The 72,089-nt window shown below is 42.5% G+C and overlaps 1 protein-coding gene and 1 pseudogene across 1 annotated transcript; both read left to right on the forward strand.

The window, feature by feature from the left end:
* The first annotated feature begins 25,705 nt into the window (after positions 1-25,705).
* Positions 25,706-56,619, forward strand: dgat1b (diacylglycerol O-acyltransferase 1b). The gene is given in 18 exon segments (XM_064946819.1): positions 25,706-26,132; positions 26,525-26,612; positions 33,589-33,629; positions 35,405-35,489; positions 39,647-39,700; positions 39,951-40,056; positions 43,754-43,882; positions 46,948-47,022; positions 48,159-48,262; positions 48,966-49,004; positions 49,124-49,165; positions 49,271-49,315; positions 49,496-49,552; positions 49,554-49,615; positions 49,790-49,855; positions 50,063-50,150; positions 55,457-55,519; positions 55,650-56,619. Coding segments are annotated over 18 exon segments (1,530 nt in total). The 5' UTR covers positions 25,706-25,911; the 3' UTR covers positions 55,815-56,619.
* Positions 56,620-69,157: 12,538 nt separating this feature from the next.
* LOC135520944 (G-protein coupled receptor 20-like) overlaps positions 69,158-72,089 on the forward strand; it is a 7,968-nt pseudogene continuing 5,036 nt past the window's right edge.

Here is a 72,089-nt window from a genome sequence, read left to right on the forward strand (position 1 = left end):
TATTAGTTCTGTACAGCAGGATATTGTAGTGGGGTAATATTAGTTCTGTACAGCAGGATATTCCAGTTGGTAATATTAGTTCTGTACAGCAGGATATTGTAGTGGGCTAATATTTATTCTGTACAGCAGGATATTATAGTGGGGTAATATTAGTTCTGTACAGCAGGATATTATAGTGGGGTAATATTAGTTCTGTACAGCAGGATATTGTAGTGGGGTAATATTAGTTCTGTACAGCAGGATATTGTAGTGGGGTAATATTAGTTCTGTACAGCAGGATATTGTAGTGGGGTAATATTAGTTCTGTACAGCAGGATATTATAGTGGGGTAATATTAGTTCTGTACAGCAGGATATTATAGTGGGGTAATATTTATTCTGTACAGCAGGATATTGTAGTGGGGTAATATTAGTTCTGTACAGCAGGATATTGTAGTGGGGTTATATTAGTTCTGTACAGCAGGATATTGTAGTGGGGTAATATTTATTCTGTACAGCAGGATATTGTAGTGGGGTAATATTAGTTCTGTACAGCAGGATATTGTAGTGGGGTAATATTAGTTCTGTACAGCAGGATAGTAATATTAGTTCTGTACAGCAGGATATTGTAGTGGGGTAATATTTATTCTGTACAGCAGGATATTGTAGTGGGGTAATATTTATTCTGTACAGCAGGATATTGTAGTGGGGTAATATTAGTTCTGTACAGCAGGATATTGTAGTGGGGTAATATTAGTTCTGTACAGCAGGATATTGTAGTGGGGTAATATTAGTTCTGTACAGCAGGATATTATAGTGGGGTAATATTAGTTCTGTACAGCAGGATATTGTAGTGGGGTAATATTTATTCTGTACAGCAGGATATTGTAGTGGGGTAATATTAGTTCTGTACAGCAGGATATTGTAGTGCGGTAATATTAGTTCTGTACAGCAGGATATTGTAGTGGGGTAATATTAGTTCTGTACAGCAGGATATTGTAGTGGGGTAATATTAGTTCTGTACAGCAGGATATTGTAGTGGGGTAATATTAGTTCTGTACACAGGATATTGTAGTGGGGTAATATTAGTTCTGTACAGCAGGATATTATAGTGGGGTAATATTAGTTCTGTACAGCAGGATATTGTAGTGGGGTAATATTAGTTCTGTACAGCAGGATATTGTAGTGGGGTAATATTAGTTCTGTACAGCAGGATATTATAGTGGGGTAATATTAGTTCTGTACAGCAGGATATTGTAGTGGGGTAATATTAGTTCTGTACAGCAGGATATTGTAGTGGGGTAATATTAGTTCTGTACAGCAGGATATTGTAGTGGGGTAATATTAGTTCTGTACAGCAGGATATTGTAGTGGGGTAATATTAGTTCTGTGTATATTATTCATACCTCACATGCGATACAAAATACGACCATGTCAGTTGTCTGCTACAAAGTCTATTAAATGAATTATCTGACTCGATTGAACATTCTAGTAAAACCAGGTGCAATCAAGTATTATGAGTTTAGACGCCTAAGATCAAGGAATGGTCATGAGAAGCCAATATCAAAGCAAGTATAATTTAATAATGTTGTAAAATGAATGGTTTCACATACAAGGCATAAAGCTTAAGTTACAGGGCATTAACACGTATTACAAGGCATTATTCTAGGCATGAAGGTCATAGAGTTTCAAGGTGAGACAAAGAGATGCCTACGAGGCTAGAGTATATAATACAGCCAGTTTCCATTGGTAGGATACAGGACTAGAGGCAGAACAAAGAGATGCCTACGAGGCTAGAGTATATAATACAGCCAGTTTCCATTGGTAGGATACAGGACTAGAGTATATAATACAGCCAGTTTCCATTGGTAGGATACAGGACTAGAGGCAGAACAAAGAGATGCCTACGGGGCTAGAGTATATAATACAGCCAGTTTCCATTGGAAGGATACAGGACTAGAGGCAGAACAAATAGATGCTTACGAGGCTAGAGTATATAATACAGCCAGTTTCCATTGGTAGGATACAGGACTAGAGGCAGAACAAAGAGATGCCTACGAGGCTAGAGTATATAATACAGCCAGTTTCCATTTGGATACAGGATAGGCAGAACAAATAGACTACGAGGCTAGAGTATATAATACAGCCAGTTTCCATTGGAAGGATACAGGACTAGAGGCAGAACAAAGAGATGCCTACGAGGCTAGAGTATATAATACAGCCAGTTTCCATTGGTAGGATACAGGACTAGAGGCAGAACAAAGAGATGCCTACCGCTAGAGTATATAATCCATTGGTAGGATTCAGGACTAGAGGCAGAACAAAGAGATAATATAATACAGCCAGTTTCCATTGGTAGGATACAGGACTAGAGTATATAATACAGCCAGTTTCCATTGGTAGGATACAGGACTAGAGGCAAAACAAAGAGATGCCTACGAGGCTAGAGTATATAATACAGCCAGTTTCCATTGGTAGGATACAGGACTAGAGTATATAATACAGCCAGTTTCCATTGGTAGGATACAGGACTAGAGTATATAATACAGCCAGTTTCCATTGGTAGGATACAGGACTAGAGGCAGAACAAAGAGATGCCTACGGGGCTAGAGTATATAATACAGCCAGTTTCCATTGGTAGGATACAGGACTAGAGGCAGAACAAAGAGATGCCTACGAGGCTAGAGTATATAATACAGCCAGTTTCCATTGGTAGGATACAGGACTAGAGGCAGAACAAAGAGATGCCTACGAGGCTAGAGTATATAATACAGCCAGTTTCCATTGGTAGGATACAGGACTAGAGGCAGAACAAAGAGATGCCTAAGAGGCTAGAGTATATAATACAGCCAGTTTCCTTTGGAAGGATACAGGACTAGAGGCAGAACAAAGAGATGCCTACGAGGCTAGAGTATATAATACAGCCAGTTTCCATTGGTAGGATACAGGACTAGAGGCAGAACAAAGAGATGCCTACGAGGCTAGAGTATATAATACAGCCAGTTTCCATTGGTAGGATACAGGACTAGAGGCAGAACAAAGAGATGCCTACGAGGCTAGAGTATATAATACACACAGTTTCCATTGGTAGGATACAGGACTAGAGTATATAATACAGTCAGTTTCCATTGGTAGGATACAGGACTAGAGTATATAATACAGCCAGTTTCCATTGGTAGGATAAAAGACTAGAGGCAGAACAAAGAGATGCCTACGAGGCTAGAGTATATAATACAGCCAGTTTCCATTGGTAGGATACAGGACTAGAGGCAGAACAAAGAGATGCCTACGAGGCTAGAGTATATAATACAGCCAGTTTCCATTGGTAGGATACAGGACTGGAGTATATAATACATCCAGTTTCCATTGGTAGGATACAGGACTAGAGTATATAATACAGCCAGTTTCCATTGGTAGGATACAGGACTAGAGTATATAATACAGCCAGTTTCCATTGGTAGGATACAGGACTAGAGCCATTATGGGCATTTGGGAGCCATTATGGGCATTTTGGAGCCATTATGGGCATTTGGGAGCCATTATGGGCATTTGGGAGCCATTGTGGGCATTTGGGAGCCAGTATGGGCATTTGGGAGCCATTGTGGGCATTTGGGAGCCAGTATGGGCATTTGGGAGCCATTGTGGGCATTTGGGAGCCAGTATGGGCATTTGGGAGCCATTGTGGGCATTTGGAAGCCATTATGGGCATTTGGGAGCCAGTATGGGCATTTGGGAGCCATTGTGGGCATTTGGGAGCCATTGTGGGCATTTGGGAGCCATTATGGGCATTTGGGAGCCATTATGGGCATTTGGGAGCCATTGCATTCTCCTTTGACGTGCTCCCTCAGAACAGGCAGTATTTAGAATTTTTTTTCAGTTGAACCTTTATTTAACTAGGCAAGTCAGTTAAAAACAAATTCTTATTTACAGTGACAGCCTACCAGGGAACAGTGGGTTAACTTGGAAAGGTTGCAAGTTCAAATCCCCGAGCTGACAAAGTACAAATCTGTCGTTCTGCCCCTGAACAGGCAGTTAACCCACTGTTCCTAGGCCGTCATTGAAAATAAGAATTTGTTCTTAACTGACTTGCCTAGTAAAATTAAGGTAAAAATAAAAAAAAATAAAAAACTGTCTTTTCAGGGGCAGAATGACAGTATTTTACCTTGTGAGCTCAAGGATTCAATCCAGCAACCTTTTGGTTACTGGCCCAACGCTCTGACCACTAGGCTACGTGTCGCCACAGTATGGGGTTTGCAGAGGGCAGGGGAGTTGGGACAGGCCTCATTGGAGAGGGGGAACAGAGGAGGGATTGGACCAGACCTCATTGGAGAGGGGGAACAGAGGAGGGATTGGACCAGACCTTATTGGACCAGACCTCATTGGAGAGGGGGAACAGAGGAGGGATTGGACCAGACCTTAATGGAGAGGGGGAACAGAGGAGGGATTGGATCAGACCTCATTAGAGAGGGGGGACAGAGGAGGGATTGGACCAGACCTCATTAGAGAGGGGGGACAGAGGAGGGATTGGACCAGACCTCATTAGAGAGGGGGAACAGAGGAGGGATTGGACCAGACCTCATTGGAGAGGGGGAACAGAGGAGGGATTGGACCAGACCTTATTGGAGAGGGGGAACAGAGGAGGGATTGGACCAGACCTTAATGGAGAGGGGGAACAGAGGAGGGATTGGACCAGACCTTAATGGAGAGGGGGAACAGAGGAGGGATTGGACCAGACCTCATTGGAGAGGGGGAACAGAGGAGGGATTGGACCAGACCTTATTGGAGAGGGGGAACAAAGGAGGGATTGGAACAGACCTTATTGGAGAGGGGGAACAGAGGAGGGATTGGACCAGACCTTAATGGAGAGGGGGACAGAGGAGGGATTGGACCAGACCTCATTAGAGAGGGGGGACAGAGGAGGGATTGGACCAGACCTCATTAGAGAGGGGGGACAGAGGAGGGATTGGGAGGGCATCCAAATTAGGAAACTGGAATTGCACAAAATTACATTTTGGTTTCCTTACCCTGCAAGTTTTGACAGCAATCTATGTTTCCCTGCCACTGTTTCCACGTGCCAATGTTTTAGCATTTGTGGTACAAATCCCATTCAAGTCATGGGACCGATATTATAATTTTTTTGTGCTGTCATACCTTGTCCATAGACTGCTTACAGGGTAAGGAAACCAATGTGTCATTTGGGTGAACAAAGAGAAAAAGTGTAAAAATAACTCCAGCACACGAACATATTGATGCTTCTTCAATAAAATGTAAATGATCTTTTTAACCAATGTTTTGGTCTCAATCGACCCTCATCAGGGTGTTAAAGGGTTGTGCCGGCCCCTCCCAGTCCCCTACTAACGACCCGTACAGGCGTCTGCACTCCCCTGGCACCCCCGTGGACACCCCTACAGCCTCGCGAGGCCCCCGATGCTAAGGGAAAATGGAAGGTATGCAAAATTAGGCATGCCCATAATTACCTGGGGACATGTCTTATTTATTACCCAAGGTAGCTCAGTAGCTGCCCTCTGTAAAGTGGCTCTAAGAGGGCCTCCCTCGGCTCCCTATGACAATGCAGAGGAAAACTACTGGAAACAGTCAAACACATGAAATCCATGCTGTTTAAGGAGTGGGTGAAATGAGCGAAACGCCTGAAATGCACTGAGGCACTGAAATGCATGTTTTTGTGTTTCTCCCTGTTGCTGCTGTAAAGGGTTTAACTCTGGGAGGCAGATCCTCGCACCACTTGAGTGGAGGGGGAAATATTGATCCCTGCAAACAGCAGCAGTGGTTTTTCTCTCCCCTTTATTGCTGTTAACCTTGCAAAAAATACTCTCCTCTAGTTGGAAATGAGCCCTTCAAATTCAATCTACAGACTGTCAGGTTATGTTTAGATTTAAAAGCCCTGGATGCAGACAGGCAGGTTATGCCATTGTTGTTACATTACTGGCTGAGGCCGGCGCCAGAGAGAAACTTGGCTGAGATTCAACACTCAACATCCCCACCTGCTGGACACACTGGACCTCTCAGTCAGGTTCCCACAACATGATGAATCTCTGTCTCCTCTCTCTCTTTCTCTCTCCCTCGCTCTCTGTTTCTCTCCATCTCCCCCTCTCTCTCCTCTTCCCTCTCGTTCTCCTCCTCTATCTATCTTCTCCATCTGTGTCTGTCTCTGAATCAGGGGTCTTGGGAAGTGGATTCTTACGGCTTTGAACGATTCTGCCTCAATCTATTGTGCTGTGGCAGCGCAGCCCAGTCCTGAGATGGGCCATGCATCTTCATCACAGTGAGGAGGAGGAGAGCAAGACAGAGAGAGAGCGAAGGAGAGAGACAGACAGACGTAGAGAGAGAGAGAGAGAACAAGAGAGAGGAGATGGGAAGGAGTAAGAGAGAGAGAGAGGAGATGGGAAGGAGTAAGAGAGAGAGAGAGAGAGAGAGAGAAAAGAGAGAGAGGAGATGGGAAGGAGTAAGAGAGAGAGAGAGAGAGAGAGAGAGAGAGAGAGAGAGTTCCTGCAGTGTCTCTGTGTGCTGCCTCCCTGCAGGTTCTGCAGCATCACTGTCAGCACTCTGCTTTTTACGCTGCATTTGGCACTTTCTCTGTAAAATAATCCACATTCTCAGGAAGGGCCATATGCATTATAGATCACTACCCAGCAAAGGGAAAGGACACACAGAAAAAAATGTATATTTCAACCAAATCTCACTTGCACACTGTCACAAAAGAATAGGTCTAACTTTATTCATAGACTTTTAAATGAGAAAGATCCACTCTATAGAACTCTATACACTGAGAGGACAAAACATTAGGAACACCTTCCTAATATTGAGTTGCACCCCATCTTGCCCTCTGAACAGCCCTCAATTTGTCAGGGCATTGACTCTATTAGGTGTCAAAAGAGTTCCACAGGGATGCTGGCCCCTGTTGACTCCAATGCTTCCCACAGTTGTGTTAAGTTGGCTGGATGTCCTTTGGGTGGTGGACCATTCTTGATACACACAGGAACTGTTGAGCATGAAAAAAAAACAGTAGCGTTGCAGTTCTTGACACACTCAAACCGGTGCGCCTGACACCTACTACCAATATTTTGTCTTGGCCATTCACCCTCTGAATTCACACACACACAATCCATGTCTCAATTGTCTCAAGGCTTAAAAATCCTTCTTTAACCTGTCTCCTCCCCTTCATCTACACTGATTGAAGTGGATTTAACAAGTGACATCGATAAGGGATCATAGCTTTCACCTGGTCAGTCTATGTCATGGAAAGAGCAGGTGTTCCTAATGTTTTGTACACTCAGAGTAGAACGTTCTAACTTTAAATAAAAGTAGCTTCTGTGTTTATGACAAAATAAAGCCCTCCCCTACTTTTGGAACCAATGGAACGCACCCAGTTTTGGGGGTATGACTTTATTAACTCCACAGCAGCCCTCCCCTCCTTTTGTTAGGTCTCCAGACACTATCTAAGGGAGGAGAGACAGAAGAAAGGAGACACTTAAACTAATCTTGCACAAATAGCACAAGTCCTCCATGCAAAAGACAGAGGGGAAAAAAAGAGTGGAACAAATCCCTCCAGTGAATTCATTCTAGTTGCTTAATTAACAGGTATGCAATGAAGCCTTGCATATCTTAATGAACAGCAACAAGAAATAAATAGCATTCTAATCCTGGCCAGTTTGTCATTGATGTTGATTATGTAAATACATGTAATTAATGCATTGTACTGATCTTCTAGGCCTAGAAGACACCTCTTTTAACCTACATTGATTATTAGTGTGTCCAATGTACCATCTCTGCAACAGTTCAGTTTAAGGTGATCATTCCAAGTAATAGTTTCCATTGTGATTTAGCTCCAGATTTAAAAGCTTAACAAGTGGAGTTCATTTCTATCCATAAGTGAAAGGAGTATGAACAGAACAGCTAAATATGAACTATTATTATTAGGAGGAATTACATGGAATTGACTGGGAAAATACTTCAAAGTAGCTTTTGAACAAGAATGACTGATGATTACAGTTGTTTACATCCTGTTAATTGGATAAAGAGTTGCAATATAATTGCTGAAACTTATTTATTCTGCTAATTCATCTCTCAATGACTTATGCTGCAAAATGGAAGGAAAATGCCTTGATGATGAGAATGCTTGCCTTACTCTTCACCCATATAAACAGAAAGAAATGGTGGGAAGAGAACGTGCAGTGTTTATTGGTGAAAACTGAATGAATTCTCAATGGACATACACTGGTTGCAGTTGCATCTTACAACAATGTTATTTTCGTTAGAGACAAACTTGAATTTGTTGTCAAAGAGCTTAGAATGGATACAGTTTGAAAACTTTGTTCGAGTGCACTGTACATTAAAAAGTGTGTTGCGTTGCAAATATCGAAGCGCCACAGGTGAGCAAATGCTACGGGAGGTTTATTCAGACACTGCTGGTCTGCTGGAGATGAAACGTGAAAATACATTTGGTCAAAGACTGTGACCTGAGGGGTATAGTGAGAATCAAGCTAGATCTACTCCGCTTCATTTGGCATATGGCAAGCTTCAATGCCATACAACTCTCCTTCCGTGGCCTCCAACTGCTCTTAAATACAAGTAAAACTAAATGCATGCTCTTCAACCGATCGCTAACCGCACCTGCCCGCCTGTCCAACATCACTACTCTGGACGGCTCTGACTTAGAATACGTGGACAACTACAAATACTTAGGTGTCTGGTTAGACTGTAAACTCTCCTTCCAGACCCATATCAAATATCTCCGATCCAAAGTTAAATCTAGAATTGGCTTCCTATTTCACAACAAAGCATCCTTCACTCATGCTGCCAAACATACCCTTGTAAAACTGACCATCCTACCAATCCTCGACTTTGGCGATGTCATTTACAAAATAGCCTCCCATACCCTACTCAACAAATTGGATGCAGTCTATCACAGTGCAATCTGTTTTGTCACCAAAGCCCCATATACTACCCACCATTGCGACCTGTACGCTTTCGTTGGCTGGCCCTCGCTTCATACTCGTCGCCAAACCCACTGGCTCCATGTCATCTACAAGACCCTGCAAGGTAAAATCCCCCCTTATCTCAGCTCGCTGGTCACCATAGCATCTCCCACCTGTAGCACACGCTCCAGCAGGTACAGTGCCTTGCGAAAGTATTCGGCCCCCTTGAACTTTGCGACCTTTTGCCACATTTCAGGCTTCAAACATAAAGATATAAAACTGTATTTTTTGTGAAGAATCAACAACAAGTGGGACACAATCATGAAGTGGAACAACATTTATTGGATATTTCAAACTTTTTTAACAAATCAAAAACTGAAAAATTGGGCGTGCAAAATTATTCAGCCCCTTTACTTTCAGTTCAGCAAACTCTCTCCAGAAGTTCAGTGAGGATCTCTGAATGATCCAATGTTGACCTAAATGACTAATGATGATAAATACAATCCACCTGTGTGTAATCAAGTCTCCGTATAAATGCACCTGCACTGTGATAGTCTCAGAGGTCCGTTAAAAGCGCAGAGAGCATCATGAAGAACAAGGAACACACCAGGCAGGTCCGAGATAGTGTTGTGAAGAAGTTTAAAGCCGGATTTGGATACAAAAATATTTCCCAAGCTTTAAACATCCCAAGGAGCACCGTGCAAGCGATAATATTGAAATGGAAGGAGTATCAGACCACTGCAAATCTACCAAGACCTGGCCGTCCCTCAAACTTTCAGCTCATACAAGGCAAAGACTGATCAGAGATGCAGCCAAGAGGCCCATGATCACTCTGGATGAACTGCAGAGATCTACAGCTAAGGTGGGAGACTCTGTCCATAGGACAACAATCAGTCGTATATTGCACAAATCTGGCCTTTATGGAAGAGTGGCAAGAAGAAAGCCATTTCTTAAAGATATCCATAAAAAGTGTCGTTTAAATTTGCCACAAGCCACCTGGGAGACACACCAAACATGTGGAAGAAGGTGCTCTGGTCAGATGAAACCAAAATTGAACTTTTTGGCAACAATGCAAAACGTTATGTTTGGCGTAAAAGCAACACAGCTCATCACCCTGACCACACCATCTCCACTGTCAAACATGGTGGTGGCAGCATCATGGTTTGGGCCTGCTTTTCTTCAGCAGGGACAGGGAAGATGGTTAAAATTGATTGGAAGATGGATGGAGCCAAATACAGGACCATTCTGGAAGAAAACCTGATGGAGTCTGCAAAAGACCTGAGACTGGGACGGAGATTTGTCTTCTAACAAGACAATGATCCAAAACATAAAGCAAAATCTACAATGGAATGGTTCAAAAATAAACATATCCAGGTGTTAGAATGGCCAAGTCAAAGTCCAGACCTGAATCCAATCGAGAATCTGTGGAAAGAACTGAAAACTGCTGTTCACAAATGCTCTCCATCCAACCTCACTGAGCTCGAGCTGTTTTGCAAGGAGGAATGGGAAAATATTTCAGTCTCTCGATGTGCAAAACTGATAGAGACATACCCCAAGCGACTTACAGCTGTAATCGCAGCAAAAGGTGGCGCTACAAAGTATTAACTTAAGGGGGATGAATAATTTTGCATAATTTTGCAAAGTTCAAGGGGGCCGAATACTTTCGCAAGGCACTGTATATCTCTCTAGTCACCCCCAAAACCAATTCTTTCTTTGGCCGCCTCTCCTTCAAGTTCTCTGCTGCCAATGACTGGAACGAACTACAAAAAGCACTGAAACTGGAAACACTTATCTCCCTCACTAGCTTTAAGCACCAACTGTCAGAGCAGCTCACAGATTACTGCACCTGTACATAGCCCACCTATATTTTAGCCCAAACAACTACCTCTTTCCCTACTGTATTTCATTGATTTATTTATTTTGCTCCTTTGCACCCCATTATTTTTATTTCTACTTTGCACATTCTTCCATTGCAAATCTACCATTCCAGTGTTTTACTTGCTATATTGTATTTACTTTGCCACCATGGCCTTTTTTTGCCTTTACCTCCCTTATCTCACCTCATTTGCTCACATCGTATATAGACTTGTTTATACTGTATAATTGACTGTATGTTTGTTTTACTCCATGTGTAACTCTGTGTTGTTGTATGTGTCTAACTACTTTGCTTTATCTTGGCCAGGTCGCAGTTGTAAATGAGAACTTGTTCTCAACTTGCCTACCTGGTTAAATAAAGGTGAAATAAAATAAATTTAGCTTCACATTCCAGCTCAGGCTTCCTCCCAACTATGACAGTAGATATTTCTGGTCCACCTGCTGCTAACTCCAGCAGGCTTATATCTGCGCCTGGATGTCACACGTGGCTGGTCGAACTCTTCATTCAGACATGCTGAAACAACAATCCATGGGCATGTCAGTGCCACAGTTTAATTTGTGCCGAAATCAAAATAAAACAATAGTTATCTTGCAAGTTCAGTAGGCAATGGCTTGAAATAGGAGTTTAGCCGTGCTGTCCTTATTGTATTATAATAACAGCCCGAGAACGTGTATCCGAACCAGTAACCAGTCAGCCAATGGGTGAGTTCGTTTTGCATTGCCCGGCGCGCTATTGTTACTTATGTTGTTTGTGAACTACTGCTTTAGGCTGCCGAATATTTGTGACAATAACATCCATAGTTATTATGCTGCCATATCGTAGTGAGGGTTGCTGGGGGAAAAACTGCCTGGATGTGTCTTACTAGTGTTTGATATGCTTTCCTAAATATACTGTTACTATAGACACGTTTTTTAACGAAAGTGTCATCATGTCTTTTGTATACAACATAGCCACATGTAGCCTAACACCCCTCCTGAAAAAAGAACATGAAATTGCGATTGAGACATGGAATGCATAGTTTGAACATATATTTAGTGTACAACATGAAGTTTCCCCTTCCATGTCAACGAGGGGAGAGCAGTAGGAACACTGAGCAGAACAAAACTGGGCAGCAGCTACAAAAAAATAAAAATACTGCTCATGCACAGAAATCTCTGAATCAGTAAATATGGCAAGTCGGGTTCCAGACAATCCAGAACTGCAGCCACTCCAATCAGGATAATGGAGTTAGCACTGAGTTAGCCTGCCCCAGATAAGGTTAGATCTGAAAGATTTGTTCGTGAGCCACTTTCATTGTACTTGCTTTGCTGAGTTGAACTGAGTTACTTCATCAACTCCTCAAAGTAAATTCCTAGTATAAGACTCGGACAACTCTATGTTATAAACCCAGCATATACTGTAGGCCTACATTCATCTTTACTGTGGTGTTGATGTTTCCCAGTCCCCAACCCATTCTGTCTGGCCAAATAGTCAGCTTTACTGTGGTGTTGATGTTTCCCCAGTCCCCAACCCATTCTGTCTGGCCAAATAGTCAGCTTTACTGTGGTGTTGATGTTTCCCCAGTCCCCAACCCATTCTGTCTGGCCAAATAGTCAGCTTTACTGTGGTGTTGATGGTTCCCCAGTCCCCAACCCATTCTGTCTGGCCAAATAGTCAGCTTTACTGTGGTGTTGATGTTTCCCCAGTCCCCAACCCATTCTGTCTGGCCAAATAGTCAGCTTTACTGTGGTGTTGATGTTTCCCCAGTCCCCAACCCATTCTGTCTGGCCAAACAGTCAGCTTTACTGTGGTGTTGATGGTTCCCCAGTCCCCACCTCATTATGTCTGGCCAAACAGTCAGCTTTACTATAGTGTGGATAGTTCCCCAGTCCCCACCTCATTCTGTCTGGCCAAACAGTCAGCTTTACTGTGGTGTTGATGTTTCCCCAGTCCCCACCTCATTATGTCTGGCCAAACAGTCAGCTTTACTGTGTTGTTGATGTTTCCCCAGTCCCCACCCCATTCTGTCTGGCCAAACAGTCAGCTTTACTGTGGTGTTGATGTTTCCCCAGTCCCCACCCCATTCTGTCTGGCCAAACAGTCAGCTTTACTGCGGTGTTGATGTTTCCCCAGTCCCCACCCCATTCTGTCTGGCCAAACAGTCAGCTTTACTGTAGTGTTGATGGTTCCCCAGTCCCCACCTCATTATGTCTGGCCAAACAGTCAGCTTTACTGTAGTGTTGATGGTTCCCCAGTCCCCACCTCATTCTGTCTGGCCAAACAGTCAGCTTTACTGTGGTGTTGATGTTTCCCCAGTCCCCAACCCATTCTGTCTGGCCAAACAGTCAGCTTTACTGTGGTGTTGATGTTTCCCCAGTCCCCAACCCATTCTGTCTGGCCAAACAGTCAGCTTTACTATAGTGTAGATGGTTCCCCAGTCCCCATTTCATTCTGTCTGGCCAAACAGTCAGCTTTACTATAGCGTGGATAGTTCCCCAGGCCCCATCTCATTCTGTCTGGCCAAACAGTCAGCTTAACTATAGCGTGGATGGTTCCCCAGTCCCCATCTCATTCTGTCTGGCCAAATAGTCAGCTTTACTGTGGTGTTGATGGTTCCCCAGTCCCCAACCCATTCTGTCTGGCCAAACAGTCAGCTTTACTATAGTGTTAATGGTTCCCCAGTCCCCAACCCATTCTGTCTGGCCAAACAGTCAGCTTTACTGTGGTGTTGATGTTTCCCCAGTCCCCAACCCATTCTGTCTGGCCAAACAGTCAGCTTTACTGTGGTGTTGATGGTTTCCCCAGTCCCCAACCCATTCTGTCTGGCCAAACAGTCAGCTTTACTGTGGTGTTGATGTTTCCCCAGTCCCCAACCCATTCTGTCTGGCCAAACAGTCAGCTTTACTGTGGTGTTGATGTTTCCCCAGTCCCCAACCCATTCTGTCTGGCCAAACAGTCAGCTTTACTGTGGTGTTGATGGTTCCCCAGTCCCCAACCCATTCTGTCTGGCCAAACAGTCAGCTTTACTGTAGTGTTGATGTTTCCCCAGTCCCCAACCCATTCTGACTGGCCAAACAGTCAGCTTTACTGTAGTGTTGATGTTTCCCAGTCCCCAACCCATTCTGTCTGGCCAAACAGTCAGCTTTACTGTGGTGTTGATGTTTCCCCAGTCCCCAACCCATTCTGTCTGGCCAAACAGTCAGCTTTACTATAGTGTAGATGGTTCCCCAGTCCCCATTTCATTCTGTCTGGCCAAACAGTCAGCTTTACTATAGCGTGGATAGTTCCCCAGGCCCCATCTCATTCTGTCTGGCCAAACAGTCAGCTTAACTATAGCGTGGATGGTTCCCCAGTCCCCATCTCATTCTGTCTGGCCAAACAGTCAGCTTTACTACAGTGTGGATGGTCCGGTCAAACAACATCATTAGAGGAGACCCCACATAAAGGAATAGAAGATATTTCCTCAGGGCAGAACATCAAATACGGTCTCCCCAACCCATTTGAGATACAAAGACCATTGCCAGTGAGTGTGCCCTTTGAAATGTTTTGGAACTTGCCCTATTTTAGGAGGCAGAAAATTGTCTGTTGCATTCTCATTTGTCTGACCACTTTGCTGAGTGGAACCTCCTCAGACGGAATAAACTGTCCCCACCTCCCTGAAGAGAAAGATAATTTGCCCAGACAGTCACAGGTGTACTGTACCAGTCAGCACATGGCCATGATGAAACACAAGTGTTATTCCCCACACAGAATGAAAGACGCTGGCAACTAAGGCAGTCCACTAGCCAGCTATTTATAATACTAAAACAGTCAACTAGTCAGCTAGAGGTCAACTAAGGCAGTCCACTAGCCAGCTATTTATAATACTAAAACAGTCAACTAGTCAGCTAAAGGTCAACTAAGGCAGTCCACTAGCCAGCTATTTATAATAAAACAGTCAACTAGTCAGCTAGAGGTCAACTAAGGCAGTCCACTAGCCAGCTATTTATAATACTAAAACAGTCAACTAGTCAGCTAGAGGTCAACTAAGGCAGTCCACTAGCCAGCTATTTATAATACTAAAACAGTCAACTAGTCAGCTAGAGGTCAACTAAGGCAGTCCACTAGCCAGCTATTTATAATACTAAAACAGTCAACTAGTCAGCTAGAGGTCAACTAAGGCAGTCCACTAGCCAGCTATTTATAATACTAAAACAGTCAACTAGTCAGCTAGAGGTCAACTAAGGCAGTCCACTAGCCAGCTATTTATAATACTAAAACAGTCAACTAGTCAGCTAGAGGTCAACTAAGGCAGTCCACTAGCCAGCTATTTATAATACTAAAACAGTCAACTAGTCAGCTAAAGGTCAACTAAGGCAGTCCACTAGCCAGCTATTTATAATACTAAAACAGTCAACTAGTCAGCTAGAGGTCAACTAAGGCAGTCCACTAGCCAGCTATTTATAATACTAAAACAGTCAACTAGTCAGCTAGAGGTCAACTAAGGCAGTCCACTAGCCAGCTATTTATAATACTAAAACAGTCAACTAGTCAGCTAGAGGTCAACTAAGGCAGTCCACTAGCCAGCTATTTATAATACTAAAACAGTCAACTAGTCAGCTAGAGGTCAACTAAGGCAGTCCACTAGCCAGCTATTTATAATACTAAAACAGTCAACTAGTCAGCTAAAGGTCAACTAAGGCAGTCCACTAGCCAGCTATTTATAATACTAAAACAGTCAACTAGTCAGCTAGAGGTCAACTAAGGCAGTCCACTAGCCAGCTATTTATAATACTAAAACAGTCAACTAGTCAGCTAGAGGTCAACTAAGGCAGTCCACTAGCCAGCTATTTATAATACTAAAACAGTCAACTAGTCAGCTAGAGGTCAACTAAGGCAGTCCACTAGCCAGATATTTATAATACTAAAACAGTCAACTAGTCAGCTAGAGGTCAACTAAGGCAGTCCACTAGCCAGCTATTTATAATACTAAAACAGTCAACTAGTCAGCTAGAGGTCAACTCAGACAGTCAACCAGACAGCCATATATAATACTAAGACAGTCAAACAGCCAGCTATAGGTCAACTCAGACAGTCAACCAGACAGCCACCTATAATACTAAGACAGTCAAACAGCCAGCTATTGGTCAACTCAGTCAACCAGACAGCCATCTATAATACTAAGACAGTCAAACAGCCAGCTATTGGTCAACTCAGTCAACCAGACAGCCATCTATAATACTAAGACAGTCAAACAGCCAGCTATTGGTCAACTCAGTCAACCAGACAGCCATCTATAATACTAAGACAGTCAAACAGCCAGCTATTGGTCAACTCAGTCAACCAGACAGCCATCTATAATACTAAGACAGTCAAACAGCCAGCTATAGGTCAACTCAGTCAACCATCTATAATACTAAGACAGTTAAACAGCCAGCTATAATAGTGGAACAGCTAAATCAGTGCATGTATTTTCAAACTCAGTCAACAACTACTAATTAGATCAACAAAACATTTTAGATTAAGCAATATTCTGATGAAGTAAGTGTTAATTTGCATAAACAGATGATGTAATCAGGTGGGAGGGAGAGCACCACTCATACTTTTTTCTGAAGGGTCTTTCTGAGCTGCATTGGATAAGACACAGCTCTATATGAGCTTGCTACACAAAGCAGGTTTCCCAGGTTGCTCCTCTCTCTGTCTGCCCTGCCTGCCTGTTTGAGAAGAAAGAGTGTAGCAGAGCAGAGGAGTCCTTGACTGAACTGTGGAAGTGCTGACACCATGCCACTTGTGATGCCTATATCAGTCTGCCGGGATCTCTACTGAGATAAACTAGCTTTTGGTCACTAATGATTCTGAATAAATGTGGCATCTTCTTGATTAAGGACCCTGTGTCTTTCTCCTGTGTTAGAATGAGTAATTTCCCCCAACAACTTCATTACAACCCCAAGGACAAACTCTCACCGCACCCCATACTTCAACACTGTCCTTGCCACCTTGTAAACACAACCCCAGGCACAGTGCCTAGTGCCTACACTGTTTGACAGACACACCGCCTTCGATGCAAGAGAGGTGCAGCTTAAACGCAGCAAAGCATAACAAACAACCCACTTTCAATTGTAAAATACTGAATGAATCTCTTTTGCCCGTTCTTGTGGCAGCAGGTCAAGACGACATGTGGAATTCTACTGACAGATGGGGAAAGGGAGCAACTGTTGTTCATGACACTTTGACCAGACAGAAGGGAACAACACTAAATGTTGTGGTCACATCAACTGTTGTTCATGACACACGGACCAGACAGAAGGGAACAACACTAAATGTTGTGGTCACATCAACTGTTGTTCATGACACACGGACCAGACAGAAGGGAACAACACTAAATGTTGTGGTCACATCAACTGTTGTTCATGACACTTTGACCAGACAGAAGGGAACAACACTAAATGTTGTGGTCACATCAACTGTTGTTCATGACACACGGACCAGACAGAAGGGAACAACACTAAATGTTGTGGTCACATCAACTGTTGTTCATGACACTCGGACCAGACAGAAGGGAACAACACCAAATGTTGTGGTCACATCAACTGTTGTTCATGACACTCGGACCAGACAGAAGGGAACAACACTAAATGTTGTGGTCACATCAACTGTTGTTCATGACACTTTGACCAGACAGAAGGGAACAACACTAAATGTTGTGGTCACATCAACTGTTGTTCATGACACACGGACCAGACAGAAGGGAACAACACTAAATGTTGTGGTCACATCAACTGTTGTTCATGACACACGGACCAGACAGAAGGGAACAACACCAAATGTTGTGGTCACATCAACTGTTGTTCATGACACTCGGACCAGACAGAAGGGAACAACACTAAATGTTGCGGTCACATCAACTGTTGTTCATGACACTCGGACCAGACAGAAGGGAACAACACTAAATGTTGCGGTCACATCAACTGTTGTTCATGACACTCGGACCAGACAGAAGGGAACAACACTAAATGTTGTGGTCACATCAACTGTTGTTCATGACACTCGGACCAGACAGAAGGGAACAACACTAAATGTTGTGGTCACATCAACTGTTGTTCATGACACTCGGACCAGACAGAAGGGAACAACACAAAATGTTGTGGTCACATCAACTGTTGTTCATGACACACGGACCAGACAGAAGGGAACAACACTAAATGTTGTGGTCACATCAACTGTTGTTCATGACACTCGGACCAGACAGAAGCGTGTAAATCCGTCTCAGCTGTTGAATACTGAAAGAAACTGAATAATTGATTGAAAAACCTTTTATTCTCTAAATGTTAAATGCCCCACTATATCAAAAATAACTTCTTCATACAGGGAGGTTGAAAGGGCTGCATGCAATGGTGTTAACCTGTCTGACTCACCTCTTCTAAAAGGTTACAGTGTCAATATCGATCAAATCAATGGATTGAATACATGATCATGTCAAGTGAGGAAACTGCATTTTATTCTCTGTCTGTCTTTTCCACTAACACACTTATGTAGCACAGGAGGTTGGTGGCACCTTAAGGGGAGGGGCCTCATGGTAATGGCTGGAGTGGAATCAGTGGAATGGCATCAAACACATCAAACAATGGTTTCCATGTGTTTGATGCCATCCTATTCGCTCCATTCCAGCCAGTTTTACTGGGTGAGCCGTCCTGCCCTCAGCAGCCTCCACTGTGATGGAGGTTGGACATGCATGGGCATATCTAATAGCCTATTACAACACATCTGCAGTTGATGAGGCATACGCAATAAGAATAACATTAGGTCTTGTAGAGTCTGCTCTGATGAGGAGACAAGTCTAGCTCTTGTCCAGGGCATTTGTGCCTGTTTACCTTCCTACACTAATGCAGTGGACCAGAGCTATGGAAGCCCAAACTGTCACCATGAGGTGACAGCAGGTGCAGTAGTCTACTAATCAGATGGTTTAGCCAGGCCTACTGTGAGAGGGTACAATTGTTCCATGTAGGCTACATATTAAAAGTAGCACTAGTATATTCAAGGTAATTCATTCCTAACTCATTACTCTTGCAAGTAGAAAGGGCTGATGAAAGGAAATCGATTCAGTTGATTGACAATTACATCTGGAACTGTTGATTTAGCCCACTGCAATTAACTGTTGCCTGACAAACTCCTGAAGAGACAACTCAGCAACTCTCGGAGAACAGTAGAAGTTAATAAAAGTGCTTCTTCTTTACTGCTAAAGGTAAAGCCAACTCGTTTCGGCCCTTTGGTTAATAATCTCTACAGAAAGAAAATCATTAAGGAGGATTGTGTATCTTTCAAAATGGCCTCTTAGGTTTCAGGGACCAATCACAGTTTGAAAGCTAAACACAACGTAATGTTATCTGTAAATTGAGTTGAAAAAAAATAATCTCCTTATTAACGAATGGCGTGTTTAGTTTTTTATTCCCTCTGTGATTGGTCTTTGAACCCGTAGTTCATTTTGAAATATATAAGCCTCCTTCATTTTACAATCGCTAACCAAACCCTCCCTTCCTTCTGGTCACGCTCCCCTGCTCAGACAACGCATGCATCAACCAATGGGTGTGTACCACGTCATCGAATGTGTCATCGACTGACAGATTGCTATAACATATGAGGTGGTTAGCTGATAGCCTACATAAAATACCTATTTGTAAGATCTGGCATGAGTCAGCAACTCTTGGGCAGAGGAATGCACCCGAAAGCGTCACCTGAAGGCTTTATGCCTACTTTTATCTTTGAAAATGAATTATATGATGCATGTATTTTCACAACCATTCATGGACAGTTTTGATAGGTCATACAGATAAGCATTGTATATTAAATGCTCCAGGAATCAAGTATAATTTTTGACATTTTAGTATTGTGTACATGCTAGACAGAGATGGTAGGGGGACTCACAACTCATAAACACATATTTTGTCCATAAGTAAGACAATGTAAGATAATGTCAAGGATCTTCAACTAGTAGGCATAAACCACCTGAATATTGATATTCATTAGATGTTTCTTGAAGGCTGAGTGATTTTGAGAAATTAATTGTTACAACAAGAACATTGGCTTAATTTGGCCAAAGAAAATTGGCTCAACAGAATGAAATAAAGCAAAACAAAGTTTTGAACAGGCTTTATTGCAGATATTACCAACAAAGGTAAGTGTCTACAGTAGCCAACAAATGACAGCAATAGTCTAATGTTAGGTATTTTACAACAGACCTACTTATAACCCATCTTCATCTAAACATGGAGCACACAGTTAAAAAGACATGGAATTTCATTTAGCCAATGAAAATGTCTCAACAGAATTAAACAAAACTGTTGTTTTAAAAAAAAGGGTTTTTATTAATAAATAGGCTTACAATAATAACAATGATACACAATAATGATAAATAATAGTGATTAAAAACAAATTTTCCAAAATTGCATCCTACCTGAATAGGGAGTTGCACAGTAGCCTGCATTTGGTGTGCCAACGTTCTTCTCATCTTCCACTACAATATTAAAACTTACAGTACCAGTCAAAGGTTTGGACACACCTACTCATTCAAGGGTTTTTCTTTACTTTGACTATTTTCTACATTGTAGAATACACTCTATATTAAATTCCCCTTGGAGGCTTTTCACTATAGGCATACTCTTTGTCCTCTAACTTTAGTTTTACTTCAATGAATAAGGCCTCCATCAACAGTGGCCTAGGACAAGGCCCCCCCCTCCCTCCCCCAGACAGGCCAGTCGTGTGAGACAAAACATCCCCCAGACAGGCCAGTCGTGTGAGACAAAACATCCCCCAGACAGGCCAGTCGTGTGAGACAAAACATCCCCCAGACAGGCCAGTCGTGTGAGACAAAACATCCCCCAGACAGGCCAGTCGTGTGAGACAAAACATCCCCCAGACAGGCCAGTCGTGTGAGACAAAACATCCCCCAGACAGGCCAGTCGTGTGAGACAAAACATCCCCCAGATAGGCCAGTCGTGTGAGACAAAACATCCCCCAGATAGGCCAGTCGTGTGAGACAAAACATCCCCCAGACAGGCCAGTCGTGTGAGACAAAACATCCCCCAGACAGGCCAGTCGTGTGAGACAAAACATCCCCCAGACAGGCCAGTCGTGTGAGACAAAACATCCCCCAGACAGGCCAGTCGTGTGAGACAAAACATCCCCCAGACAGGCCAGTCGTGTGAGACAAAACATCCCCCAGACAGGCCAGTCGTGTGAGAAACTCGTCATCATTCAAGCGGTCAGACAAGTGAAAACTATGTCAGTAAAGAAAACTTTAAGCTCGTCTCTTAATTTAAAAAACAACTTGTCAATACTTTGTCCCTTGATAACCAGCGCACTTCTGTATGTTGTAAAAGCGTTACATGGTCGCCGCCCATATCATTACATAGTGCAGAAAATGCACGAGAGTTCAGGGGCCTTGCTTTAACAAAGTTAACCTCTTTTTTTTAACCCTCGTCTTTCAAGCTGTCAGGCATTCCCTTGGCAACAAGAGCCTCTTTTTGGATGCTGCAGTGTACCCAAGTGGCGTTGGGAGCCACTGCTTGCGTGCGCGTTACCACTCCACTATGTCTCCCTGTCATGGCTTTTGCGCCATCAGTACAGATACCAACATGAGCAGCAGCTACGGACCGTTAGTGGAATTTCCGTGAGAGAGTAACGGTTAATGTGATTGGATGTTAATTATTTGACTAGGCTACCTGTATTATTTGACTAGGCTACCTGTATTATTTGACTAGGCTACCTGTATTATTTGACTAGGCTACCTGTATTATTTGACTAGGCTACCTGTATTTGCCATTGTGTTGTTATTTTGCTGGACACTAGAAGGTTTAATTTCATTATTGGCAGTGAAACCAGGTTACTCAGGCGAGAAAAAAACTCACCCAAATGTATAACCCCGTTGGAACATATTAATGTACTGTTTGGAAATGTGAAGACATTTTTTTATTTAGTATTATTTATTTTTTTAAAGTGAATCACATTTTTATTTGGCGTACCACCAACGGCATTGTGCATACCCCCAGTATGGGAATCCCTGATACAGATGAATAACAAAACATGCACATGACAGTATTCATACCTTTTTGTGGTAAATGTGAATGAAAAAAAGTGTTTTGATAATGGTTTTCATACACATACCGTGTCCATAATGTAGAGACCTTTATATGGGATATTCATTGAAGACGTAAGGGAGGAGGATGGTGTCACGTTCTGACCTTAGTTCCTTTGTTTTGTCTTTTGTTTTAGTATGGTCAGGGCGGGAGTTGGGTGGGTTGTCTATGTTTTTTTGATTTTCTATTTCTGTGTTTGGCCTGGTATGGTTCTCAATCAGAGGCAGCTGTCAATCGTTGTCCCTGATTGAGAACCATATTTAGGTAGTCTGTTTTCCATTGTGTTTTGTGGGTGGTTGTTTCCTGTTTAGTGTTTTTGTTTCACCTTTCAGGACTGTTTGTTTGTCATGTTTGTTCTTGTCTAGTGTTGCATATTTCTTTAAATAATATGAACACTTACCATGCTGCACCTTGGTCTTCCTCTCCTTCCCCAGACGACAACCGTTACAGAACCACCCTCCAAGAAAGGACCAAGCAGTGTGGTAATGGGCAGCAGCGGCCGGAATCGCAGGACTCTTGGACATGGGAGGAGATTCTGGACGGCAATGGACCATGGGCACAGGCTGGAGAATATCACCATGCCAAGGCTGAGCTGGAGGCAGCGAAAGCTGAGAGGTGGTGGTATGTGGAGGCAGCACAGCGGCGCAGTTGGAAGCCCGAAAGGCAGCCCCAAAAATGTATTGGGGGAGGCACACGGGGAGTGTGGCGAAGTCAGGTAGGAGACCTGCGCCAACTTCCCGTATTAACCGGAGAGAGAGAGGGACCGGGCAGGCACCGTGTTATGCAGTGGAGCACACGGTGTCCCCAGTACGCATGCTTAGCCCGGTGCGGTACACTGCAACGCCTCGTATCGGCCTGGGCTAGAGTGGGCATCGAGCCAGGTGCCATGTAGCCGGCTCAGCGCATCTGGTCTCCAGTGCGTCTCCTCACGCCGGTGTACATGGCACCAGCCTTACGCATGGTGTCGCTGGTTCGCCAGCACAGCCCAGGGTGGGCTATTCCTCCTCGCCGCACTGGCCTGGCTACGGGGAGCATTCAACCAGGTAAGGTTGGTCAGGCTCGAGGCTCGGTGCTCAAGAGCTCCAGTGCGCTTTCACGGTCCGGTCTATCTGGTGCCACCTCCATGCACCAGCCCTCCGGTGGCAGCCCCCCGCACCAGGCTGTCTCTCCGTCTCCTCCCTACAGGTGCTCCCACCTGTCCAGCGCTGCCATAGCCTTCCTCCTGCCCAGCGCTGCCAGAGTCCCGTCTCCCGTCTGTCCTGAGCTGCCAGAGTCCTGTCTCCCGTCTGTCCTGAGCTGCCAGAGTCCCGTCTCCCCTCTGTCCTGAGCTGCCAGAGTCTCCCGTCTGTCAGCCAGGAGCCGCCAGAGCCGTCAGCCAGGAGCCACCAGAGCCGTCAGTCAGCCAGGAGCCACCAGAGCTGTCAGCCAGGAGCCGTCAGTCAGCCAGGAGCCGCCAGAGCCGTCAGTCAGCCAGGAGCCGCCAGAGCCGTCAGTCAGCCAGGAGCCGCCAGAGCCGTCAGTCAGCCAGGAGCCGCCAGAGCCGATGCCGGAATCGCCCTTCACTCCAGAGCTGCCGGAGTCTCCCGCCTGTCCGGTGCTGCCGGAGTCGTCCTTCACTCCAGAGCTGCCGGAGTCTCCCGTCTGTCAGCCAGGAGCCGCCAGAGCCGTCAGTCAGCCAGGAGCCGCCAGAGCCGATGCCGGAATCGCCCTTCACTCCAGAGCTGCCGGAGTCTCCCGCCTGTCCGGTGCTGCCGGAGTCGTCCTTCACTCCAGAGCTGCCGGAGTCTCCCGTCTGTCCGGTGCTGCCGGAGTCTCCCGCCTGTCCGGTGCTGCCGGAGTCGTCCTTCACTCCGGCGCTACCAGAATCTCCTGTCCATTTGGGACCCGTGGCTAGGGTCCCCAGACCAAGGTCGGCGGCGAGGATCGCCGCTCTTAAGAGGCCATGGAGGCGGTTAAGGAGGCGGAGAAAGACTATGGTGGAGTGGGGTCCACATCCTGCGCCTAAGCCGCCACCGCAGACAGACACCCACCCAGACCCTCCCCTATAGGTTCAGGTTTTGCGGCCGGAGTCCGCACCTTTGGGGGGGGTGTACTGTCACATTCTGACCTTAGTTCCTTTGTTTTGTCTTTTGTTTTAGTATGGTCAGGGCGTGAGTTGGGTGGGTTGTCTATGTTAGTTTGCCTATGATTTTCTGTGTTTGGCCTGGTATGGTTCTCAATCAGAGGCAGCTGTCAATCGTTGTCCCTGATTGAGAACCATATTTAGGTAGCCTGTTTTCCATTGTGTTTTGTGGGTGGTTGTTTCCTGTTTAGTGCTTTTGTTTCCCCTTTCAGGACTGTTTGTTTGTCGTGTTTGTTGTTTTGTCTAGTGTCGCATATTTCATTAAATAATATGAACACTTACCACGCTGTACCTTGGTCCTCCTCTCCTTCCCCAGACGACAACCGTTACAGATGGTAAATGTGATCTGCATAACATACCAATTGACATACCTTTGTATGCCTCCTTGTCTGTATACCTACAGACACAAACATGAGCAGTTCAGTCATCTGCACCATAAACAGCTCGCCTTCAACATATTCTTATAGCATACATATTCTTACCTCTGTGTTGATATCCATTGAATTGTGTCCATTTTCTGTTTTCGAAAGATTTGCACAAATATGAAAAGATGGTATCATCATAAAACAATTGTCACGTTCTGACCTTTATTTCCTTTGTTTTGTATTTATTTAGTATGGTCAGGGCGTGAGTTGGGTGGGCAGTCTATGTTTGATTTTCTATGTTTCGGCCTAGTATGGTTCTCAATCAGAGGCAGGTGTCATTAGTTGTCTCTGATTGAGAATCATACTTCGGTAGCCTGGGTTGCACTGTTTGTTTGTGGGTGATTGTCTATGTTGATGGCTTGTTTCGGCGCAGCTCGCATTAGCTTCACGGTTGTTATTTTTGTTTACTGGTTTTTGTATAGTGTTTCTGTGTTCAGTTTTTTCTTTAATTAAAACATTCAACATGAACACATATCACGCCGCATATTGGTCTTCCGATCCTTCTCGCCTCTCCTTCAGATGAAGAGGAGGACGACCGTGACAACAATATCAATTTAGATCATACAATGAACAAACGTACCTTAAATCTTTACATTTTTCAGTTAAGTGTCTGCACCTGCTGTCCTTTCAAATTCAAATGTTTCAGTTGGGCAGTTAGGTTCCTGCAAGAAGCCCCACAAACTAAGGAGGTTCCTCGATGAACCCCACCTCTTATGGGGTTCTTGGAAGAACATTTTGGGGGCCATTTCCAGTGTCAAGAACCCTAAGGTTCTTCAAATAACTTTGAGGATCTTAGAAGAACCCTTGTTGAACCCCTAATATTTAGAGTGTAGACTATACTGACCTGTATAGCAAAAGTAAGCACACAGAAAACTGAAAAGCCTATAGCACATAAGGGAAGTACGAAAGCACCTTGATATAGGAGAGGCGCATGCAAGCAGATGAGGACATTTGGCTATATGGAAGACATTATATAGTAAAAAAAAGCAGATGAGGACATTTGGCTATATGGAAGACATTATATAGTAAAACCTACAAAAGTGTGAACGCTAACCAGGAAAGAAAACATACTAGCCTCCCCTGTGCCGAATAAAAACTCTCCCCAAAGCAACACAAAAAGTTTAACAACCTTCTCCTATTTTGCACCACCCCCCTCCATTAAATTGCGATCTGTTCCTAACTTAATAAAGCCCTCACCTTCATAACTGGCAGCAGTCCAACCAGCGTCGTCAGACTTGCCACTCCTCCACGGTTCTGTTCCACCACGCCACATTCTTACGTATACAGTCAATACGGAACTGTTGTCTGCTGCCCACTACAACTACAGTATTCATACAGTTATTGACATATCGCGTTTTGCAATCCCAACTTCCTCTTGCTCTCTATGACTGTGTGATGTTTGTCAAGAGTGGGCATGTGTTATAGCTGCCTGCAAAGTAGGCTAGACGTCAAATGAATCTAGAGCTCTGAAGATCGGCGATATCATGGAAGAATCAGGGGCCCTTATCCGCAAAAGAAGAGCCACTATATCCACTGGAAAATGTGTTCCTTTGAAACAAGTGAATGGGCGGTCAGAAGTTGATGAAAGTGTTAACGGCCGCAGTGACAGCGGCAACATTGTAACGAAGCGAAACGTGTCCGATTTGCCTTCTACCACGTCAAAAGAAAGGAAGAAACGAATAAATGTTCCTAGTGATAGACAGAGGTGAGGCATTAACTAACAAAACCCAGACGTGTCGTTATAGTGGGGTGAATGCCAGGAAAAACAGATCAAGACTATGTATTACTTCACCCACTTGTGCAATCTTCCCTTATGAACAGTTATTTATAATGGCGTAGAATGAATAATGTAATTTTAACCATTTCGCATTGTCTATATGTCACCCATGCTGGTCCAATAGGCTATATGTCAAATTGGGATAAAAAGGGGTTCATTTAAAACGTTTTATTTTTTTTACAAATCTCGAAGGGAAGTCGGTGGTGTGTTGCGGACGTCATTTGGGAAGGGTATTTCAGATCAGTTAACTATAGCTGTTGTACAGTACAGTAAATGAGTGTGCACGTATTCAAACTATCCCACGTCTCTTCATGCCTCAGTTGCCACAGGTTGCAGGAGTCCCTGTTGAGCTCTGCCAGTGGTTATAGAAACTACAGAGGAGTCCTCAACTGGTGTGTTGTCATGCTGGTAAGTTTTGTTCTGCAACGTCATACTGAGAGTCTCAGTTAATTCTCCAGTCTGCTCAACAACACTCAGGTCAGTGTAAACACCACAATCACTGGCCAGGTTTCCCTCTTAGGCTACATCTTAATACCTAATCATTGTTTTGGGGGTGGGGACTATGTTGTTCCATGTAGTGAATATGTTATACAGTGCGTTTGTATGGGCTAATAGAAGTAGAAGGCCAAATGAAAATTATTCATCTAATAATTTTGTAAAAAATAAAAAATTTGATACTTCAAGGGGTCTTAAAATTCAAAATCAAATAGAAAAATGATCCATGATATGACCTTAAAACAATTCCATATAGCTTAGTAGACCCCCGGTTTAGACAGGACTTAGACTGTTTAGTGCAAAAATAAGTTATACATATAAAAAATAAATAATATAGTTTACAGTAAAACTCTCAGATATGGGACAGACACTTCAGAACAAACTTCCTTTAGATTCTTTGGGGGGACTATCTGTTGTTCCATGTATTGAATCTGTTATTAAATGTGTTTGTATGGGCAAATTGAAGTATGTAACGACTTTCATTAGAAGAAGGTGAAGACCAAGGCGCAGCGTGGTACATGTTCATATTATTTATTCTGACTGAACACTGAATACAAAATAACAAAAATAATAGCCTAAACAGTTCTGACAGGTGCAACAAACACTAAAACAGAAAATAACCACCCACAACTAACAGTGGGAAAACAGGCTATCTAAGTATGGTTCTCAATCAGAGACAAAGAAAGACAGATGTCCCTGATTGAGAACCATACCCAACCAAAACATAGAAATACAAAACCTAGACATACAAACATAGAATGCCCACCCACATCACACCCTGACCAAACAAAATATAGAAACAGACACAGCAATCTACGGTCAGGACGTGACACAGTAAGGCAAAATAACATTTTTCATCAAATATTTTTATTATTTTATTTTTATACCTCAATAGGTCTTAAAATTCTAAATCAAATAAAAAAAATGGTCCTTGGTATGACCTTCTAAAAATAATTCCATATAGCTTAGTAGAACACTACCCCTCATCTTAAACAGTGCTTAGACCAGGGTGTCTGTTGTGACTGTAGCCTTTAAAACATAGGGGCTCTCGAGTGGCGCAGTGGTCTAAGGCTAGAGGCGTCACTACAGACACCCTGGTTCAAATCCAGGCTGTATCACAACCGGCCGTGATTGGGAGTCTCGTAGGGTAGGCGCACTTTTGGCCCAGCGTCGTCCGGGTTTGGCCGGTGTAGGCCGTCATTGTAAATAAGAATTAGTTCTTAACTGGCTTACCTCCGACAAGAGGAGTCGATCAGAGAGCATCACTGTGCAGTGCTGGGTGTGTGTCCCCAGGTCTCACCAGAAGGCATATTCATCCCACGCTGGGCCTGAAACCACAGTGTTTAAAGACACCAGACACTTATTCAGAACACCTCAAGAGGATTATATATCTAGCCCGAGGCTACTCTGTGTTCCTGTTCTTTTATTTAAACAAGATTACAATGAAAGTGAGACAAAATCATAAATCATATTCTTTTGTCTTTTAATGATTTTCCTGCCGAAGGAGGTGATGTGGATTGAAGTGAGGCCAAGGTCATCCTGCTTTCATGTAATAATCTGATATTCTGTAAGATTCCTTTTGGCTTAATTTACTAGACGCAGGATAGTAGAGGTACATTGCACTTGTGCCGTGGCACTTACTGGACTAGACTATTCTGTCCAATCCTAAAGTGGGACACGTAACGCTTAGCTATATAGTTAGCTAATCACTTTGTTAATAACCTTGTGTTTTGCTAATTCAGTTTGTCTTTGAAGTCAGTGTGCGAGAGGATGGGAAGCAGCAGGACATTCCCATTCCTCGAGCTTGCAGTGAGTCTCAATACAACCACATAAACCATTGTTTTACTCTTTAGAGAGAGATGTTGGAGTTCAAGGATGGTTTGATGATGCTTAGGGAAACATGGTGGTACCATTCCCTTAGAAAAACACACTGACATTCAGATGTGGAACTATTGTGGGGAAATATGGTATTGAGATTCTATCTAAAGTAATCATTCTGCAACAGCTAGTTTGTTGATCTGAATTCACGTCCAATCTAGAGCAACGCCAGCTTAGTCCCCTCCATCAAAGCCATGGAGAATAAATTCACAGTTCTAAAACGGTTGATAATCCACTCTCTGAAACAAGATCATTTTGTCATCACAGTACTTTGTTCATTCTTTGAACTTCTTCTCAAATTCCCATTGAACGCGGAGAAGTCTTTGTATTCCATAATAAGATAATACAATCCAAAATGGAAAATGTTCAACGAGGGAGGGAGAGAATCACAAGACAGACCTAAAAATCAAGATAGTGATTATCTTGACTTGCAAACACGTAATCTTTTAGCTGTCAAGCTGAGTTCCAGAAATAGTACTGTATTTGTTGTTTTATTAGGATCTCCGTTAGCTAGAGCCAAAGCTGCAGCTACCCTTCCTGTGGTCCACATCAAACATGGCATTAATAGACCATTACAGCTGAAGGACAGAACTACATAAAGTGATAATACATAACATTAATAGACATTTTTATTAACATAAAAAAATAGACAGGTACAGAACTACATACATTTTAAATAAGTATACACACTTTAATATTAGTAGCCTTAGCAATCATTGCAACATGTGTTCATAATAACGGCTACAATGCAGTCATCCATTTTGTTACAGTTGCTTACTGTTACAACTGCAGGTCCTGATCCTAATCTCTCAGAACCAGTTGTTCTGTAAACACTAGCGAGAATCTCACAACATTAGGAACCACCCTTGTCCTTGGTTCTTCCGTTTGACGTCAGTACTGTTCATAATAATGTGATTCATAGGCAAGTGCAACGAAATCGACAATGAAAATGCAATAATTCCTCCAGCTTCAACCACAGTTTTCACCCTAGCAACTTTGTCATTCAGCTCATAGCAACGAGCTACTGATGGAGTTTCCATCACCACTAAGTCTTCAATTTAATCCTTCACCTCAGCAACCGAGTTGGAGTTTTCTCCAGTTGAAGTTTCAATTTAATCCTTCGTTTTAGCTCCCTATATGGACTTTTTAGATGCCCATCACTGCACAATGTGCAATAAATTTAACAGACATCTCTGACGTCCCTCGCCCTGTCTAGTGCATAGAAATGAACTAAACCAAACTGCCCTTAAAGGGTTTACTGAGGTATAGTGCAACGTGTTACAGTCTACTGCCTTAAAGGGTTTACTGAGGTATAGCGTAAAATGTTACAGTCTACTGCCCTTAAAGGGTTTACTGAGGTATAGTGCAACGTGTTACAGTCTACTGCCCTTAAAGGGTTTACTGAGGTATAGCGTAAAATGTTACAGTCTACTGCCCTTAAAGGGTTTCCTGAGGTATAGTGTAAAATGTTACAGTCTACTGCCCTTAAAGGGTTTACTGAGGTATAGTGTAAAATGTTACAGTCTACAGTCTACTGCCCTTAAAGGGTTTACTGAGGTATAGTGTAAAATGTTACAGTCTACTGCCCTTAAAGGGTTTCCTGAGGTATAGTGTAAAATGTTACAGTCTACTGCCTTAAAGGGTTTACTGAGGTATAGTGTAAAATGTTACAGTCTACTGCCCTTAAAGGGTTTACTGAGGTATAGTGTAAAATGTTACAGTCTACTGCCCTTAAAGGGTTTCCTGAGGTATAGTGTAAAATGTTACAGTCTACTGCCCTTAAAGGGTTTCCTGAGGTATAGTGTAAAATGTTACAGTCTACTGCCCTTAAAGGGTTTCCTGAGGTATAGTGTAAAATGTTACAGTCTACTGCCCTTAAAGGGTTTACTGAGGTATAGTGTAAAATGTTAGTCTACTGCCCTTAAAGGGTTTACTGAGGTATAGTGTAAAATGTTACAGTCTACTGCCCTTAAAGGGTTTACTGAGGTATAGTGTAAAATGTTAGTCTACTGCCCTTAAAGGGTTTCCTGAGGTATAGTGTAAAATGTTACAGTCTACTGCCCTTAAAGGGTTTACTGAGGTATAGTGTAAAATGTTACAGTCTACTGCCCTTAAAGGGTTTACTGAGGTATAGTGTAAAATGTTACAGTCTACTGCCCTTAAAGGGTTTACTGAGGTATAGTGTAAAATGTTACAGTCTACTGCCCTTAAAGGGTTTACTGGGCTATAGTGTAAAATGTTACAGTCTACTGCCCTTAAAGGGTTTACTGAGGTATAGTGTAAAATGTTACAGTCTACTGCCCTTAAAGGGTTTACTGAGGTATAGTGTAAAATGTTACAGTCTACTGCCCTTAAAGGGTTTCCTGAGGTATAGTGTAAAATGTTACAGTCTACTGCCCTTAAAGGGTTTCCTGAGGTATAGTGTAAAATGTTACAGTCTATTGCCCTTAAAGGGTTTACTGGGGTATAGTGTAAAATGTTACAGTCTACTGCCCTTAAAGGGTTTACTGAGGTATAGTGTAAAATGTTACAGTCTACTGCCCTTAAAGGGTTTCCTGAGGTATAGTGTAAAATGTTACAGTCTACTGCCCTTAAAGGGTTTACTGAGGTATAGTGTAAAATGTTACAGTCTACTGCCTTAAAGGGTTTACTGAGGTATAGTGTAAAATGTTACAGTCTACTGCCCTTAAAGGGTTTCCTGAGGTATAGTGTAAAATGTTACAGTCTACTGCCCTTAAAGGGTTTACTGAGGTATAGTGTAAAATGTTACAGTATACAGTCTACTGCCCTTAAAGGGTTTACTGAGGTATAGTGTAAAATGTTACAGTCTACTGGTCTTAAAGGGTTTCCTGAGGTATAGTGTAAAATGTTACAGTCTACTGCCCTTAAAGGGTTTACTGAGGTATAGTGTAAAATGTTACAGTCTACTGCCCTTAAAGGGTTTACTGAGGTATAGTGTAAAATGTTACAGTCTACTGGTCTTAAAGGGTTTACTGAGGTATAGTGTAAAATGTTACAGTCTACTGCCCTTAAAGGGTTTACTGAGGTATAGTGCAACGTGTTACAGTCTACTGCCCTTAAAGGGTTTACTGAGGTATAGTGTAAAATGTTACAGTCTACTGCCTTAAAGGGTTTACTGAGGTATAGTGTAAAATGTTACAGTCTACTGCCCTTAAAGGGTTTACTGAGGTATAGTGTAAAATGTTACAGTCTACTGCCTTAAAGGGTTTACTGAGGTATAGTGTAAAATGTTACAGTCTACTGGCCTTAAAGGGTTTCCTGAGGTATATTGCGTGGCCTTTGGACGTATTCATAAAATGAATAAAGTCCCCTTGATATGGAGTTTCCTCTGGTTCACTAATGGAGTTTTCTCCCGTTCTCTTATGGAGTTTCCTCTGGTTCTCTTATGGAGTTTCCTCTGGTTCACTAATGGAGTTTCCTCTGGTTCTCTTATGGAGTTTCCTCCGGTTCTTTAATGGCATTTCCTCCGGTTCACTAATGGACTTTTCTCCCGTTCTCTTATGGAGTTTCCTCTGGTTCTCTTATGGAGTTTCCTCTGGTTCACTAATGGACTTTCCTCCGGTTCACTAATGGAGTTTCCTCTGGTTCTCTTACGGAGTTTCCTTTGGTTCTCTTATGGAGTTTCCTCCGGTTCTCTAATGGAGTTTCCTCCGGTTCACTAATGGAGTTTTCTCCGGTTCTCTTATGGAGTTTTCTCCGGTTCTCTTATGGAGTTTCCTCCGGTTCTCTTATGGAGTTTCCTCTGGTTCACTAATGGAGTTTCCTCTGGTTCACTAATGGAGTTTCCTCTGGTTCACTAATGGAGTTTCCTCTGGTTCTCTTATGGAGTTTCCTCCGGTTCTCTTATGGAGTTTCCTCCGGTTCTCTAATGGAGTTTCCTCCGGTTCACTAATGGAGTTTTCTCCCGTTCTCTTATGGAGTTTCCTCCCGTTCTCTTATGGAGTTTCCTCTGGTTCTCTTATGGAGTTTCCTCCGGTTCTCTAATGGAGTTTCCTCCGGTTCTCTTATGGAGTTTCCTCCGGTTCTCTTATAGAGTTTCCTCCAGTTCTCGAATGGAGTTTCCTCCGGTTCTCTAATGGAGTTTCCTCCTGTTCTCTTATGGAGTTAGGTGCATCTACAGTGGAAAATAAATACTGCACCTTAGCACACATGCACTCACTCACACCTACACAGATATACATGTAAACTCCACACACACCCTCATATATTCATGCTACACACACATCACAACTGCTGCTACCAGACTCTTTGTTACATCTGCCCTTGTCTACTTCTCATCCTGTGTCTCCCTAACCTGCCGCCACTCCCCCAGAGCTCTCTCCCTCTCTCTCTCTCTGTGGGGGTGTATCTGATTGTGGGAGTGGAGGCAGATGTGCTGGGGTCAGAGCAGATCCCCACCAGCTGCAACCTGTTCCAAAATCAGAACTCTACAAATACTCAGCCCTGACACTTCCACGCTGCTAGATCGTAGCCTCTGCTCAGTCAGTCTGCATTTGAAGCCGTTTGTTCCTGCGTAGATCTTGTTATCCTGTGTTGCCTGTTTTCCCCAGTCGGACGCTGCTTTTCTCTCCTCTCTCCCCGCTTTTCAATAAATACCTTGGTTACCGTATTCCTGTCTCCTCGTCTGAGTCTGCACTTCGGTTCACCTGCTCCACCCCGCGTAACACTCTCATTATGATTGCTAAATACCTCATCATTTAAACACTTTTCCCCACACTGTCCCCAATCCCCCCTTCCCCAAAACATGTGTAGGTGTAGATATTGAACTATACATTGTGCATTCCTGTATTATTATGCTTAACATTTTACTCTACTGAGACATTTGACGATATATAACATGTGTATCGCGTATATACGTCTAATAAAACTAGAAACTACAGTGGAGAAGAGACACTGTCATTTAATCATATGATGTATGTATGCTTCTACCAAGTGAAACAAACTGTATTTTCAAGGATGCAATGAATTTACAAGCCCTCTTTTGTTGTAGGTCTTAAGCAATGCCCGTCTGTTCTTGGAAAACCTTTTAAAGTAAGTACAGAATGTTATGAGGAGCTTGCCATAAGAGAAGAGGGGGAAAGGAGAGTGTAGTCTTATGGCTGTCATTTGACTGTTCGAAGTAAAGGCCCCGTTTTCAGAGAATGGAATGTAAGGCCCCTTCACTGCTAAGACCATATGCTGTCCTGTACGCTACTGCAAGCGCGATGCCTCCTGACTGTCCACAGATGCCCAGCACAGTAACAGCCTATAGGGAGCTGCCAGGCATTGCTTACTAAAGGCATACTGTTGTCAAGGCGTGCAAGGAGGGTACATTGTCATGTATTACTGCAAGGAGGGTACATTGTCATGTATTACTGCAAGGAGGGTACATTGTCATGTATTACTGCAAGGAGGGTACATTGTCATGTATTACTGCAAGGAGGGTACATTGTCATGTATTACTGCAAGGAGGGTACATTGTCATGTATTACTGCAAGGAGGGTACATTGTCATGTATTACTGTAAGGAGGGTACATTGTCATGTATTACTGCAAGGAGGGTACATTGTCATGTATTACTGTGCAAGATAGGAGGTACATTGTCATGTATTACTGCAAGGAGGGTACATTGTCATGTATACTGCAAGGAGGGTACATTGTCATGTATTACTGAAAGGAGGAAACATTGTCATGTATTACTGCAAGGAGGGTACATTGTCATGTATTACTGCAAGGAGGGTACATTGTCATGTATTACTAAGGAGGGTACATTGTCATGTATTACTGCAAGGAGGGAACATTGTCATGTATTACTATAAAAGGGTACATTGTCATGTATTACTGTAAGGAGGGTACATTGTCATGTATTACTGCAAGGAGGGTACATTGTCATGTATTACTGCAAGGAGGGTACATTGTCATGTATTATAAAGGAGGGTACATTGTCATGTATTACTGCAAGGAGGGTACATTGTCATGTATTCTAGGGTACATTGTCAAGGAGGGTACATTGTCATGTATTACTGCAAGGAGGGTACATTGTCATGTATTACTGTAAGGAGGGTACATTGTCATGTATTACTGTAAGGAGGGTACATTGTCATGTATTACTGCAAGGAGGGTACATTGTCATGTATTACTGCAGGAGGGTACATTGTCATGTATTACTGCAAGGAGGGTACATTGTCATGTATTACTGTAAGGAGGGTACATTGTCATGTATTACTGGGAGGGTACATTGTCATGTATTACCCCAAGGAGGGTACATTGTCATGTATTACTGTAAGGAGGGTACATTGTCATGTATTACTGTACAGGAGGGTACATTGTCATGTATTACTGCAAGGAGGGTACATTGTCATGTATTACTGTAAGGAGGGTACATTGTCATGTATTACTGCAAGGAGGGTACATTGTCATGTATTACTGTAAGGAGGGTACATTGTCATGTATTACTGTAAGGAGGGTACATTGTCATGTATTACTGTAAGGAGGGTACATTGTCATGTATTACTGTAAGGAGGGTACATTGTCATGTATTACTGTAAAGTAAGATAGGAGGTTCTGTGCCTGATTCAGTCAAACATGCTGCATCACTTACACTTGCAGCATTCTGATAACTGAAAGGCTGAAATCAGTTTTCATGTCACATGCACAAGTACAGTGCAATGTCTTTCTTGCCAGCTCTAATCTCAACAATGCAATAATAAATAACAATGTAATGCTAAATATAACAAGGTAGAACAAAAACACACAAGATATAAAATCAGACTGTGGTTTGATTCAGCTGAGCTGTGAGTGTCTAACCACAGTGTTCTGTTTTTCTAGGTATGGCATTCTAGTGGACCCAATACAAGTAGTTTCTCTATTCATAAAGGACCCCTACAACATGCCTGCAGCGTGCCTTGTTATCGGGACGTGGACTTTACTCTGCTCTAGCATGTCATTTAGGGTCCTTCTGGATATTACCCCTCACTCCCAGTAGGCACTAGATCACTCTCCCAACACACTATCATTCCCCAGACCCTACACACTTGATCACTCCCCCTTACACACTATCACTTTTATTACACACTAGATCTGTAGGCAGGTCATTACAGGCTGTCCTATTGCATTGTCTCCTGAGACCATCCCCTGGCCTATTTTATGGGCCGGCCATGTACATAGAAACCCCATTTCAGTTGGTCACAATGCTTACATATCTGAGATCTACGTTTTTGTATTTTGACGCTGACATTTCTTGAGAGGCATTTTCTAACATATTTTACTCTATTGTTACTATAACACTGTGAATCAGGTGGAATGGCTAACTCTTGAGTACATCCTGAATCATCTTGGAAAGGCTATTTCTGCCTCTCTGTCAATGTTTATCGTGTGTATGAACACACATCTTTTTTACATTTTAAATAACGTTTTTGTTATATAGCTGATTTGTAGGCCTGAGAGAAGGACTATGGGACAAGGGGCTCCCTATATAGTACAGTACAGAGAGAAGGACTATGGGACAAGGGACTACCTATATAGTACAGTACAGAGAGAAGGACTATGGGACAAGGGACTCCCTATACAGTACAGTACAGAGAGGACTATGGGACAAGGGACACCCTATATAGTACAGTACAGAGAGAAGGACTATGGGACAAGGGACTCCTATATAGTACAGTACAGAGAAGGACTATGGGACAAGGGACTCCCTATACAGTACAGTTTTAGAGAAGGACTATGGGACAAGGGACTTATATAGTACAGTACAGAGAGAAGGACTATGGGACAAGGACTCCCTATACAGTACAGTACAGAGAGAAGGACTATGGGACAAGGGACTCCTATATAGTACAGTACAGAGAGAAGGACTATGGGACAAGGGACTCCCTATACAGTACAGTACAGAGAGTTTTATGGGACAAGGGACTCCCTATATAGTACAGTACAGAGAGAAGGACTATGGGACAAGGGAGTCCCTATACAGTACAGTTTAGAGAAGGACTATGGGACAAGGGACTCCCTATACAGTACAGTACATTAGAGACAGGACTATGGGATTTTAGGGGCTCTGTTTTATTGAAGTACAGTACAGAAGAGCCAAGGATTATGGGACAACTGTATTTTAGTCCTGTTTTATTAGGTACAGTACAGAGAGAAGGCTATGGGACAAGGGACTCCCTATACAGTACAGTACAGAGAGAAGGACTATGGGACAAGGTACACCCTATACAGTACAGTACAGAGAGAAGGACTATGGGACAAGGGACACCCTGTATTTTATTCAGTACAGTACAAGGTTGGACTATGGGACAAGGCATTAGGAGATACCTATACAGTACTGTTTTACAGAGAGAAGGACTATGGGACAAGGGACTCCCTATACAGTACAGTACAGAGAGAAGGACTATGGGACAAGGGATACCCTGTATTTTATTCTGTTTTATTGAAGGTTGGTACAGAAGAGAAGGACTATGGGACAAGGGAGTCCCTACTGTATTTTATTCTGTTTTATTGAAGGTTGGTTTACAGAAGTTGAAGGACTATGGGACAAGGGACTCCATATACAGTACAGTACAGAGAGAAGGACTATGGGACAAGGGGCTCCCTTTATAGTACAGTACAGAGTTTTACTCCCTATACAGTACAGTACAGAGAAGGACTATGGGACAAGGGACTCCCTATACAGTACAGTACAGAGAGACTGTATTTTATTCTGTTTTATTGAAGGACTATGGGACAAGAGACAGTCCCTATACAGTACAGTACAGAGAGAAGGACTATTTTATTCTGTTTTATTGAAGTACAGTTTACAGAAGTTGAAGGACTATGGGAGACAGAACACCTATACAGTATTTTATTCTGTTTTATTGAAGGACTATGGGACAAGGGTTGCCTATACAGTACAGTACAGACAGAAGGACTACTGTAGACAATTCTGTTTTATACAGTACATTACAGAAGTTGAAGGACTAGGGACAAGACACCTATACTGTATTTTATTCTGTTTTATGGGACAGGTTGGAGTTCCTATACAGAAGTTGGGCATAGAGACAGACACCTACTGTATTTTATTCTGTTTTATTGAAGGTTGGGACAAGGGACTCCCTATACAGTACAGTACAGAGACAGACTATGGGACTGGATTATACAGTTCAGTTTTAGAGAAGGACTATGGGACAAGGGACTCCCTATACAGTACAGTACAGAGAGAAGGACTATGGGACAAGGGACTCCCTATACAGTACAGAAGGAAGGACTATGGGACAAGGGATTAGAGACAGACACCTACTGTATTTTATTCTGTTTTATTGACAGGTTGGAGTCCCACAGTACAGTTACAGAGAGGACTAGGGACAAGACACCTACAGTATTTTATTCTGTTTTAGCAGACAGGGGACTCCCTATATAGTACAGTACTGGGTTAGCAGACAAGACACCTACTGTATTTTAGTACTGTTTTATTGAAGGTTGGCCCTCAGAAGGCACTGGTTTTATATGCATTGCACATATTTATTTTATTCTTGTTTTATTGAAGGTTGATCCAGTGTTGTTTTATTGTCTTAGAGACAGACACCTACTGTATTTTATTCTGTTTTATTGAAGGTTGGCACAGAAGTTGCCAAGGCATTAGAGACAGACACCTACTGTATTTTATTCTGTTTTATTGAAGGTTGGTTTCCACAGAAGTTGCCAAGGCGTTAGAGACAGAAGACTATTGTATTTTATTCTGTTTTATTGAAGGTTGGTTTCCACAGAAGTTGCCAAGGCATTAGAGACAGACACCTACTGTATTTTATTCTGTTTTATTGAAGGTTGGTTTCCACAGAAGTTGCCAAGGCATTAGAGACAGACACCTACTGTATTTTATTCTGTTTTATTGAAGGTTGGTTTCCACAGAAGTTGCCAAGGCGTTAGAGACAGACACCTACTGTATTTTATTCTGTTTTATTGAAGGTTGGATTCCACAGAAGTTGCCAAGGCGTTAGAGACAGACACCTACTGTATTTTATTCTGTTTTATTGAAGGTTGGTTTCCACAGAAGTTGCCAAGGCGTTAGAGACAGACACCTACTGTATTTTATTCTGTTTTATTGAAGGTTGGTTTCCACAGAAGTTGCCAAGGCATTAGAGACAGACACCTACTGTATTTTATTCTGTTTTATTGAAGGTTGGTTTCCACATAAGTTGTCAAGGCATTAGAGACACCTACTGTATTTTATTCTGTTTTATTGAAGGTTGGTTTCCACAGAAGTTGTCAAGGCATTAGAGACAGACACCTACTGTATTTTATTCTGTTTTATTGAAGGTTGGTTTCCACAGAAGTTGCCAAGGCATTAGAGACAGACACCTACTGTATTTTATTCTGTTTTATTGAAGGTTGGTTTCCACAGAAGTTGCCAAGGCGTTAGAGACAGAAGACTATTGTATTTTATTCTCTGTTTTATTGAAGGTTGGTTTCCATAAATGTCCACCTCAACCTATTCCATCAGGCCTTTGACATTTTGAATACTGTAGGCCTTTAGAATTGATTATATGATGCATCCTTCAAAACACAGCAGAAAAACATTATTCAATGACCAGGTCACATGACATGATATGGAGCGAGAGGCAGCCCTGCAGCTAGTTAGATAATCCCACGATTCAAAATAGTTGAGCCTTTCATTTCTTTCTGTGTGTGCATACAAGCATGTTCGTGTGTGCATGCTCATGCATACGCATGTGTGTTTGTGTCCGTTCTCATGCATGTGTGTGTGTTTGTGTTTGCTTAAGTGTGTGTTTCCTCTCCACTGCAGAGCTCCCCTGCCAGTCCTGCAGCAGGACAGTAACAGTGCAGTAGTAGCAGGTGGTCTATGCAACACATATGCTGTGTTTGTGCTGCCTCATTTGTCCCAGAAGCTGATGCTGTGACAGCAGGTTTATCTTAACAGGGCAGTGGTGGACCCCCCCCCCCCAGTACTGTAGGGAGGAACAACATAAGGTCTTATTTTATCATCTCCCTTGTATATGTTAACTCGCCATGCTTGTCGTGTGTTTGTTTGGTAACATTCTTTGATAACCGACATCATTTGTCTCGTCTTTCCTTCCAGTGTCCAACGTGTTTATTGTGGCAGCTTTGTACACAGAACGAAGGCTCTCAGTGGTGAGTTTCATTCTGATTTTACTTACCAGTGTTGCTATTAGTGTTAGAAAAATGTTTTGCCTGTGCTGCAGATGGCTATATCAGTCCGCTGATACAGGACTATTAAAGGCCCAGTGCACTACTTTTGTGATTTTTATTTAATGATTTAAAATCTATAAATATATAGTGAAACGTCAGAGGGTGCTGTAGCCCCCCCACACCCCTGCTTCCCGTGGCTATGCCTTAACGTGCAGGTCTTCTGTCCCTCCAGGGCTGCTTCAGTGAACGTGTTGGGCTGCTGGTTCATTCCATTAACCTGTCAGTCACACTATGCTTCCCGGTGACTATCGTACTAATGGTGAAGTCCATTACTCCAGGTACTGCTGTATGTGTTCTCGTCAGCCTACAGATGTAGGATCTTAATTTGATCACCCTGTTGCAGAGAACTTTCCGTTTTGCATCATCATGATGATTTGGTCGGTGACACGTTGCTTCTTGAAAGTCCAATATCTTGAAAACTTGACTGATGACATGCAAAACATTTTGGGACTGTATCAACTGTGGATGAATGAAAAGAATAACAAAGGAGAGTTTCTGAGTGAAGTTTTTCTTTAATTATAATCCACATAATCATTTACATTTCCTGTTGCTGCAGTATGTTTTTCCCTGCAGTAGCAAACTGGCTCAAATTAAGATCCTACATCTGTATAGCAAATCTTGCTTTTCAGAAAATTTTTTTTATCTATTAGTTTAGTTAGTGTGTCTCTGTGTGTTCACTATTAGTTTAGTTAGTGTGTCTCTTTGTTTCTTCACTATTAGTTTAGTTAGTGTGTCTCTGTGTCTTCACTATTAGTTTAGTTAGTGTGTCTCTGTGTGTCTTCACTATTAGTTTAGTTAGTGTGTCTCTGTGTGTTCACTATTAGTTTAGTTAGTGTGTCTCTTTGTTTCTTCACTATTAGTTTAGTTAGTGTGTCTCTTTGTTTCTTCACTATTAGTTTAGTTAGTGTGTCTCTGTGTGTTCACTATTAGTTTAGTTAGTGTGTCTCTGTGTGTTCACTATTAGTTTAGTTAGTGTGTCTCTTTGTTTCTTCACTATTAGTTTAGTTAGTGTGTCTCTGTGTGTCTTCACTATTAGTTTAGTTAGTGTGTCTCTGTGTGTCTTCACTATTAGTTTAGTTAGTGTGTCTCTGTGTCTTCACTATTAGTTTAGTTAGTGTGTCTCTGTGTGTCTTCACTTTTAGTTTAGTTAGTGTGTCTCTGTGTCTTCACTATTAGTTTAGTTAGTGTGTCTCTGTGTCTTCACTATTAGTTTAGTTAGTGTGTCTCTGTGTCTTCACTATTAGTTTAGTTAGTGTGTCTCTGTGTGTCTTCACTATTAGTTTAGTTAGTGTGTCTCTGTGTGTCTTCACTATTAGTTTAGTTAGTGTGTCTCTGTGTGTCTTCACTATTAGTTTAGTTAGTGTGTCTTTGTGTGTCTTCACTATTAGTTTAGTTAGTGTGTCTCTGTGTCTTCACTATTAGTTTAGTTAGTGTGTCTCTGTGTGTCTTCACTATTAGTTTAGTTAGTGTATCTTCACTATTAGTTTAATTAGTGTGTCTCGGTGTCTTCACTATTAGTTTAGTTAGTGTGTCTCTGTGTGTCTTCACTATTAGTTTAGTTAGTGTGTCTCTGTGTCTTCACTATTAGTTTAGTTAGTATTATATTTTCCAGTTGGTCATTAATGTGTAGTTACTGTAGTATTATATTATCCAGTTGGTCATTAATGTGTAGTTACTGTAGTATTATATTATCCAGTTGGTCATTAATGTGTAGTTACTGTAGCATTATATTATCCAGTTGGTCATTAATGTGTAGTTACTGTAGTATTATATTATCAGTTGGTCATTAATGTAGTTTTAGTATTATATTATCCAGTTGGTCATTAATGTGTAGTTAATGTAGCATTATATTATCCAGTTGGCCATTAATGTGTAGTTACTGTAGTATTATATTATCCAGTTGGTCATTAATGTGTAGTTACTGTAGTATTATATTATCCAGTTGGTCATTAATGTGTAGTTACTGTAGTATTATATTATCCAGTTGGTCATTAATGTGTTGTTAATGTAGCATTATCATATCCAGTTGGCCATTAATGTGTAGTTACTGTAGTATTATATTATCCAGTTGGCCATTAATGTGTAGTTACTGTAGTATTATATTATCCAGTTGGTCATTAATGTGTAGTTAATGTAGCATTATAATATCCAGTTGGCCATTAATGTGTAGTTACTGTAGTATTATATTATCCAAGTATGTGATTTTATCTGAATGGAATCAGTTGGGCAGTGTTTGATCAGTCCCAGTTGGCTTCACAGGGAGAGGAAGTAAGGAGTGAGGTGGATATGAGGCCAAAAGAGGAGTGGCTGAGAGACAGGTCAATGTCAGGTCAGCTCTGCCTGTCTTCATCAAGCTGGTTGCTAGCCAGCATGGCATCTGGTGACATACAACAGCTAACTGACCTCTCATGGCTACACATGTCTCAGAACTTAGGAAACTGACCACAACCACAAGATGATATTAACTGTCTGTGATGTTGTTCTATACCCACATTTTCATATTTACAAATGTAGGATCTTAGTTGGTTCACCCTTTTGCTGGAGAATGTTCCTGCAATAAAGGAAATGTATAACTTGTGTATTTCTGAAGTTTGTCATTTCCACTTTGGCATTTCAGACTTGATTTTCCCTTATGAAAAATGGATCAACCCCTACACAAATGTCCACATCATAATAATCATTTCCTTTTGCTGCAGGATTATTTTCCCACTGTAGCAAACTGGCTCAAATTAAGATCCTACATCTGTACACGCATAAAGACAAAGGTGAAGCTACAGTCATTTGTTTTTAGTAATCATTCCTCTTAGAGGAGAATAGGAAGGTCTTGTGTCTTAGTGTCTGTAAGATCTTCATTTTACCTCTCACCAATCAGATCATGTTTCCCTGGACGTTGACTGCGTAGCTACAGTATCCTTCCTTACCTGAAAGTCTTTCTTTCTCCTCCTCTGCCGTCGCCACGGGAACGGACAAAGATGTACCATCTGTCTCGTGTACCTCATGCAGAGCCACTGTTTATACATCAAGGTCAGGGGAGAGGGCCACGGATGCTCCTCTTGGCGAGGGAGACCGTCTCTGTCTTTCTCTCTCTGTGCCCATGCCATCTACTAGGTAACCAGCACGGCCCATTTCCATGCAGCATATGGCCGCTGTTGATAAAGCAGTACTGGTCTGTTAGAATGACCCGGGGGCCGTGCCAGGTGTCCCTGGACCTCGGGCGGTAGCGCTGGTAGTTGGTTGAAAGTGAGTGGACTTTGTGTTCCCAGTCATTCATCTTGTGTGTTAGACAAGGAGAGGATGGTGAGTGTTGTAACTGTTGACATATATGGATATAGCCCTAGAGAAGGACAGTAAGAACCAGGTGGGCAGCATTCCTCAGCTTCTTGTTAGGGCCTGTTTGTTAACTACACATCAAAGACAATGTCTTCGCTAACTGGGAATCAGAGGGTTTCATTCTGTTCTGTTCTACAGTGTGATATGCATGTTGAATACCTCAAGTTGACTGTACTATATTATAAACTGTGTGGTTCGAGCCCTGAATTCTGATTGGCTGACAGCCGTGGTATATCAGACCGTATACCACAGGTATGATACAACGTCTATTTTTACTGTTCTAATTATGTTGGTAACTAGTTTATAATAGCAAGGCACCTCGGGGTTTGTTATACAAGGCCAATATACCACGGCTAAAGGCTGTATCCAGGCACTGTCTAAGGAAAGCCCTGAGCCGTGGTACATTGATTCATATACAACACCACCTCAGGCCTTATTGCTTAAATATACTACATAACGCACTGTGCTACTACACATCAAGATCATTTACAACCACCCACACCCACATCATTAACTCCATTTAATGGATCATATGTATTGTACTGTTGTGCATACAACACTTAATATGATTGACTGTGAATTCTAACGGCAAATATTGCATAAATATTGCTGATATTTAACATTGCACATTGTCCTTGTCCTCAGTGGGTGGAGCGTCTGCTCTAGGAGTGTACACCGTCCTCTTCCTGAAGCTCTACTCCTACAAAGATGTGAACAAGTGGTGTAGAGAGATGAGCCATGCTAAAGCCCGTAGCCTGGCCCGGTCCCTCTCATGTAAGTTCTCAGTCTCCACAGTCCTCTATGCCCCATGCTAAAGCCCGTAGCCTGGCCCGGTCCCTCTCATGTAAGTCCTCAGTCTCCACAGTCCTCTATGAGCCATGCTAAAGCCCGTAGCCTGGCCCGGTCCCTCTCATGTAAGTCCTCAGTCTCCACAGTCCTCTATGAGCCATGCTAAAGCCCGTAGCCTGGCCCGGTCCCTCTCATGTAAGTCCTCAGTCTCCACAGTCCTCTATGCCCCGTGCTAAAGCCCGTAGCCTGGCCCGGTCCCTCTCATGTAAGTCCTCAGTCTCCACAGTCCTCTATGTGCCCCCCCGTGCTAAAGCCCGTAGCCTGGCCCGCTCCCTCTCATGTAAGTCCTCAGTCTCCACAGTCCTCTATGCCCCGTGCTAAAGCCCGTAGCCTGGCCCGCTCCCTCTCATGTAAGTCCTCAGTCTCCACAGTCCTCTATGCCCCGTGCTAAAGCCCGTAGCCTGGCCCGCTCCCTCTCATGTAAGTCCTCAGTCTCCACAGTCCTCTATGCCCCGTGCTAAAGCCCGTAGCCTGGCCCGCTCCCTCTCATGTAAGTCCTCAGTCTCCACAGTCCTCTATGAGCCATGCTAAAGCCCGTAGCCTGGCCCGCTCCCTCTCATGTAAGTCCTCAGTCTCCACAGTCCTCTATGCCCCGTGCTAAAGCCCGTAGCCTGGCCCGCTCCCTCTCATGTAAGTCCTCAGTCTCCACAGTCCTCTATGCCCCATGCTAAAGCCCGTAGCCTGGCCCGCTCCCTCTCATGTAAGTCCTCAGTCTCCACAGTCCTCTATGCCCCGTGCTAAAGCCCGTAGCCTGGCCCGCTCCCTCTCATGTAAGTCCTCAGTCTCCACAGTCCTCTATGCCCCGTGCTAAAGCCCGTAGCCTGGCCCGGTCCCTCTCATGTAAGTCCTCAGTCTCCACAGTCCTCTATGCCCCGTGCTAAAGCCCGTAGCCTGGCCCGGTCCCTCTCATGTAAGTCCTCAGTCTCCACAGTCCTCTATGCCCCGTGCTAAAGCCCGTAGCCTGGCCCGGTCCCTCTCATGTAAGTCCTCAGTCTCCACAGTCCTCTATGCCCCGTGCTAAAGCCCGTAGCCTGGCTCGCTCCCTCTCATGTAAGTCCTCAGTCTCCACAGTCCTCTATGCCCCGTGCTAAAGCCCGTAGCCTGGCCCGGTCCCTCTCATGTAAGTCCTCAGTCTCCACAGTCCACTATGCCCCGTGCTAAAGCCCGTAGCCTGGCCCGCTCCCTCTCATGTAAGTCCTCAGTCTCCACAGTCCTCTATGCCCCATGCTAAAGCCTGTAGCCTGGCCCGGTCCCTCTCATGTAAGTCCTCAGTCTCCACAGTCCTCTATGCCCCGTGCTAAAGCCCGTAGCCTGGCCCGCTCCCTCTCATGTAAGTCCTCAGTCTTCACAGTCCTCTATGCCCCTTGCTTAAGCCCGTAGCCTGGCCCGGTCCCTCTCATGTAAGTCCTCAGTCTCCACAGTCCTCTATGCCCCGTGCTAAAGCCCGTAGCCTGGCCCGGTCCCTCTCATGTAAGTCCTCAGTCTCCACAGTCCTCTATGCCCATGCTAAAGCCCGTAGCCTGGCCCGGTCCCTCTCATGTAAGTCCTCAGTCTCCACAGTCCTCTATGCCCCGTGCTAAAGCCCGTAGCCTGGCCCGCTCCCTCTCATGTAAGTCCTCAGTCTCCACAGTCCTCTATGCCCCATGCTAAAGCCCGTAGCCTGGCCCGGTCCCTCTCATGTAAGTCCTCAGTCTCCACTGTCCTCTATGCCCCCTACCAGCAACTGGCTAACAACAACACTGCTACTACTTTAATTATTTCTAATGTACTGCTTTTGCTATTTATACTGCTCACACTTTCTGGGCTTCACTGCTTCGGATTTTACTGATATGTCTGTTCTTGAAGTTTGTGCGGTGTGAGGGAGATTTTCAAATACTTTATATTAGATTGAGTCTGCCTCGACTGCCAGATGGGCGGAGTATGTACTTTTGGGACAATTCCTTTTTATCCATTGCGCCAGGCAATCAAGTATTTGAAAAATAACTAGTAACCCTCATCCTATAAGCCCTACTGTGACGACTCCCATAGTTGTGTTTTCTCCAGAGTTTGTGTCACCTGGGTTCTACATTAACCTTTGACTCCCAGAGTTGCTTTGTCTGAGGAGTTTGTGTCACCTGGGTTCTACATTGACCTTTGACTCCCAGAGTTGCTTTGTCTAGAGAGTTTGTGTCACCTGGGTTCTACGTTGACCTTTGACTCCCAGAGTTGATTTGTCTAGAGAGTTTGTGTCACCTGGGTTCTACATTGAACTTTGACTCCCAGAGTTGCTTTGTCTAGTTGCTTTGTCTAGAGAGTTTGTGTCACCTGGGTTCTACGTTGACCTTTGACTCCCAGAGTTGATTTGTCTAGAGAGTTTGTGTCACCTGGGTTCTACATTGACCTTTGACTCCCAGAGTTGCTTTGTCTAGAGAGTTTGTGTCACCTGGGTTCTACGTTGACCTTTGACTCCCAGAGTTTATTTGTCTAGAGAGTTTGTGTCACCTGGGTTCTACATTGACCTTTGACTCCCAGAGTTGCTTTGTCTAGAGAGTTTGTGTCACCTGGGTTCTACGTTGACCTTTGACTCCCAGTGTTGCTTTGTCTAGAGAGTTTGTCACCTGGGTTCTACATTAACCTTTGACTCCCAGAGTTGCTTTGTCTAGAGAGTTTGTGTCACCTGGGTTCTACACTGACCTTTGACTACTAATAAAGGGCTTAATGAGATTTCTGACTCGCCTCCATGGCAGATGTGACCTAATTTTTTATAGGCGGCGATGCTGAGTGTTTGTATATGTACCCTTAATGGAAACCGTTTTCCTGTTGGTGAAAATGTACACATAAACATTAACACACACACATAATACTACAATCCACATCGCTCCTTAACTGCTGCACTGCCACCTGCTGGTTGACTGTACACAAGAAGCTGTTCTCTAAGTAGAGTGATTGTGACTGTGAGAATCATACATGTTTAATTGCTGACTTAACATGGCTAGTACTCTCCTCTACAGGTTCCTCTATACCGCGGTCTGGGGAAAGTGGACAGGATTATCAGGTCTCCTATCCTGGAAATGTCACATTCAGAGGTCAGTAGAGATTGGACATTCCATCCCAGGTAGACCAAGACCTGGGCTCAAATACAATTTCAGGTATTTCAATAACGTTTCAAAACAAGTATTCAGATAACTTTTATTTGAAAAAACAAGTATTTGAATATATTTGGAGATACTCAAATACACTCCCATGCATTTAACCCATGTTTTTGAAAATATAATCTGAAATAGTATTAGAAAATACTTTAAAATACGATTTGGTCGACTATTTGGTTTTTACAAATAACCATTAAAATATTTGTTTTAAGTACTTGTTTTCGGCTGTGTTTGAAAATACTCAAATACACAGAACCTATTTAAATAACAAATTGTCAAATGCATGTATTTGAACCCAGGTCCTGCTGTAGCAGACCCCACTCTTATCACTGCTGCCTCAGCCTATCCTGCTGTAGCAGACCCCACTCTTATCACTGCTGCCTCAACCTATCCTGCTGTAGCAGACCCCACTCTTATCACTGCTGCCTCAACCTATCCTGCTATAGCAGACCCCACTCTTATCACTGCTGCCTCAACCTATCCTGCTGTAGCAGACCCCACTCTTATTACTGCTGCCTCAACCTATCCTGCTATAGCAGACCCCACTCTTATCACTGCTGCCTCAACCTATCCTGCTGTAGCAGACCCCACTCTTATCACTGCTGCCTCAACCTATCCTGCTATAGCAGACCCCACTCTTATCACTGCTGCCTCAACCTATCTGCTGTAGCAGACCCCACTCTTATCACTGCTGCCTCAACCTATCCTGCTGTAGCAGACCCCACTCTTATCACTGCTGCCTCAACCTATCCTGCTATAGCAGACCCCACTCTTATCACTGCTGCCTCAGCCTATCCTGCTGTAGCAGACCCCACTCTTATCACTGCTGCCTCGACCTATCCTGCTGTAGCCTGCTACTGGAGCTATATCAGACTATAATAATACTCTCTGTTTCTCTCCTCTTGCTCTCACTCTCTCTCCCTCTCTCGTTTTCTCTTTAAGTCTCTCTCCTCTCTCTCCCCTCTCTCTTTTTCTCTTTCTCTCTCTCCCTCCTCTCTTTCTCTCTCTCCTGTCTCTCTCTTTCTAATTTATCTCACTCTCCTCTTTCTTTCTAATCTCTGTTGTGTTTTTAGATTTGTATTATTTTGTGTTTGCACCAACCCTCTGCTATGAATTAAACTTCCCCCGGTCTCCACGGATCCGAATGAGCTTCCTGCTAAGGAGGCTTTTTGAGATGGTGAGTTCTGTCCCCAATCACCCTTTCTGCATTGGTTTGTTAATACGCTGCTTTATACTCTGTGAACTAGATTGAACAGTTGATGTTATCACGGCTTTGTCCTAACGGTTATTTCCCAATGTTGTGCTATGGGTATAAAAGAAGATGTACAACTTCCTGTTTAGCCCCATGTGAAGGAGCACATTACAGAGATACAGAAACATCAGATCTATTCTCCTCAATACAATATGACACAGTCATCTACAGCAAACATCAGATCTGTTCTCTTCAATACGATCTGACACAGTCATCTACAGCAAACATGGATAGAACAAATAGAAGTATCTTATTTAACAATGTCAAGTTCCATTGTGAATTTCTCTGAACCTCCATTAGAAGATTAGCTTGGTTATTGGTCGACTGTGGAGATGTGCACTCTGGTCCCAAGACTTATCCAAAGATAAAAGACAGACAGCGTTTTTCACACACACACACACACACACACACACACACACACACACACACACACACACACACACACACACACACACACACACACACACACACACACACACACACACACACACACACACACACACACACACACACACACACACACACACACACACACACACTCACACACACACACACACACACACACAACAAGTATCTTAGCTTGATTTAGAGGAGAAATGCTAAGTAAACAAATCATCTGTCTTCCCAGCTGTTCTTCACCCAGTTATTGGTGGGATTAACACAGCAGGTATGTTTTCTCCTGACATTGACTTATGTATAGTGACTACATGTATTTATTGAGAATAAGCACCTCATTTTATGTATGATTTGTGCTGTTCACCTCATCGGTCTCTTATTTGCCTCCAGTGGATGATACCCATTATTCAGAGTTCTATGAAGCCATTGGAGGTAAAGTAGGATTACTGGTACATTTATGATTTACATTTAAAGCATTTTTGACTATTTTTCTCTATCAATACAATCTGTCTTTCTTCATTGATCCTGATTCTGTAGGATATGGACCTGCCTATGATGATGGAGCGTCTACTCAGACTAGCCGTGAGTACACAAGAGAACACCGGGGTAATGCGCTAATTTTTCATGGTAACATGGTTGATAGTAACCTTGGGCCTTGAGAGATATGACATAAACATTGTATTGGGCTCGTTCCGTTGTTCTACTGTTGGTTTCTGTTGTCCTGGACACAGTATTATTCCCCTGTCGTCTCTCTCCCATCAGGTGCCCAATCATCTTCTCTGGTTGATATTCTTCTACTGGTTCTTCCACTCGTCAGTAGAGATTGAACTTTATTGCTGAGCTCCTGCAATTTGGAGACCGAGAGTTTTACAGAGACTGGTGGTAGGTGAAAAAACACGGTCTGTTTTCTTATGTTCCATTGTTTATTGCCAGTATGTTACTAAGACTATTTGGAGAAGTCATCATTTGAGATGTACTCAGGTTAAATATCAATAGCATGTACCACTGTAAAATACATCACTTCACATGACTAGGAGACCTTTCCCTTTCTTGCAGGAACTCTGAGACCATCACATACTTTTGGCAAAACTGGAATATTCCAGTACACAAATGGTGCCTTCGGTGAGCAGATGCAATGTATTCTATACATAGTATACTGTATGTTAACATTGAGATCCTATAAATGATTCAATGGTACGGAATCAGTGGAATGGAGGTTGATACTGAGCAGAAATGTATTGAGGATGTATTGGGGATTTGTGTGCTGGTAGCTGCCATGAGGTGTTTGATATGCTTCCTCCTGTGTTGCTCCCTCTCTCTCTCTCAAAGCCACTTCTACAAGCCCCTGCTGAAGAGTGGAGTCAGTAAGTGGCTCGGCCAATCAGCAGTGTTCCTTGCTTCAGCCTTCTTTCATGAGGTAAGATGCTCTGCTCCTACTGGGTGAAAGCAGACTGACTGCTGCGCTCATCTTTACTATTCCTTGTGAAGTGAAACAGAGTGTTACCTTCATCAGGTGGTTTTTAACCAGGATGCTCTGCTGCTACTGCAGCTCATATCATCACAGTCTGACTCAAACATTCAATCGCCAAAACATCAACTTTTCAAAGAGAAAAGACAAGAAAAAAACATGTTTTCCATCAAGAATATAGAATTATGACAATTTAGAAGCTATTTTGAATGTTCTTGATTCTAAAGACATGAAATGTTCAGAGTACATTGAGGTTAGATACCACTTTCAATAAATGTAAAACTATTTAAATTGGCAAAACATGTAGTTACAAGGTTTTCATCAGACAATGACTATATACAGTATGTATACCATTTGTGAAGAAATCCTGCATTCTATCAGACTACAGTTTCATAATTGCTGAGATTGCTAGTCAGATTAGACTTTAAAGGCCACAGATATAGTTGTTGCATGACAGTACAGTGACTATACTACACAGTGGCTATACTACACAGTGGCTATACTACACAGTGGCTATACTACACAGTGGCTATACTACACCGTGGCTATACTACACAGTGGCTATACTACACAGTGGCTATGCTACACAGTGGCTATACTACACAGTGACTATACTACACAGTGGCTATACTACACAGTGGCTATACTACACAGTGGCAATACTACACAGTGGCTATACTACACAGTGGCTATACTACACAGTGGCTATACTACACAAGTGGCTATACTACACAGTGACTATACTACACAGTGGCTATACTACACAAGTGGCTATACTACACAGTGGCTATACTACACAGTGGCTATACTACACAGTGGCTATACTACACAATGGCTATACTACACAGTGGCTATACTTTTTTTACACCGTGGCTATACTACACCGTGGCTATACTACACAGTGGCTATACTACACAGTGGCTATACTACACAGTGGCAATACTACACAGTGGCTATACTACACAATGGCTATACTACACAGTGGCTATACTACACAGTGGTTATTCTACACAGTGGCTATACTACACTGTGGCTATACTACTGACAATGGCTATACTACACAGTGGCTATACTACACAGTGGCTATATCTGTCTTTCCCAAAGCCACTTCTACACAGTGGCTATACTACATAGTGGCTATACAACACAGTGGCTATACAACACAGTGGCTATACTACACCGTGGCTATACAACACAGTGGCTATACTACACAGTGGCTATGCTATACTACACAGTGGCTATACTGCACAGTGATTATACTACACAGTGACAATACATACACAGTGGCTATGCTATACTACATAGTGACAATACTACACCGTGGCTATACAATCACAGTGGCTGATACTACACAGTGGCTATACTACACAGTGGCTATGCAATTTACACAGTGGCTATACTACACAGTGACTATACTACACAGTGGCTATACTACACAGTGGCTATACTACACAGTGGCTATACTTCACACAGTGGCTATACTACACAGTGGCTATACTACACAGTGGCTATACTACACAGTGGCTATACTACACAGTGACTATACTACACAGTGGCTATACTACACAGTGGCTATACTACACAGTGGCTATACTACACAGTGGCTATACTACACATGCTTCCTCCTGTGTTACTCCCTTCTCTCAGGCTATACTACACAGTGGCTATGCTATACTACACAGTGGCTATACTGCACAATGGCTATACTCGGCCAACACAGTGGCTATACTTTCACCGTGGCTATACTACACAGTGGCTATACTACACAGTGGCTATACTACACAGTGGCAATACTACACAGTGGCTATACTACACAATGGCAATACTACACAGTGGCTATACTACACAATGGCTATACTACACAGTGGCTATACTACACAGTGGTTATACTACACAGTGGCTATACTACACTGTGGCATTATAGATACACAATGGCTATACTACACAGTGGCTATACTACACAGTGGCTATACTACACAGTGGCTATACTACATAGTGGCTATACAACACAGTGGCTATACAACACAGTGGCTATACTACACCGTGGCTATACAACACAGTGGCTATACTACACAGTGGCTATGCTATACTACACAGTGGCTATACTACACAGTGGCTATACTACACAGTGGCAATACTACACAGTGGCTATACTACACAATGGCAATACTACACAGTGGCTATACTACACAATGGCTATACTACACAGTGGCTATACTACACAGTGGTTATACTACACAGTGGCTATACTACACTGTGGCTATACTACACAATGGCTATACTACACAGTGGCTATACTACACAGTGGCTATACTACACAGTGGCTATACTACATAGTGGCTATACAACACAGTGGCTATACAACACAGTGGCTATACTACACCGTGGCTATACAACACAGTGGCTATACTACACAGTGGCTATGCTATACTACACAGTGGCTATACTGCACAGTGATTATACTACACAGTGACAATACTACACAGTGGCTATGCTATACTACATAGTGACAATACTACACCGTGGCTATACAACACAGTGGCTATACTACACAGTGACAATACTACACAGTGGCTATACTACACAGTGATTATACTACACAGTGGCTATACTACACAGTGGCTATACTGCACAGTGATTATACTACACAGTGGCTATACTGCACAGTGGCTATACTACACAGTGATTATACTACACAGTGGCTATACTGCACAGTGGCTATACTACACAGTGACTATACTACACAGTGGCAATACTACACCGTGGCTATGCTATACTGCACAGTGGCTATACTACACAGTGACTATACTACACAGTGGCAATACTTGTCCAGAAACACACACACACACACATACAAACACACACACACACGTGGGTGCACTTGGCTTATATCCAGTACTCTTCATCATTGACGAAGGTCAGTGTTGGAGGGATGTTAGTGTAGCTGGGATGAGAGGAGGAGGAAAGGAGTGGAACACAAGGCCATATCAGGCTGCTGTGCTTCTGGAGGAGGAGATAAGAGCAGTGTACGGTGAGGAGCCTGTTCAGTCAGCAGGTTCACAGAGATACGGCTCCCTCCCTCTCCTCATCCCCATCCCGGACAGACAGACAAACGGGGCTGCTGCTGCTGCTGTTTTAAACGCTGACCTTCAGAGGACAGCGAGCGGAGCAGAGAGGAGCGGAGCACCACAGCGCCCTGCGGGACACCAGTCTCCCCCTCTCCCCTGAGTAATGACAGGAGGGATCCTTGTGTCACAGACAGACAGACACACACACACACACACACACATACACACACACTCTCACACACATACACACACACAATCCCCTGAGTAATGCCAGGAGGGATCAGGAGACTGGGATCTGTAGATCAGAGGGTCACACAGCAGGGTTCTGTCAGCGCCCCATCACTCAGAGCAATGAGGCGAGGCTTGATAGTCATCCAGCAGTCATTCCATATGTTAGCTACCTGTCTGTTACCTCAGATACCTTTATTTCCTGTACAAACAAGGTGTCATTCCATAGGTTAGCTGTCTATCTGTTACCTCAGGTGTCATTCCATAGGTTAGCTACCTGTCTGTTACCTCAGATACCTTTATTTCCTGTACAAACTAGGTGTCATTCCATAGGTTAGCTACCTGTCTTTTACCTCCGGTGTGATTCTATAGGTTAGCTACCTGTCTGTTACCTCAGGTGTCATTCTATAGGTTAGCTACCTGTCGGTTAGCTACCTGTCTGTTACCTCAGGTGTCATTCCATAGGTTAGCTACCTGTCTGTTACCTCAGGTGTCATTCCATAGGTTAGCTACCTGTCTGTTACCTCAGGTGTCATTCCATAGGTTAGCTACCTGTCTGTTACCTCAGGTGTCATTCTATAGGTTAGCTACCTGTCTGTTACCTCAGGTGTCATTCCATAGGTTAGCTACCTGTCTGTTACCTCAGGTGTCATTCCATATGTTAGCTACCTGTCTGTTACCTCAGATACCTTTATTTCCTGTACAAACTAGGTGTCATTCCATAGGTTAGCTACCTGTCTGTTACCTCAGGTGTCATTCTATAGGTTAGCTACCTGTCTGTTACCTCAGGTGTCATTCCATAGGTTAGCTACCTGTCTGTTACCTCAGATACCTTTATTTCCTGTACAAACTAGGTGTCATTCCATAGGTTAGCTACCTGTCTGTTACCTCAGGTGTCATTCCATAGGTTAGCTACCTGTCTGTTACCTCAGGTGTCATTCCATAGGTTAGCTACCTGTCTGTTACCTCAGGTGTCATTCCATAGGTTAGCTACCTGTCTTTTACCTCAGGTGTCATTCCATAGGTTAGCTACCTGTCTTTTACCTCAGGTGTCATTCCATAGGTTAGCTACCTGTCTGTTACCTCAGGTGTCATTCCATAGGTTAGCTGTCTGTCTGTTACCTCAGGTGTCATTCCATAGGTTAGCTGTCTGTCTGTTACCTCAGGTGTCATTCCATAGGTTAGCTGTCTGTCTTTTACCTCAGGTGTCATTCCATAGGTTAGCTGTCTGTCTTTTACCTCAGGTGTCATTCCATAGCATAGCTGTCTGTCTGTTACCTCAGGTGTCATTCCATAGGTTAGCTGTCTGTCTGTTACCTCAGGTGTCATTCCATAGGTTAGCTGTCTGTCTGTTACTTCAGGTGTCATTCCATAGGTTAGCTGTCTGTCTGTTACCTCAGGTGTCATTCCACAGGTTAGCTGTCTGTCTTTTACCTCAGGTGTCATTCCATAGCTTAGCTGTCTGTCTGTTACCTCAGGTGTCATTCCATAGGTTAGCTGTCTGTCTGTTACCTCAGGTGTCATTCCATAGGTTAGCTGTCTGTCTGTTACCTCAGGTGTCATTCCATAGGTTAGCTGTCTGTCTGTTACCTCAGGTGTCATTCCACAGGTTAGCTGTCTGTCTGTTACCTCAGGTGTCATTCCATAGGTTAGCTGTCTGTCTGTTACCTCAGGTGTCATTCCATAGGTTAGCTGTCTGTCTGTTACCTCAGGTGTCGTTCCATAGGTTAGCTGTCTGTCTGTTACCTCAGGTGTCATTCCATGGGTTAGCTGTCTGTCTGTTACCTCAGGTGTCATTCCATAGGTTAGCTGTCTGTCTGTTACTTCAGGTGTCATTCCATAGGTTAGCTGTCTGGAGTGGAAACATTATTTTCCTGTTCACTGTACATAAAGGAGATGACTGTGTTGAAAACTGTTATTGAAAACTAAAACTTAATGTTGCTGATGTTGTCTTCACAGTACCTGGTCAGTGTTCCACTGAAGATGTTGAGGCCATGGGCTTTTATGGGCATGATGGCTCAGGTGAGATCTTAGAACTGAGACATTTTAATCCACCAGTTTATTGTCTGAAATAATTTTCTGGTGGTGTTTTTCACTCATTAAAATTAATATTGTGTTTGTTTACTAACTAAATGGAGTCCTTGGCTTACAGCTTCCGCTGGCCTGGTTTGTGGCGCGTTTTCTCCGAGGTAACTATGGCAACGCAGCCGTATGGCTCTCTCTCATCATTGGCCAGCCAATCGCTGTGCTCATGTACGTCCACGACTACTATGTACTTCACTACAGAGAGGGGTCAGCGGGGGGTGGACCTGAATGACCTCCTCAGGGGAATATATACCAGACCAGCCTTTTATAGGAAAGACAAATAGAGATAGAAATGTACTGTATGCTACTTTATGGAAGCACCTTAAAGGGGCCATCAGCATTTGCTACATCCATTTTTGGACTCATACATTAATGATATGTACCCATCGATTCTTGAAGACCATAACTTATAAATGCCTCACCAGCTTAGTTTGACTGTCGTTCCCCATCACAAACCAAAATATAGGATTGTTTTACTCCAATATTTGTAAACAAATCAAATGTAAACAAACACTATATAGCCTCAAAACATGGTTAAAACTATATTTTTTTTAAATCATGGATGGTCAATCGTTGCATCCATAGTTCTGTCCATGAATTTGAAAGTGATTACATTTCTCCAGTCCCATCCCTCAGCTTTTTACTGAACCAGGGGTGGGGAGGCAGCTTGGTTATTGTTTCAACTGCTGATTGCCACTTTAAAGATAACACACTTGTTATAGAAACAATCAATTTACTTAGTGAATATTAGAATATGCCTTATTGAAACATGTCTGACAAGTGCAATTTTCAAAAAGTGCCAGTTTCTCAGAAAATGTACACAACCATGACATGTGTGTTTGTAAGATTTATGTGTATTTATGCCACTCAAGCCTCAATATTTTGTCATCTTGTTTTACTTGGGTACGTATAGAGGGATATGTATAGATACGAAAATGGCAGCTGTTGATTCTTGACTTTATTCCATTAATTGGGTCATTATTATGTTGCCGACAGAACTACATGGACAAGTAAATATATTTCTCTATTTATGTGAATGATGTCCTATTTGACTTCATGTTGTTACTACCAATCATCTATTTCTCACTTCCCACTGCTTTATCTGCCCCTGAGACTCGTGGTTTTTGCTCCACAGTTGAAACACAGGAAAGAGGGCCACCTCTTGGCTGTTACTAGGAAATTCATATGAAATAACAAAACTTGCACACAAAAAAGCTTCCATCTTGGTGTGCTAGTCTATTACTTCTTAACATGGCAACATTTGTCAAGTAGAATTCTATTCTAGCATGTGTTGATGTTTTCTAATCTCTCGTCTATTGTTTCTGGACAAACACGCTGCTGTTCCTAGCAATAAGTCCTGAGATGATGAGGGTGCCAGAATCATCCAATCAGAGAGAGTGTATGATGAATGGCTTCTGTAGAAGAAAGACTTCCTGAAATAGCTACAGGTAATTCTACTTCCTGTCCCCGACATACAATGTGACGCTGCTCAGATCCCGAGTCTGCAAGATGTTCCGCGGCTGATAGTGTTTTAGATTAGAACAGGAGTGACGATTTGTTCTATTGCAGACTGCATAAAGTTGCATGCAGTTTCACATACAGTAAAATGTGTAGGATTTGAAAATGGCAATTTGCCTTTTTAAGAGTACAGTGTATTTGCACTCACAAAAAGTACATCTGCATTCCATCTTAAACATGAAGACCAAAACTGTATATCTCCTTTCCAAATGAATTGAGAAGTATACAGTACCTTGCAGTGAATGCACTTGGCTTGTTTCCCCAGCAGACACTATATAGCTGCACTACTGGTCAAAAGTTCTAGAACACCTAGTCATTCAAGGGTTTTTCTTTATTTTACTATTTTCTACATTGTAGAATAATAGTGAATATATCAAAACTATGAAATAACACATATGGAATCATGTAGTAACCAAAAAAGTCTTAAAAGTGTTAAACAAATTAAAATATATTTTATATTTGAGATTCTTCAAATAGCCACCCTTTCCCTTGATGACATCTTTGCATGCTCTTGGCATTCTCATAACCAGCTTCACCTGGATTGCTTTTCCAACCGTCTTGAAGAAGTTCCCACATATGCTGAGCACTTGTTGGCTGCTTTTCCAGGTCCGACTCATCCCAAACCATTCAATTTGGTTGAGGTCGGTGGATTGTGGAGGCCAAGTCATCTGATGTAGCCTTCCATCACTCTCCTTCTTGGTAAAATAGCCCTTACACAGCCTGGAGGTGTGTTTTGGGTCATTGTCCTGTTGAAAATCAAATGATAGTTCCACTAAGCCCAAACCAGATGTGATGGCGTATCACTGCAGAATGCTGTGGTAGCCATGCTGGTTAAGTGTGCCTAGAGTTCTAAATAAACCACAGACAGTGTCATCAGCAAAGCACCCCCACACCATCACACCTCCTCCTCCATGCTGTATGTTGGGAAATACACATGCAGAGATCATCCGTTCACCCACACCGCGTCTCACAAAGACACGGAGGTTGGGACCAAAAATCTCCAATTTGGACTCCAGACCAAAGGACAAATTTCCTCGGGTCTAATGTCCGTTGCTTGTGTTTCTTGGCCCAAGCAAGTCTCTTCTTCTTATTGATGTCCTTTGGTAGTGGTTTCTTTGCAGGATTTCGACCATGAAGGCCTGATTCACACAGTCTCCTCTGAACAGTTGATGTTGAGAAAAGTTCTTGAAATGTTCCATATTGACTGATCTTCATGTCTTAAAGTAATGATGGACTTTCGTTTCTCTTTGCTTATTTGAGCTGTTCTTGCCATAATGTGGACTTGATATTTTACCAAATAGGGCTATCTTCTGTATACCCCCTACCTTGTCACAACACAACTGATTGGCTCAAGAATGAAAGAAAGGAAAGAAATTCCACAAATGAACATTTAAGAAGGCACGCCTGTTAATTGAAATTCATTCCAGGTGACTACCTCATGAAGCTGGTTGAGAGAATGCCAAGAGTGTGCAAAGCTGTCAAGGCGAAGGGTGGCTACTTTGAAGAATCTAAAATATCAAATATATTTTGATTTGTTTAACACTTTTTTTGGTTACTACATGATTCCATGTATGTTACTTCCTAGTTTTAATGTCTTCACTATTATTATACAATGTAGAAAATAGTAAAAATAAAGAAAAACTCTTGAATGAGTAGATGTTATAAAACATTTGACCGGTAGTGTATGTTTATTCATTTAGTGACTAAGGGCCCTAGAGACATTTCTCTGTGAATGCAGAGGAGAGGAGACGTGGGGACGTGGGAAGGGGTGATGACAACAGCTGCCTCCCACATGGCATCCTATTCCCTATATAGCTCACTTTTTGACCAGCACTATATAGGGAGGAGGGTTCAATTTTGGGACGCACACAACTTCTCTAATTATTGACATTAGTGATTACCCTGCAGCTGTCTGACGCCAAGCCTCAGCGGCTGGCTGCTAAATCATATTTGGCACCGTCGTTATCAGTTGTTTAGGGAAGTGGAGCGAGACAGGAGATTGTAATCGCTGATTGCAATGAACTGAAGTTTGGAGTCAGTTTGTGTGTCTTCTCTGAAGAAGAAGGGTGGGGAAAAGAGAGCGTGCGTGGGTTTATGTCTACAAGACCCGTGTCTGTGTGCGGTGTGTGTGGTATGTGAAATATACGCCAAATTAACATTATATACAGTAGGCCAATATTAACACCTTGTTCTATAACTCTGTGCTATTTAGAGATGATGGCTGTGTTCCACCTTGTTCTGTTACTCAGTCTATTCAGAGATGATGGCTGTGTTCCACCTTGTTCTGTTACTCAGTCTATTTAGACATGATCGCTGTTTTCCACCTTGTTCTGTTACTCAGTCTATTCAGAGATGATGGCTGTGTTCCACCTTGTTCTGTTACTCAGTCTATTCAGAGATGATGGCTGTGTTCCACCTTGTTCTGTTACTCAGTCTATTCAGAGATGATGGCTGTGTTCCACCTTGTTCTGTTACTCAGTCTATTCAGAGATGATGGCTGTGTGTTCCACCTTGTTCTGTTACTCAGTCTATTCAGAGATGATGGCTGTGTTCCACCTTGTTCTGTTACTCAGTCTATTCAGAGATGATGGCTGTGTGTTCCACCTTGTTCTGTTACTCAGTCTATTCAGAGATGATGGCTGTGTTCCACCTTGTTCTGTTACTCAGTCTATTCAGAGATGATGGCTGTGTTCCACCTTGTTCTGTTACTCAGTCTATTCAGAGATGATGGCTGTGTTCCACCTTGTTCTGTTACTCAGTCTATTCAGAGATGATGGCTGTGTGTTCAGCCTTGTTCTGTTACTCAGTGTTGAACCTTGTTCTGTTACTCAGTCTATTCAGAGATGATGGCTGTGTTCCACCTTGTTCTGTTACACAGTCTATTCAGAGATGATGGCTGTGTTCAACCTTGTTCTGTTACTCAGTCTATTCAGAGATGATGGCTGTGTTCCACCTTGTTCTGTTACTCAGTCTATTCAGAGATGATGGCTGTTTTCCACCTTGTTTTGTTACTCAGTCTATTCAGAGATGATGGCTGTGTGTTCAGCCTTGTTCTGTTACTCAGTGTTGAACCTTGTTCTGTTACTCAGTCTATTCAGAGATGATGGCTGTGTTCCACCTTGTTCTGTTACTCAGTCTATTCAGAGATGATGGCTGTGTGTTCCACCTTGTTCTGTTACTCAGTCTATTCAGAGATGATGGCTGTGTTCCACCTTGTTCTGTTACTCAGTCTACTCAGAGATGATGGCTGTGTTCCACCTTGTTCTGTTACTCAGTCTATTCAGAGATGATGGCTGTGTTCCACCTTGTTCTGTTACTCAGTCTATTCAGAGATGATGGCTGTGTTCCACCTTGTTCTGTTACTCAGTCTATTCAGAGATGATGGCTGTGTGTTCAGCCTTGTTCTGTTACTCAGTGTTGAACCTTGTTCTGTTACTCAGTCTATTCAGAGATGATGGCTGTGTTCCACCTTGTTCTGTTACTCAGTCTATTCAGAGATGATGGCTGTGTTCCACCTTGTTCTGTTACTCAGTCTACTCAGAGATGATGGCTGTGTTCCACCTTGTTCTGTTACTCAGTCTATTCAGAGATGATGGCTGTGTTCCACCTTGTTCTGTTACTCAGTCTATTCAGAGATGATGGCTGTGTGTTCAACCTTGTTCTGTTACTCAGTCTATTCAGAGATGATGGCTGTGTTCCACCTTGTTCTGTTACTCAGTCTATTCAGAGATGATGGCTGTGTTCAACCTTGTTCTGTTACTCAGTCTATTCAGAGATGATGGCTGTGTTCCACCTTGTTCTGTTACTCAGTCTATTCAGAGATGATGGCTGTGTTCCACCTTGTTCTGTTACTCAGTCTATTCAGAGATGATGGCTGTGTTCCACCTTGTTCTGTTACTCAGTCTATTCAGAGATGATGGCTGTGTGTTCAGCCTTGTTCTGTTACTCAGTGTTGAACCTTGTTCTGTTACTCAGTCTATTCAGAGATGATGGCTGTGTGTTCAGCCTTGTTCTGTTACTCAGTCTATTCAGAGATGATGGCTGTTTTCCACCTTGTTTTGTTACTCAGTCTATTCAGAGATGATGGCTGTTTTCCACCTTGTTCTGTTACTCAGTCTATTCAGAGATGATGGCTGTGTTCCACCTTGTTCTGTTACTCAGTCTATTCAGAGATGATGGCTGTGTGTTCAGCCTTGTTCTGTTACTCAGTGTTGAACCTTGTTCTGTTACTCAGTCTATTCAGAGATGATGGCTGTGTTCAACCTTTAATATTTGCCAACTGTAGCCTACAACACCAACATCCCCCTTACTTAATCCCTGGCAAATGAAACAGACCCCCTTTAGACAAGCTGTTAGAAAGGTCCTGATAACATCCTGAAGCTCCTCAGACTGTAATCTTCCTCTCCCATTCAGCAGCACCAGAAACAATATGTCCTGTATATCATATGGTTCCCATTGGTTCAGCTGGAGGGTATTGTCCCAAATGGCACCTTATTCCCTATGTAGTGCAATACATTTGACCAGAGCCCTATGGGTAGTGGTCAAACGTAGTGCACTATATACAGTAGGGAGTATGGTGTCAGAGTACTACAGTATATAGGGATTGGGTGCCATTTTGGAGCAGCTCTAATGTGTGTGAGTGATGCAGGGGAGGTGTGTTTACTTACATTACTGTCATCTTCTGTGTTTTAATTCACTCACTTCCTCTGCACGGCGCACACAGCAGCCTGGAGGAGAATATTCACACGCATTTCAAAGATGTCTTTGCAGCCTGTAGCTTTTACAGCATCGCTCTTAGGGTTGCAAAATTCCGGTAACGAAGAATAAATTCCCAGATTGTCCAGAATACCTAGTTGGAGGATTCTGAATTTCTTGATGATTCCCTCCTGATTTCAGAAATTCTCCAACTGGGTTTTCGGGAAAACCAGGTAATTTATTGAAAGTTCCCGTAATTTTGCAACAAGTTCTGACAGAAAGCAGAACCCTCCGACTGGGTCTGAACTGACATAGGCAGATGAAGAAGATGGAGTATTTTTCCATTGTCATTTTTTTGTGCAATGGGTTCAATGGGATGATACCCAGTTGTCCTTAATCTTTTCACATGGTTTTCTATAACAGGACGTTTCCATTGAGTGAAAGTCCCTCCTGGTTTCAAGTGGGTTAATGACTGAGATGATTAATGACATGTGGAAATTGTCTCTACCCCCTTAGTTCATATAAATGCCAAAATTACATTTTTATTTTCTGACCTCGAAACCAGTCTCACAACTGTTCAGTTAACCATGCCACTTGTTGCCTAATGTTAAGGTATTAAGGTATTGCTTCTAGGGCCCTTAGGGTTCATTTTGATCCAGAACCAGAAAATACAACTGCCTCCATACTCGCCCTACAGCCCAAGAGTCTGTCTCACTGGTGTGGTATGAGATGTTTAATGTGCGAGTTTGTTTTACCGTTCTCCCATCACTTACTTAGTTTATTGAAAGATCACAGGAGCCGACATGAATATGAAGTCATCCTGCAGCGAAGGGTCTGTCTAAACAACACTTAGAATGTCCTCAAACGTTCAATTCATGATGTCCGAACCACTTGGACTGGAATGAAACAAACATTCAACCAGCATCTCTTGGACATTGCAGGCAACAGAGTTCTAATTCCATGTCAGAAGTAGAGTTGCCTGCTTTAGATCCAGTCCAGTATATACACCTTAACTCAGGTCTATTGATCCAGTCCAGTATATACACCTTAACTCAGGTCTATAGATCCAGTCCAGTATATACACCTTAACTCAGGTCTATAGATCCAGTCCAGTATATACACCTTAACTCAGGTCTATAGATCCAGTCCAGTATATTCACCTTAACTCAGGTCTATAGATCCAGTCCAGTATATACACCTTAACTCAGGTCTGTAGATTCAGTCCAGTATATACACCTTAACTCAGGTCTATAGATCCAGTCCAGTATATTCACCTTAACTCAGGTCTATTGATCCAGTCCAGTATATACACCTTAACTCAGGTCTATAGATCCAGTCCAGTATATTCACCTTAACTCAGGTCTATAGATCCAGTCCAGTATATACACCTTAACTCAGGTCTGTAGATTCAGTCCAGTATATACACCTTAACTCAGGTCTGTAGATCCAGTCCAGTATATATACCTTAACTCAGGTCTATAGATCCAGTCCAGTATATACACCTTAACTCAGGTCTGTAGATCCAGTCCAGTATATACACCTTAACTCAGGTCTATTGATCCAGTCCAGTATATACACCTTAACTCAGGTCTATAGATCCAGTCCAGTATATACACCTTAACTCAGGTCTATTGATCCAGTCCAGTATATACACCTTAACTCAGGTCTATAGATCCAGTCCAGTATATACACCTAAACTCAGGTCTATAGATCCAGTCCAGTATATACACCTTAACTCAGGTCTATAGATCCATTCCAGTATATACACCTTAACTCAGGTCTGTAGATCCAGTCCAGTATATACACCTTAACTCAGGTCTATAGATCCATTCCAGTATATACACCTTAACTCAGGTCTGTAGATCCAGTCCAGTATATACACCTTAACTCAGGTCTATAGATCCAGTCCAGTATATACACCTTAACTCAGGTCTATAGATCCAGTCCAGTATATTCACCTTAACTCAGGTCTGTAGATCCAGTCCAGTATGTATACCTTAACTCAGGTCTATTGATCCAGTCCAGTATATACACCTTAACTCAGGTCTGTAGATCCAGTCCAGTATATACACCTTAACTCAGGTCTGTAGATCCAGTCCAGTATCTATACCTTAACTCAGGTCTATAGATCCAGTCCAGTATATACACCTTAACTCAGGTCTGTAGATCCAGTCCAGTATCTATACCTTAACTCAGGTCTATAGATCCAGTCCAGTATATACACCTTAACTCAGGTCTATAGATCCAGTCCAGTATATACACCTTAACTCAGGTCTGTAGATCCAGTCCAGTATATACACCTTAACTCAGGTCTATAGATCCAGTCCAGTATATACACCTTAACTCAGGTCTATAGATCCAGATACCTTAACTCAGGTCTATAGATCCAGTCCAGTATATTCACCTTAACAGGTCTGTAGATCCAGTCAGTATCTATACCTTAATCAGGTCTATAGATCCAGTCCAGTATCTATACCTTAACTCAGGTCTGTAGATCCAGTCCAGTATATACACCTTAACTCAGGTCTGTAGATCCAGTCCAGTATGTACACCTTAACTCAGGTCTGTAGATCCAGTCCAGTATATACACCTTAACTCAGGTCTATAGATCCAGTCCAGTATATACACCTTAACTCAGGTCTGTAGATTCAGTCCAGTATATACACCTTAACTCAGGTCTGTAGATCCAGTCCAGTATATACCTTAACTCAGGTCTATAGATCCAGTCCAGTATAACACCTTAACTCAGGTCTGTAGATCCAGTCCAGTATATACACCTTAACTCAGGTCTATTGATCCAGTCCAGTATATACACCTTAACTCAGGTCTGTAGATCCAGTCCAGTATATACACCTTAACTCAGGTCTCCAGTCCAGTATATACACCTTAACTCAGGTCTATAGTCCAGTCCAGTATATACACCTAAACTCAGGTCTATAGATCCAGTCCAGTATATACACCTTAACTCAGGTCTATAGATCCATTCCAGTATATACACCTTAACTCAGGTCTGTAGATCCAGTCCAGTATATACACCTTAACTCAGGTCTATAGATCCATTCCAGTATATACACCTTAACTCAGGTCTGTAGATCCAGTCCAGTATATACACCTTAACTCAGGTCTATAGATCCAGTCCAGTATATACACCTTAACTCAGGTCTATAGATCCAGTCCAGTATATTCACCTTAACTCAGGTCTGTAGATCCAGTCCAGTATGTATACCTTAACTCAGGTCTATTGATCCAGTCCAGTATATACACCTTAACTCAGGTCTGTAGATCCAGTCCAGTATATACACCTTAACTCAGGTCTGTAGATCCAGTCCAGTATCTATACCTTAACTCAGGTCTATAGATCCAGTCCAGTATATACACCTTAACTCAGGTCTGTAGATCCAGTCCAGTATCTATACCTTAACTCAGGTCTATAGATCCAGTCCAGTATATACACCTTAACTCAGGTCTATAGATCCAGTCCAGTATATACACCTTAACTCAGGTCTGTAGATCCAGTCCAGTATATACACCTTAACTCAGGTCTATTGATCCAGTCCAGTATATTCACCTTAACTCAGGTCTATAGATCCAGTCCAGTATATACACCTTAACTCAGGTCTGTAGATCCAGTCCAGTATCTATACCTTAACTCAGGTCTATAGATCCAGTCCAGTATATACACCTTAACTCAGGTCTATAGATCCAGTCCAGTATATACACCTTAACTCAGGTCTGTAGATCCAGTCCAGTATATACACCTTAACTCAGGTCTATTGATCCAGTCCAGTATATTCACCTTAACTCAGGTCTATAGATCCAGTCCAGTATATACACCTTAACTCAGGTCTATAGATCCAGTCCAGTATATACACCTTAACTCAGGTCTATTGATCCAGTCCAGTATATACACCTTAACTCAGGTCTGTAGATCCAGTCCAGTATATACACCTTAACTCAGGTCTGTAGATCCAGTCCAGTATCTATACCTTAACTCAGGTCTATAGATCCAGTCCAGTATATACACCTTAACTCAGGTCTGTAGATCCAGTCCAGTATCTATACCTTAACTCAGGTCTATAGATCCAGTCCAGTATATACACCTTAACTCAGGTCTATAGATCCAGTCCAGTATATACACCTTAACTCAGGTCTGTAGATCCAGTCCAGTATATACACCTTAACTCAGGTCTATAGATCCAGTCCAGTATATACACCTTAACTCAGGTCTATAGATCCAGTCCAGTATCTATACCTTAACTCAGGTCTATAGATCCAGTCCAGTATATTCACCTTAACTCAGGTCTGTAGATCCAGTCCAGTATCTATACCTTAACTCAGGTCTATAGATCCAGTCCAGTATCTATACCTTAACTCAGGTCTGTAGATCCAGTCCAGTATATACACCTTAACTCAGGTCTGTAGATCCAGTCCAGTATGTACACCTTAACTCAGGTCTGTAGATCCAGTCCAGTATATACACCTTAACTCAGGTCTATAGATCCAGTCCAGTATATACACCTTAACTCAGGTCTGTAGATCCAGTCCAGTATGTACACCTTAACTCAGGTCTGTAGATCCAGTCCAGTATGTACACCTTAACTCAGGTCTATAGATCCAGTCCAGTATGTACACCTTAACTCAGGTCTATAGATCCAGTCCAGTATATTCACCTTAACTCAGGTCTGTAGATCCAGTCCAGTATATACACCTTAACTTCTTGCGTCGAGCAATCCCGGATCCGGGATCCTATTTATAGCCTCAAGCTCATTAGCATAACGCAACGTTAACTATTCATGAAAATCGCAAATGAAATGAAATAAATATATTTGCTCTTAAGCTTAGACTTTTGTTAACAACACTGTCATCTCAGATTTTCAAAATATGCTTTTCAACCATAGCTAAACAAGCATTTGTGTAAGAGTGTTGATAGCTAGCATAGCTATAAGCCTAGAATTCAGCCAGCAACATTTTCACAAAAACATGAAAATCATTCAAATAAAATCATTTACCTTTGAAGAACTTCAGATGTTTTCAATGAGGAGACTCTCAGTTAGATAGCAAATGTTCAGTTTTTCAAAAAATATTATTTGTGTAGGACAAATCGCTCCGTTTTGTTCACGTTTGGCTATGAAAAAACCTGTATCCAGTTATAGCCTCAAGCTCATTAGCATAACGTAACGTTAACTATTTATGAAAATCACAAATGAAATGAAATGAATGTACTAGCTCTCAAGCTTAGCCTTTTCTTAACAACACTGTCATCTCAGATTTTCAAAATATGCTTTTGAACCATAGCAAAACAAGCATTTGTGTAAGAGTATTGATAGCTAGCGTAGCATTTAGCGTAGCATTTAGCATAGCATTTAGCGGGCAACATTTGCACAAAAACCAGAAAAGGATTCAAATAAAATAATTTACCTTTGAAGAACTTCGGATGTTTTCAATAAGGAGACTCAGTTACATAGCAAATGTTCAGTTTTTCCTGAAAGATTCTTTGTGTAGGAGAAATCGTTCCGTTTTGTACATCACGTTTGGGTACCAAACAAAAACGAAAATTCAGTCATCAAAACGGCTAACTGTTTTCCAAATTAACTCCATAATATCGACTGAAACACGGCAAACGCTGTTTAGAATCAATCCTCAAGGTGTTTTTCACATATCTCTTCATTGATATATCGTTTGTGGATGTCTACTTTCTCCTCTGAATCGCTTGGAAAAAGACGTGCAGCTGAAGATGACGCACCAATTTCGACGGAGGACACCGGGCGGACACCTGGCAAATGTAGTCTCTTATGGTCAATCTTCCAATGATATGCCTACAAATACGTCACAATGCTGCAGACACCTTGGGGAAACGATAGATCGGGCAGGCTCATTCCTTGCGCATTCACAGCCATATAAGGAAACAATGAAAAACAGAGCCTCAAAAATCCTGCTCATTTCCTGTTTGAAGTTTCATCTTGGCAATATCTTTGCAGTTTTGGAAAGGTCAGAGTGTTCTCTTTCCAAAGCTGTCAATTATATGCATAGTCGAGCATCTTTTTGTGACAAAATATTGCGCTTAAAACGGGCACATTTTTTTATCCAATAATGAAATAGCGCCCCCATAGATGTAAGTATATACACCTTAACTCAGGTTAACTCAGGTATATTCAGTACCTTAACTCAGGTCTATACATCCAGTCCAGTATATATACACCTTAACTCAGGTCTATTGATCCCTATAACCTTAACTCAGGTCTGTAGATCCAGTCCAGTATGTATACCTTAACTCAGGTCTATAGATCCAGTCCAGTATATACACCTTAACTCAGGTCCAGCAGAGTAGGGGTCCTTTTTTGGTAGTGGGGGGCGATGTGCTGTGTTTGGTTCCTGCTCATTTTCAGGAGGGACCATTCAATGAAACACAGCTCCCTGGGCTTTGTCATGGTGACACAATGTTTAGGGGGCTGGGACGAAGAGAATTGACTAGGACTGCATTAGGCTGGTGATCTCCAATGCCCACAGACAGTTCATAGTAAACACCCTGGGAAGACAGGTAACACTTGTGTTGCTATTTTACCTGTGTAATAACACTGTAATTAAACCAGTAACAGAGTTGTATTAGCATGCTGTTACATAATACTTTAGTAAATACATTATTTTGACAGTTTCAATAATGCAACTGGTTTGATACCTCAAAATGAGTCAGCACAGCTCACAGCAATAGACTTTTCAGCTCATTCTGCTGAACATCGATACTTTTTGTGTGATAACAGAGTACTAACAGTGCAGGAGAAATGAGGTCCCTAACAGGAAATGTGGAAAAAGCTGAGACTCATTCTGGAAGATGAATGTGTCTAGAAGAGGTTCACTCATGGGTCATTACTTAGCTGGTACCAGAGACAGACTGGCCATAGGACAGTTCTGGCAAATGCCAGATGGGTCGTCCATCTTTAGCCCGGTGGGCCTGTCTGAATTGGGCTTTTTCCGGCAAATTATTATTATTCTGGCTAATAATTGAGACCTTGAGGGAAAAATGGACCGGTGTTCCCCAGTCTGACCCTGAGTGGTACTGTACTGAAATGATGTTTTCCAGTCTAGAAGTGTCAAGTGGAATCATCAAACTAACTTCTCACTTCAAATGATCTTTGTTATGATTCACTTTGGTTGTCCTTGCTAACTTAATGTTTGTATTGATGTGAATAATGGAATGTGTGTTTTAAAGAGATCCTAGATCTTGAGTTGAAATGCAGTCATATGTTCCTCATGGCTGTTATAGGAGGATGTCACTTGATTTTTCTCATTTGTATGAAACCTCTGAAATCAGCTTTTGTGAAAAAGACTTACCAATTTCCAGTTACTTTTTTCAGTCTCACAGGAATAAATTCCGGGATATTCCACAAGACTGTATTCGCTTCCCAAATGGCACCCTATTCCCTTTATAGCACACTATAGTGCCCCCTGGTCAAACGTAGTGCACTATAAATGGAACAGGGTGCTATTCAGGAAACAGTCTGTGGTACAGAGAGTCCTTGTTTAGTGATGTCACAGTTCATGTAAACTTAGGAAGACTTCCTCTCTAAGTATCCTCAGCTAAAAGACCGGGGACCGGATTAGTTAGTGTGATGCTGAGCGGAAGAGCAGACAGGGAGGCTAAGGCACAGAGAGACAGAACTGTGGGGTTTCCTTTTAAATGTTTAGATATGGGAAGAGTGCAGAGCCGTATGCTGGGGAGCAGAGGACCAGAGGTAAACAGTGAAATGAGGCGTTGACACAGTAGAGGTATAAACTAGTAAGCTGTAGGGGCAGTGAGGTTCTGGATTGAGGAGGCCCTGGTCTCTCTACTAACCTCAAGGGGACCAAGACGTAACCTCAAACTGGCCAACAGATTTATTGATCTCCTCACTCTTCTCTAAGCTTTGAGGTAAGTAGGGACGTTTTCTTTTCTTTGTTTATTTATTCTTTCTTGGAAAATATGTGAGTTCTTTCTGACTGAGACGTATCAGTGCAGTATTGTTGACTGATGATGATGGATGTTTTTTGCAACACTTAGTAAGATTCACTTTATGTAACAAACTCTGCTTGTTACTGACACTTAAATGGTTCGAGGCTATTGCCTTATATGGTGTTTATGTAGATTAGGCTACATCGTGGGATTTCACCCATGTGATTCTACATCCTGCCTGAAACAAGACATGTTCAGAACTCACACAGGGATATTTATTTGCACAAGGTGTTTCTGATCTGTTGGGATCCCTGACTGAACTTAGTTTTGTCTCTATATCAGGACATGACATCCTTTAAACTTTTAAAGCCCCCATGCAGTCTTTTTTATTGTATTTTTAATCATTACTGTATGTCTAAGTCCCTGTGTGTTTATTTAATAAAATAATTACAAAATATATTTTTTATAATTTAGTTCCCTGAGCCTCTTTTGGCCATAGAAATTATCAGTCTGATCATGTGGGTGTAGGAAACAAATTCTATATATATATATATAATATATTGTGCATACTCACATAAAAAGGTCACTGTGTTGAAATATTATTTTTTTTAAACAGGAAAATCCGGTTTAATGGCACTGTTCTTTAAGTTAAAAGGCAGTCCTCTGACGATCATCTAATAAAGTCACTATCATAACTTAATCATTACTTATATCCTTGCCACTGGGTAACACTGGTTGAATCAATGTTGTCACTTTAATAAAAATGGTTGTTTGTAGACATATCTACTGTATCTACTATAGGCCTTGGGGTGGCAGGTAGCCTAGTGGTTAGAGCGTTGGGTCAGTAACCGAAAGATTGCTGGATGGAATCCCTGAGCTGACAAGGTAAAAATCTGTCATTCTGCCCCTGAACAAGGCAGTTAACCCACTGTTCCCTGGTAGGCCGACAAGGTAAAAATCTGTCATTCTGCCCCTGAACAAGGCAGTTAACCCACTGTTCCCTGGTAGGCCGACAAGGTAAATATCTGTCATTCTGCCCCTGAACAAGGCAGTTAACCCACTGTTCCCTGGTAGGCCATCATTGTAAATAAGAATTTGTTCTTAACTGACTTGCCTAGTTAATTAAAGGTTAAATTTAAAACATGTCTGTTTGTGTCACTTTGAGGTGAAATATCAGACCGCTATATATATATGTTGTTTTTGATTTGACTATTGATTGTTTTTAAAATAGCAACAATACATCACTATTATGTTTGTGGTTGATCAACTTGGGAGTTGCTGCTGAGGCTGGAAACACAGTGTGAGACAATTGTCAGCAGAATTTTGTCAATGAATGTGTTGTAACTGGCAGAAACCATTTATCTCTGTAATCTCCTCCGAGAGCCGTTTGATATCACATTTCCTGTAAATTACACCCTCTGTAACACATATTACTACTAATGATGATTAACTTGGCCTTGTGGACTGGATAATATGCAGAGATATTGAAATTAAAATAGTCATTCAGTCCCATGTATTTTTTGCATGTCTCTTTACAATGTGCTGTAGGCAGCCTGTGGCCACATTGCTCTCATTGCTTTTGACAAATTGCATTACTCATTTAATTATGCCCTCAACTGAGCATGTTATACTCATTAGCTTGGATGTTCTAAATTGTTCTTCAATGTAAATGTAGTAGTCAAATATTATCTCGCTATGATGCATATATATACAGTGCAATTGGAAACTATTCAGACCCCTTGACTTTTTCCACATTTTGTTACGTTTTAGCCTTATTCTAAAATAGATTAAATAAATGTTTTGCCAAATCAATCTACACACAATACCCCATAATGACAAAGCAAAAACTGATTTCTTTAAATGTATGAAAATATATTAATAATGAAAACTAGAAATATCTTATTTACATAAGTATTCAGACCCTTTGCTATGAGACTAGAAATTGAGCTCAGATGCATCCTGTTTCCATTGATCATCCTTAAGATGTGTCTACAACTTGATTGGAGTCCAGCTGTGGTAAATTCAATTGATTGGACATGATTTGGAAAGGCATACATCTGTTTATATAAGGTCCCACAGTTGACAGTGCATGCCAGAGCAAAAACTAAGCCATGAGGTCAAAGGAATTGTCCGTAGAGCTCTGAGACAGGATTGTGTCCAGGCACAAATCTAATTCTGCAGCATTGAAGGTCCCTAACAACAGTGGCCTCCATCATTTTTAAATGGAAGAAGTTTGGAACCTCCAAGACTCTTTCTAGAGCTGGCCGCCCGGCCAAACTAAGCAATCGGTGGAGAAGGGCCTTGGTCAGGGAGGTGACCAAGAACCCGATGGTCACTCTGATAGAGCTCCAGAGTTCTGTAGAGATG

The sequence above is a fragment of the Oncorhynchus masou genome, chromosome 29 (assembly GCF_036934945.1).
Source record: "Oncorhynchus masou masou isolate Uvic2021 chromosome 29, UVic_Omas_1.1, whole genome shotgun sequence".
NCBI classification, from domain to species: domain Eukaryota; kingdom Metazoa; phylum Chordata; class Actinopteri; order Salmoniformes; family Salmonidae; genus Oncorhynchus; species Oncorhynchus masou.